This window comes from Cynocephalus volans, chromosome 3, assembly GCF_027409185.1.
Source record: "Cynocephalus volans isolate mCynVol1 chromosome 3, mCynVol1.pri, whole genome shotgun sequence".
Lineage (NCBI taxonomy): Eukaryota > Metazoa > Chordata > Mammalia > Dermoptera > Cynocephalidae > Cynocephalus > Cynocephalus volans.
Window position 1 is genome coordinate 108,730,144 of NC_084462.1, and position 62,501 is coordinate 108,792,644.

General features: G+C 47.4%; 5 protein-coding genes and 1 pseudogene across 6 annotated transcripts in view; 1 reads left to right on the plus strand and 5 right to left on the minus strand.

The window, feature by feature from the left end:
• Positions 1 to 209: 209 nt before the first annotated feature.
• AJUBA (ajuba LIM protein) lies at positions 210 to 8,877 on the minus strand. Of its 2 annotated transcripts, XM_063091635.1 has the most exons (8): positions 7,869 to 8,877; positions 4,739 to 4,840; positions 2,779 to 2,846; positions 2,591 to 2,653; positions 1,703 to 1,833; positions 1,568 to 1,619; positions 757 to 825; positions 210 to 335 (listed from the first exon to the last, which is right to left on the minus strand). In XM_063091635.1, exons 1-8 carry the CDS (start codon positions 8,875 to 8,877, stop codon positions 210 to 212), a joined length of 1,620 nt encoding a protein of 539 aa, XP_062947705.1. The 2 variants fall into 2 exon arrangements, with proteins under 2 accessions (XP_062947705.1, XP_062947706.1); XM_063091636.1 differs by lacking the exons at positions 210 to 335; positions 757 to 825; positions 1,568 to 1,619; ... (2 more) ...; positions 2,779 to 2,846; positions 4,739 to 4,840 and adding an exon at positions 5,531 to 5,634.
• A 2,295-nt stretch (positions 8,878 to 11,172) lies between these two features.
• Positions 11,173 to 34,433, minus strand: C3H14orf93 (chromosome 3 C14orf93 homolog). Its single transcript, XM_063090332.1, has 7 exons — positions 34,408 to 34,433; positions 24,422 to 25,471; positions 22,027 to 22,347; positions 17,515 to 17,576; positions 17,177 to 17,280; positions 14,228 to 14,340; positions 11,173 to 13,951 (listed from the first exon to the last, which is right to left on the minus strand). The coding sequence occupies exons 2-7, from the start codon at positions 25,019 to 25,021 to the stop codon at positions 13,538 to 13,540; spliced, it is 1,614 nt and encodes a 537-aa protein (XP_062946402.1). The 5' UTR covers positions 25,022 to 25,471; positions 34,408 to 34,433; the 3' UTR covers positions 11,173 to 13,537.
• On the minus strand, positions 16,050 to 16,884 carry LOC134373966 (RNA-binding protein 7-like; annotated as a pseudogene).
• A 9,492-nt stretch (positions 34,434 to 43,925) lies between the features above and the next one.
• On the minus strand, positions 43,926 to 47,996 carry PSMB5 (proteasome 20S subunit beta 5). The gene is made up of 3 exons (XM_063091000.1): positions 47,767 to 47,996; positions 46,748 to 47,054; positions 43,926 to 44,427 (listed from the first exon to the last, which is right to left on the minus strand). Exons 1-3 carry the CDS (start codon positions 47,962 to 47,964, stop codon positions 44,141 to 44,143), a joined length of 792 nt encoding a protein of 263 aa, XP_062947070.1. The 5' UTR covers positions 47,965 to 47,996; the 3' UTR covers positions 43,926 to 44,140.
• A 4,741-nt stretch (positions 47,997 to 52,737) lies between these two features.
• Positions 52,738 to 53,631, plus strand: PSMB11 (proteasome subunit beta 11). Its single transcript, XM_063088554.1, has one exon. It carries the CDS (start codon positions 52,738 to 52,740, stop codon positions 53,629 to 53,631), a length of 894 nt encoding a protein of 297 aa, XP_062944624.1.
• Positions 53,632 to 58,128: 4,497 nt separating this feature from the next.
• Positions 58,129 to 62,501, minus strand: part of CDH24 (cadherin 24) — a 7,477-nt gene continuing 3,104 nt past the window's right edge. The window contains exons 7-11 of the mRNA XM_063091681.1: positions 62,362 to 62,498; positions 59,831 to 59,952; positions 59,642 to 59,753; positions 59,146 to 59,394; positions 58,129 to 58,628 (exon numbers count right to left, since the gene is read on the minus strand). Of these exons, the coding sequence (XP_062947751.1) occupies positions 58,129 to 58,628; positions 59,146 to 59,394; positions 59,642 to 59,753; positions 59,831 to 59,952; positions 62,362 to 62,498 (1,120 nt within the window). The remainder of the gene's footprint in view (positions 58,629 to 59,145; positions 59,395 to 59,641; positions 59,754 to 59,830; positions 59,953 to 62,361; positions 62,499 to 62,501) is intronic.

Consider the following 62,501-nt stretch of genomic DNA (forward strand, 5'->3'; position numbering starts at 1 on the left):
AGTCACCCCCACCCTGGCAATAGAAGGTTCTTCCTCCACAACCCATTTGGAATGTTATGATCTTTGGGTCTCTGGCCCTTGGGTCCCTCCCCAGAGGACTCTTCTGCCAGGCCAGCAGAGTGCATTCAGTGCCTCGGCTGGCCTCAGAGGGGCCCACTGGCCAGAGGAGTTTGTCATCGATGGTGATGGAAGCAGCAGTTGACTGCAGCTCAGATATAGTTGGCAGGGGCCTGTCGGGCACTGAGCCGCTGCATGTGACATCCATGGCAGAGCAAGTGCCCATCCAGAGGGAAACAGCAGCAGCCTTCCTCATCACTCAGTTGCATCCGGCAGTCCTAGGGAAGAAGGCACTTAATTCACCTCAACCCAGGCAGCTAGGACACTGAGGACACCTTGGGAGTTTGCCCAGCTCAATACCACACTCCTAACACTGGAAGAAGGGATTGCGGGGCATGGAAGGGATGGAAGAGAAATCTGGTAAAATACCTCAGCTGAACACCAGGTGTCGCTGCTGCAGCATAAATAATGAGAAAAGCCTACATTTCCAGCAGTTAACCGGAGTACCTAGTCTTTACAGAAAAGATTAAACGACTAGGACCAGAGAGACAAGAGACTAGAGATAGGTCACAGCACCTTTCTGGTTTTCCATACCCTACACTTCTCCTGTAGATGCCTGGCTGTTTTAGGACTTGACTTAACTCCTCCCCTCTCCCCAATTCCAATTTTCCTCCATCAGCCCCAGACCCCAACACTCACCTCACAGTGGTAGCACTCAAAGTGATAATCCCGGTCCATGGATATTACCCTCACGATGTCCTCACAGCCCTGAAATATGCAGACTCCCATGGCGATAAGAGCAGCATGACACCAGCTCCATCCTCCCCCCATACAGGACCCTTCCCACCCCAATGGGAAGATCATGCAAAGGCTCCCAGAGCCTCTTTGCAATCACCTGTAGCCTTGAGATGGCTTCGCAAATCCTGCCAGAACTCTCCCCTCCCTTTCCTTGGCACTACCCCAGGAGGGTATGCCCCCACATGGAGCATTCCCTCTGTACAGGGGCCCTCCCTGGCCTTACCTACTTCTCCCAGCTGTGGGGGAAGCAGAGGAAAGGGAAAGGGGCAGATGGCATACATAAAGTAGGCTAAGCTGGGGACAAGGAGATTCAATAGGGTCTGGTTCCTCATGGGCTTTTGGCTTCTCTCCCTAGGCACACCCTCTGCACATACAGCTTGACTCATTTCTGACCCCTCCTGCTAGGCCTGAGGATTCTTCCCACCTCTTCCCAGCCCCTCTATCTGTGATCTGGTGACCTAGACCTCAAAGAAAGTCTCCTCCTTTGGATTGAGGTAGAAGAGAAGCAGCCTGGGCCCAGTGAGGCTGTCAGACATGTCCAGGCCCGGATGTTAGGGTCAGGGTGGTGACCCCAAGAACAGAGTCACACGGGAATCTTTACAGAGTACATTCCTCAGCACCACCAATTCCTATGGGAGGCCAGACGTGTCTCCATCCCCTCCCCAGAGGCAGCAGCACTGGCTGAGCTGTAGGAGAACCCAGATATACTGACCTCAGAGGGGAGGATGGGTTGGCCGCAAGCTGCACACTTAGGGGCATAATTTCTGAAAGAGAGAGGACAGAGATGAGCTGAAGCCAGGGAATCCCGGGGCCCAATTCCACACCATCCCCCAAGGGGTGGACTCACTTGTGGTAGTCAGTGACACAGTACACCTGGTTGGAGAAGTCCACTGTGAAGGGGATGCCATCCAGGCACTTGTTGCAAACGATGCATCGGAAGCAGCCTGGGTGATAGGACTTCCCCATTGCCTGTAGGATCTGGCTCGCGGGGTAGGAGGATAATCAGTCCCCATCTAGTTCCTACTCTCCAACTACCCATTATGTTCTCTGCTGCTCTCACTAACCTCATCCAACACCCTGCTATCCTCCTAGGACAATGCTATGTAATTTGAGGGAGCCAAGGAGTCTTAAAATGGAGGCAGAAACTCTGAAAAAGGTCTTAGAGAGTATCCAGACCAGTAGTTTTCAATCCGGGCTGCATATTAGAATCACGGAGGGAGCTTTTAAAGAAAAAAAATCAATGCCTGGGTCCCACCCCAGACCTATTATCACAAATTCTGGTGACGGGACCCAGGCATTGTATGTGGGGGAGGGCACTGTATTTTTTTAACTTTTTCCCAGGTGATCTACTACGCTGCCAGGGTTGAGAATTACTGATCTCATTCAATCCCTCCTTTTTACAGAAAAGAAAACTTAAGTTCCAACTGATCCCAATCCATAGCAGAAAAGGGATCAGGACCCAGGACCGCACACTCCTAGCTCAGGCTGGAGGGCCCAGCTGTGCCTGCAGAATTAGGGAGGGGCCAGATCACAGAAGGCTGGATAGCAGGATTAGAAACCTGGATTTGATCCCATAGGCAGAGCAAAGGCACTGTAAACAGTTGCTCTGGGGAGGAATGGGATGAAAGTGATTTATCTGGTCATAGATTTCCTCTCCTGACCTCTCTCAGTACCATTTAGCCCCTGATTCCACCCCTCAAGCTCATAGAGTCTCAGCTGAAGGCACTTTCCTTACCTTCTCCAAAATCAAGTGACCACAGACACAGCATTTCTCAGCCGCCTCCTGAAACCCTGAAAACTAGGGAGAAAAGACAAAAGGAGGATGTAACTAAGCTGAGAATGATGGGTGGAACCCCAGTGAGCCACCAAGAAGGGGATCCCAGTGTGGGAGGCAATTCCAGGTCCAGGGAACCCCTCACTCACCAAATAATCTTCCTCACAGTACACAGAGCCGTTGACGCTGTAGAAAGCCTTACAGCGCAAAGTTCGCCCTAGAAGTAGCAAAGAAGGGGCTGGGACCTATCCTGCGGTCTAGGCGCAGGGCTTTTCCCGGTATGGGGTCACTGTTCCCCAACGTAGCATGACACATTCAAACCTGGACTCCAGTGCTTTTCCCTCTAACTGCTATCTTTCCTCCCTCCCCACACAAAAACCCCATCTGATGTAATTCCAATTTGCTTTGGCCTCATTCCAGCTAACTCCCCTCTTCTGCTTACTGCTCCTCCAGCTCCTGCCTCAACAGTTTACTACCCTCCCCTAAACAACTGCCTTCCTCTCCAGAGCATGCCCTCCTCTACAGTGCCAGTGCATGGGGAACCACCTGGGAGAGCAAAGCCAACCACATGCACAAGTACATGGTAAAGAAGCTCTGTCCAAACAAGGTGCCATACAATTTGCATAGACAGAATCACTCTGTCACAGGCCTTCTTGCCCTCTAGGACCTTTCAACTTAGGAGACTCTTTGCCTGAGCATAGCTATCCTGCTATCATAGCCTTGTCTGTTTTCTCCCAGGGATAGACTATATGGCAGTCAGGACATACTGCAGTTACTACCAGGGACAAAGTGCTTTGTGAGCAAAGCTGGTTCCCCTTCCTGCTGTAACATGCTGTTTCCCCAAACTCGGAGGGACCCAGAGTCTCCAGGGTCAGAGGCAGTCCAGGATCTTCTGCAAGCAGACAAAGCAAGACCATTCCCCATGTGACCAATACCCAGTAACTGCTCTGGGGTGTCTAAATTGTCAAGGATGGAGGGCCAGCCTGTGGCTCACTTGGGAGAGTGTGGTGCTGATAACACCAAGGCCATGGGTTCGGATCTCTATATACAGATGGCCAGTTAGCTCACTTGGGAGAGTGTGGTGCTGACAACACCAAGTCAAGGGTTAAGATCTCCTTACTGGCCATCTTTTAAAAAAAAATAATAATAATAAAATAAAAAATAAAAATAATAAATGTCAGGGATGGGGGAGGAGTGAGGACAGGTGGAGAATGGGCAATTTCCCACCTTCGCCTTCTTCCCATCAAAAACTCCACTTCCAGCTCTGTCCAGTGGTTTAGAAAAGCTGACTCAGAAACTCATGAGACATGGGAGGAAAGAGAAAGAGAGACATACCCAGAAGAGGCCTTATAAACAGAAGGACAGACATATAGATGAACCTATAGAGAACCAGGCAGACACTGGGGGAGAGCGGGAGAAAAGCAGAGTACTAGAGTCAGACAGGCAGAGATAGGCGATTAAAGGTTTAGCAAAGGAATCAGAATGGGTAAGCAGTGGGGAGGGTGTAATGAGGGAGGTGAGGGAAGGGCGGGGGAGTTAAGGCCCTGGGAGCACCCCCGCAAAGCGGGCCTCCTGAGCTAACAGCAGCAGGCATTCCTGGAGCGTGATGTCATCAGCTTGGCATGGCCCGGTGGCCTGCACTCTAGCGAGGTGGCTGAACTCTGACCAGCCAAGAGAAAACCCCCCTCTCCACCCCCCACAGCTCCCCATTCCCCCAGCCCACCCTCCCTTCCCACATTCCAGTCTTTCACTGTAGCCCCAGGCAACTCGGCTGCCCAAGACCAAACCCCACCAAGGCGAGGCCAGGAGGGCTGGGCGGGAGTCCAGGCTGGGCAAGCAGGGAGGCACAAGAAAGAGGCAGGAACAGAGGAGAGGAAGGAAGCTGAACAGAAGAAGGGGGATGGACTCCAGAAAGCAGATGCACCATGGGAGGGAAAGCCAGGTGGAGCACAGAGAGGGAAAGCAAGAGAAAAGGTGGGGCAGCTATGGACTTCCAAACACTGGTTGGGGACCCGACAGCTGTTCTGCGAGCAAATGAAGAAGCACCAGCTCTCCTCCTGGGCTTATAAGTGTGTATGATGGAGTGAGGAGTAGGGCTGCTGAACTCACCACAGGAGCAGCAGACAAAGCACTGGGTGTGGTAGAGGCTGTCCAGGGCCTGGCAGGCATTGCTCTGCCCATAGATGCCTTTGTTGCACTTGATACAGGTGCCTGAGGGGAAAGAAGAGATTGTCAGCATCACGCCACACTCCCCCAGCTCAAAACCAGGGATTCTCAAGCTTTCCTGGCTGCTCTTTCCTGATGTGCCAGAGGACACAGTCTCCCTTTGATGGGTTCCCTTCTGGGAAGAGAGGATAACAAGAAATGGGATGCAGCGGGCCGAACCCGTGGCTCACTTGGGAGAGTGCGGCACTGGGAGCGCCGAGGCCACGGGTTCGGATCCTATATGGGGATGGCCGGTGTGCTCACTGGTCGAGCGCAGTGCGGGCGACACCATGCCGAGGGTTGCCATCCCCTTACCGGTCACAAAAAAAACCCAAAAACAAACAAACAGAAATGGGATGCAGCAAAATCCTGGCTGAGCAGATCTGTTCTTGTTTACTTGATTAATCAACATATTTTCTGAGTACCTATTTGTGCCCAGCATAATACTCAATACTGAGGAAAATTGGAGAAAATCAAAGATATGGTCTCTGACTTTCAGATGCTTAGTTTCTGTTGGGGAGAAAAGACTAAACAGACAAGGTATGATCCCTGTTGCAGTGTGTGGTACAAATGGTCAGAGATGCCAGTCTACAGGGGCTCAGCAACAGATGTGAAAAAATTTCCTTGAGAAAGCAGGCCAGGCCCAGAAAGCCTCTCTGGGACTTCAGTTTCCCCATCTGTAAAACTAGCTGCTGTTCAGCTATGGAATAATTTCTCTGTGCCACAGGCTTCCAAGGATGGAGGGAAGGATCTGGCTAAGCAGAGAGCCCTAAGCAGAGGGGACCGTGTAATCTTGACTCCTGTGGGGAGGTGGCTGCTGAGAATGCAGGGTGTGTTCCAGGGAGCAGGGTTGCACAGGAAGGGGAAGAGGGTGGCAGAATCCCTAATGCCTCCCTGTCGCTTTCTATCATAGGAGAGATACAGAGCTGAACTGCTCTTCCCTCATATTCTCCACTAAGATACATACACCTGGCTCTGACACCTGCCTTTCCTGGGTGTGTTCTTCCCTCCCTCCACTCCTCAATTCCAGGTCCATGAGTGAGGGCAAGGGCCTGTCTTTGGGGAGCAGATCCCAACGGGCCCGCCCCACCTCTCCCCCTCGGCACACTGCCACACTCCCTGCCTGTTGGGGCCCATCCCAGTCTTTGCCCAGGGGCTTGGGAGCCTGTGCAGCAGCTGCAGCAACTGATGGGCCCAGGCCTGTCCTGCTCCCACCCTCTGGCAGCTGGGCAAGGCTGAAGCCAAGGAAGAGGGCCCCTACTAGGGGCAGGAGTAGGAGGGTACAGTCAGGCTGGGGGGAAACAAGGGGTCTGTAAGCGTTCTGTTAGGGGAGGCAACCAGGGAGAAGAGCCCACCCCCTCAGCCCCATTCAAAATGTGGCATCAACCCAGGGAGATCTGCCACAAAATTGCCATGCCAGGGGGTTCTGTCAGAGCCATTCTTTGGGAAGCCTTGGACATTATGGGAAGACAAGAGGAAACTGCTCAGACATGTCTGCCTCACCTCATCTAACCCAGCATGCCCACACCTAGGTCCTTCCTGCCATTTTATTGCACGTTCCTGAGTTCCTTTCTTCCTTTTGGCTCTGATGGTTCAGCCAAAGAGACTTCTTTCTCAGCCATTACTCCTGGGCCTCAAAAGGAAACTGCTAAATGGGTCCTGTTACTCAGTCTCCCTTGATCAAAGTGGTTTAGCATCATCTGCTGTGGGCTTTCCTCTCTCAGGGTGGGTTTGGGGCTGCGGGTAAAGAATGGGGGTGGGGAAGTGGGGTTGAACTATGCAGGTCCCTTCCAGCCTGCAGCCCTACTACCTCTGAACCTCCTCACCAGCCATCCCTCCTTGTGTTCCTCTCCCTATTTACATTTCTAGCCACAGAGTTCTACAGCATGGGATCCAGGGCAGGAACATGGATAGAGAAAGGAGAGAAGGAGATGCTTAGAAAACTGAAGAGGCCCACAGCCCTGGGAGGTGAGCCCTCCACTACTTTCCTATCATAATCAGATTGGCCTTTCTCTACATACTGAAGAAGTACCTGTGAGTTTTGGCTAAAAGATCGTTTAAGACCTCAATATTCCCCACAGCTGAGACATAATCAATACTTCTTGAACAGAGTGTGGGAGGAAGACAGAGACCAGGTTTCCTTAACAGTAGCAGGAAGTAAGGGGCTACTTCTAGCCTGAATTCTAAGCAAGTTATGGCCAGAGCCCAAGGCCAGGTTATTTATGGCAGTTACACAGGATCGTCATCCATCAGAGGTTATGGTGTACCAGGTGGTCATGGTTTTTGCTTTGACTTCCGGTTGAGGGGGAAACCAGAGGCTGGTACCACTGGGTCTCTGCTTAAATGCCCACGCACGCACCTAGCCAGCAAGACTGGGGCGGGGCAGCAGTTGGGTCCCTGCTTTCCGTCCGAGAGCGCTCCATCCTCCCTCTCAGGCTCCACTACCCCGACAGCGGCCACCAATCCGCGTGTGCTAGGAAGCGCCCTCCCCTCCCCGCACCGCACCCGTCCGCCGAGCGGCTGCGGCCGGCCCCGCCCGCGGGCACCTGGAGCGCCGGGCAGGAGTCGGCACGCACGCGGCCCGCCCGCCCGATTCCCCCCACCCGCGCATTCCCCGAATTCCTGCGGGTGGAGCCTGGGCCCGGGCGGGGGCACGGCGCGCAGAAGCCTGCAGGGGCACCGCCGCGAACGGGGGAGCAATAAGAGGGGATGCTCTCACTGCCCCACTTGGTCCCCTCCCTACGAGGCCTCCTAACCGCGAACAACCCAGGCTGTAATGCTTGAGAAACTGTGAACCGCGAGATAATGAGCGGGTTGAAATTTAACAGGAATAAGGAGCCGTGGTCCATTTGAAACCCTGTAAGAAGGGGCAAGCGCTCTGGGGTCTGCCCCCATCCACCCCACTAGCCACTTTTCTGGCCCCGCGTCTACGCCTCGGACCCCGGGGCAACAGCAATTTGGGCCGTCGGGGCAGGGTAGAACTGAATGCGGTGACGGGTCCCTTCCCGTACCTAACCATTTCTTTCTCACTCACCGAAGTAGTCCTCTCTGGCCTCTGGCTCCCGCATTCGGGCCCGGGCGGTCTCCGGAACGAACGGACCCGGCGGCTCCTCCGGACCTGACGGCTCAATCCCCGAGGGTTCCCCGCGGGCGCCGGCTTCTCGCCCACCGGTGCCCACCGTCAGGCGCAGCAACGCTGTGAGCTCATCCTGGTATCGGGCGCCCGCGGCGCAGTCCCCGTAGCCGGTCACCGAGTGTCGTCCGGGTTGTGCCCCCCGTCTCTCCAAGGGCCCCGCGGCTCCCACTCCGGCCCCGACTAGCGCTCCCGGGCTGCCCAGGGCGGGGGGATACGAGTGGCGGCTTTCCTGGCAGCCGAACCCCGCGGGCCGGTCGGCGCACAGTCGGTCCAGGGCAGCGTGGAGCTCCGGGTAGGCGGACGGAGCACCTCCGGAGGAATAGCTTGCCGGAGCCCCGGCCAGGGGTGGGCCAAACAGGCAGGGCCCTGCGGGCAGGGGGCTCCCGTGACGCTGGTCGTAGCCCATGCTGATGCCGCTAGTACGATTGCTGCAGGGCCGGCTACCTCCGGCTCCGCCAGCCCCCGCCCCGTCCAGCAGCAGGCTGCCCCGGGGGCTGGACGGCTTGCTCGCGTCGCTGGCTGAGCTGCTGGCGAAGCTGGAACGGGGGCTTAGGGCTGGGGCCGTGGTCTCCAGGCGAAAATCGGGGGGCAATGACTGAGGTAGAGGCAAGGCCCGAGTGGGCGGCGGCGGCCCCCCAGGAAAGGAGCCTTCGTAGCGCTGCGCCTCAAAGGAGCCGCGCGGATTCCGCTCCGCGTCCAGGGGTCCTTGCTCCCGGGCTGGCTCCAACGGCTCATCCCCAGGTCCCCCAGTAGCTCCTCGGGGCCCTGATTTTCTAGGTCCCCCCAACCCACTCAGGCGACCCTTGCCCGTCCCGGGGGTCCCATCAGACCCGGACCGGCTAGATTCACCCTTTCTGCGGCCGAACTTCTCCAGCAGGCGACTGGCTTTCTCCCCTAACCGCTCCATGTCCTCGGGCTTGGGGCCTCCAGCCCCCTCCCCTCCCGGCACCCTGTCGCGTCTCGACGGCCGCTTCGCTTTCCCTGCGGTAGGACTCCTGTTCCTCAGGGGCACGGGGTAGGCGCAGGGGTTCAGCGGGACGTCCGGTTGCCCGGCGCCAGAAATCCCGCAGCATCCCCCAGCGGGAGGGGCTGCGTCCCCCCGCGCATCAGGGATTAAGCGGAGTTAGAAGGGCCTCTAGCCGTGGCTGTCCCGTCCGCAGGTCTATCTGTTCACGCGTCGTCTCGCCCGACCGCCCCGCTCTCCCCGGCCCCCGCCCCCCTCGCTCTCACACTCTGCACAGACAGAACTTCTCCCCCAAACTTTTGTCTGCCCGGCCGGATCTACTTTCCAGGAAGGGCGGAGCGCTGTGTGCACGAGAGCGACCCGGTGTCTGCGCAGGGATCTTTAGTGCTGGGGGGCGGGCGGCGCCGGTGTAACTGCCCGGGGATGGCGATCCGCCGACGGGACGCGAGAGGAGGGCGAGGGGCAGTTCGGGCAGCTGCGACCACAACACTCAAGAACTGAAACAGGAAAGAGTGTGGAGGGAGAAGGGAGGGGACTCTTTGTTTGCTGTTGGAATGCGCGGAGGGGCACGGTGGAATGTGGAGGTCCTGACGGAACGGTGCAGGGCAAGTTGTACGCAAACGCGGTGACTTTGTTCCTAGTGTAGGGACAGTAGGAGAGAGAGTGGTACAGAAGTGGTAAGACAGGGAGAGAGATACAAAGTGGAAAACGGAGAGAAAAAAGAAAGGCAGATAAATAAAGAGTTTCCTAGCCGTGTTCGTAAAGAGAGCCTTGAAAGGCGAGGAAGCCCACTGAGAGGTAGAGGACAGGTAGCGAAAGAACTGAGAACGGCGCAAAGGTGGGGGGCGGCGGTGCGGAGACCGGAGGATGCACAAAGAAAAGCACGAGTTCGTCTAGAAAGAATGAGAGACAATCACAGACTGTAGTGAAAAGACACCACTTTTTGGATCCTAAGTTCTGTGATGGTGGTGTGGGAGGGAGGGAGATTTACCGTGTTTGTAATAGTGAAAAGAGAGGAAAAGGTTTGAGACTAATCTCTAAAGAGGGAGGAGGGAGACAGTGTATTTGTAAAAACAGCGAAAAGGAGTAAGGAAAGGTTTGGGACTAATCTCTAAAGAGGGAGGAAGGAGACTGTGTGTTTGTAAAAACAGCGAAAAGGAGTAAGGAAAGGTTTGGGACTAATCTCTACCTTAATGGTATGACAGATAGAGGGATAGACGGACACCCCCTGGTGTTGGGAAATGAGATTTTTAGCAAATATTTCAGGTGACTATGGGTTTGGAAGGCTTGGTTTTAGGGTTAGCGAACACCTCTCCTGTTGAGTGGCCCACAGGAGATTGGTGATAAAGAATAAGTAGTAACTTAAGAGGAAGAAAAGAAATGCCATTTCGAGGAAATAGCAAGTGAAAATAATCAGGATGGAAAAAGAAAAGAGGCTGATATTGGCCAAACTAGAAGGATCAAGAATAAGGAAAAGAAGAAACCCTGGCTGAAGCTAAACATACCAAATTAAATTCCAGCCAACTGATTTTTCTGAGACTAGCACATCGAGGGCAAGGGGCGGAGGAAGTAAAATGAAGAAGTAAAATGACTCCTTTGTATTTAGATAGTAAATGAATATATGCAGACAAATGCATATTATTTTCATCTCAACATTTAGAACACTTGTTTATAATTTTAGTGCAGCATTAGGGAGTAGGGAAGGAAAGGAGGTTGATTTGGCACAAATTATTTGGCTGCTTTGTCCTAGCTGTGTTGTCTCCCTGACCTCATCTCTCCTGAGAATCAGCCTTTCTGTTTCCCTGGTCAAGCCTACAGCTTTTCTCTGATCCTGAGGAGAGTTTACTATTGGACTGGAAGCAGTAGTAACAGAAGGGAGCTATCAGGTTGCATCTAGAAACTGCTGTGAGTACCATCTTCAGGATTAAACATAAGGCTTTCCCTACTTTCCTGTTTCCACATGGCGAAGGAGAACTTGGATTCTTCCTTCCAATTACTTACATCCAAAATATCCTCACAAGGGCCGGCCTGTGGGCTCACTCGGGAGAGTGCGGTGCTGATAACACCGAGGCCACAGGTTCGGATCCTATATAGGGATGGCCGGTTGGCTCACTGGCTGAGCGTGGTGCTGACAACACGAAGCCAAGGGTTGAGATCCCCTTACCAGTCATCTTTAAAAAAAAAAAAAAGAAAGAAAAAAAAATATCCTCACAGGGCTGGCCAGTGAGCTCGCTTGGTTAGAGCGTGGTGCTGATAACACCAAGGTCAAGGGTTGAGATCCCGATATTGGCTAGCCCCTCCCCTCCAAAACCCCACAAAATATCCACACAGCCTCTAATATTTGGAAGCTTTGATCCTTTGTGGTGAGGATGGGAGAGTAAATCTTATGAAAAATTGAGAAGCCATTCAAGAAGGCCCATCCAGGAGCTGGTGGAGGCAACAATGGGCACAGTTGGGGGATACAGCCTGTGTTTTCAGGGAATAACAGGAAGCAGAGACATGAAGGGAAAGAAGGGTACACTGATAGGGCATACTCCAGTAGTGCACATGTCCTTGGGGTAGCCATTCCACAGTCTGAATTGGAGCTGGGAGTCCCACAGGCCCTCTTCATCCCCAAGACTTTTAATTACAATCTGTATATACAGATGACTCTCTAATCCGTATCTCTAGCCTAGACTTTCTAGGACTAAAAAACTCAACTGACTACTAGCATCTCCACTTGGTTGTCTCAGAGGCACCCAACACCCTAAACTGAGCTCATCTTCCCTGCCTCCTGAAACTGGCTCCTCCAGCATTCCATGAATAAATGGCACCATTAACCACTTAGCTGCTTAAGCCAGAAACCTGAGCATCAACCCTATGTCCTCCTTCTCCCTTGACCTCAAATCCAACCACATCCTATAATGAAGCCCTGTCAATCACCAAGTCTTATCAATTCTGCTTACTAAATATCTTTTAAATCTGTCCTCCCCCATCACCACTATATATGTCAGGCCATCATCTTTTATCTCCTAAACCAATGCAAAAGTTCCTTGGCCAAGACTTGCTCCCTGCAATCAATCTTATACCCTGAGGTCAAGTGATTGTTCTAATATATAAAACCAATCATTTCATTTCTCTGCTTAAAATCTTTCAGTGTTTCTCACTGCCCTTGAGCTAAAGTTTATATTCTTTAAGATATTTTACAAGGCTTTTCTCCCTCTTCAGCCTTTTCTATCAGCATTATCCTCTCCCCAAACTGGTTTAAAGAAGAATTTAACCTTGTCTGTACTCTCTTGCATCTCTCTGGACTTTTGTACCTGCTGTTCCCTATGTTTGGAACATTCTCCTGGCCTCCCTTTCCCTTCTCCTGGTTAACTCCTCCCTTTCAGATATCAGTTGAAACACCATTCCCTCTGAGAAGCTTTCCACACTTTGAGAGTAGGTTAGCTACCCCTGCTGTGTACTGCCATTGCACTCTGCACTCCGCCATGGTCATCCTCATCACAGTTCATTTCATTGCCTACTTAATTGCCTGGCTTCTTGACTAGACGATAAAACCTCTGATTAGCTCTGTCCTTACCAGTAGTGTATCCATAGCACCTAGCACAGTACTTGACATCTAAGAAGCGATCAATATTTGTTGTATGACTGACTGAATGAATATAAAGCAATTTTTACTTTTCAGTCTATTCAGAATGTGTGTGTGTGCGGGCACACACACATACACCTTCCTCAAAATACAGCTTGGCCAACAAGGACTAAGAAATAGCTACAAAGCTGTGTATTCTGCTTGGTGGGAGAGAAGCTGCTGGTGAGACATGAGAACTCTTTAAACCTTAATTTCCTTGTCTGTAAGAAGGTAATAATAAAATATTCCTTATATAATTCAATAAACAATAGCTTTTTTTTTTTTTTTAAGTAAACAATAGCTATTGTATCTAGATCCCAATTCCCAAATAGTGATGATGGAGCTCATGTTCTCTTGCTCAGAAGAAATCAAGCCCATGACTGAAACTGCCCACCAGGTGGCAATATTATTCTGGACTGGTCCTGTTCTGCTTCCACTGCAGAGCCATCCCAGCAGACATGAGGAAGCAAAAGGGACAATCACCTGGGCTCCTTCCCCAGAGCTTTGGGTGAAACCCAGGGGGGAAACAACTCAGAGACAAAGGCATATGTGCTCCTTTTCTCATCCCATGATCCTCTGAGGCACTGTTGATGCTTACAAATAAGCATTTTCTAGCTTGCCATTCACACTGGAGGGAGTTGCCCCTCTTCTAGATAAGTTTTTTGTTTGTTTTTTTTTTTGTCATTTTTGTGACAGGCACTCAGCCAGTGAGTGCACTGGCCATTCCTATATAGGATCCGAACCCGCGGCAGGAGCGTCGCCGCGCTCCCAGCACCGCACTCTCCCGAGTGTGCCACGGGCTCGGCCCTAGATAAGTTTTTTATCCCCCCAAAGCTTCCAGCTACCACTTGCCATGGAGACTGTGTTAAGAAGAGAGGCAAATTTGCTTTCTCAGACTGCAGAATGCATCTCATTATTCTGGGAAGCCCCGTGTTCACCCATTTCTGGGACGTGGGGAGTGGCGGAAGCCAGAGTTATTCTTGGTTACAGACTTCACTCATCCTTTTCCACCTTGATTTCAATGAATGAGCTCAAGTCAGGACAGCAAGTTTTGTGGGACTGGTCAAAAGATGGGGAGACAGGTCCATTCTCATCGCCTCCCTCATCTTCCTGGAAATTAGGATTATAAAGTTCTGGTGGAAGGAGCTGGGCTTCAGCAGAAGGCATTCTGTCTGAGGGAGGCCCGTATACACGGTTAGCTTTAGTGCCATGCTTAGAGTTAGCATCCAGGTGGTAGCAGAGCTCTGTGAGGCGTTGGGCCCGGAAACGGGGAGGGCGGGCCACCCAGACACCTGGCTCATTAAGACTGTCCTCTTCATCTGACATCAGCTCTTCTGTCACATCCTTCCACAGGTGTTGGTCTTCAGGTCCAAAATGCCTCATGATACTGGATCGGTTGGCAAAAAGCTAAGGTAGGAGCCCAGGACAGAGATTAGGAAGAGAAACAGACTATAGATTAGATTTGGGGGAAGGGTTTGGGTCGAGAGGGAGGTATGTGTGTAAACTCTGCCTAAGGAAACCCAGTCCCCAAGTCAAATAAGGATTGGCTCCCCTCCTTCTCCTCTGTCGGCCTACATTCCTGGCTCTCAACCATATTCTCAGATGCCATGTCCTCTGGCCCTTTCTATGTGGCTTATTAGGGTTTAGAGTTTACCATTTTGAAAGGAAGGCCTAGAAACCTACCCGGTATCGGCGACTTCGAAGTTTCTTCTCCTCTTTTTCTTTCAGGCCTTTAAAGGGGTTCAGAGAGTTACGGTACTCACGCCTCTTTGTAAGGAAGTAGGCCACACAGGCTCCTGGAGGGAGGGGAAGGAAGGGAGCAAGAAGTAGGTACCACAGCCCTTTTTTCTGCCCTAATGAGGCATTCCTACTGAATGAGAGGTTGGGAAACACCGTTTAGATGATGGGCTTTCTTGGCATACCCACCACCATCTATTCACTCCTCTTCGGTTTAGCTCTCTTTGCCCACCTCCATCTCCAACACTAATTCCTGAATATCTCCCAGTAGAAAATGGTAACTCCAATTGCTTCTATGTCCCCCCACCACCTTAAACCTACCCCTATTGACACTCTGCTGATAGCAGATTACAAGTACTTTTTCAGCAGAAGCTTTCGTAATACTTCAAGGTTAGCTACAAATAACAGAAGAGAGCATGGAAAGTAGAATACCCAGGACATAATATTTAGGGACAGAAGGGCAGGCCTGGCTTCTGACCTCCTCGTTATTTTTTTATTTATTTATTTTCCCTTTTTATGTTTTTAATATATTATAAAGCAACATAGTACAAATGCTGTGGTCTATATTTAAAAGGATCCAAATTTTTCAAGGAATTAATTTTTATGAACAATTCTGCAATGAAAGGGAAAATATTTTGATACATAAATTTTGTTAAAGACTTTAAAATTTTTAAATCAGAAAATGTTAAGATTAAATTCTTTCAAATGTTCAAACAAAAAAGCAACCTGTGCAATCTCCATAATAAAATGCTTTGTACAGAAGTTCTAGAAACTTTGAAAATGTTAAAAAATTTTAAAGTTTGAGTGATAGAGGCAGCACTTAAAGACTTCCATGAATCTTTCTTCCAGAAAAGTATACTTTCAGTAAAACAATTTACCACTTTATCCATGTGTTGGCATTTTTGTTCTTCCTGGAAAAGGGGATTTACATTAATACTGCATCTTTTTTTCTTACAGCTGGCAGGTATGGGGATCCGAACCCATGACTTTGGGGTTATAAGGTTGAGCTTGAACCAACTGAGCTAACTGGCCAGCCCCCAATACCGTATTTTTAATGTGTAAATATATTTAACATATACGTGTAAAATATTTAACTTCCTGAGTAACTTTAGTCATACAAAATGATTTAATGGACAAATTATAAATTTTTAGAACAAAACAGTACATGTAGATTTACATGTATATGTTCTATTAGGGTAAAACTTAAAAAGAGCATGCCACAGAACTGATACTTAAGTTCCTGAAGTTAAGCAATATGATTTATCCCCAAACTTTACCAATAAGCTTTCTCAAATAAAATGTTAGTAAAATGAATCACTGAAAAGTTGTATTTTCTAACATATTCACAAAATACTCATACCCATTTCAACTATCAACTTGGATGTTTTCTATTATATACACTGAAATCTGATTTGCTAACAGAAATTTCTCATAATACAAAAAGAAAATAATTAAAATATTTGCTTTATAGTACAACCAATCTATATAATTTGCCCCTTCCTACACTATCTAAAACGATTAAGAATTTAGGCATTTTTGCATAAAACTCTTTCTTCTTCATCAAAACCTGAGTAAAAGGTTATTAGTGTAATAAAATTGAAACCACAATTCTTTTCATTTCTGTATTAAACTGTAGCCATAGGTTTTAAATTTATTAAGAAATGCAGCAACTTGTAAAGCTGCTCTGTACAGTTTTCAACAAAATATTTCCAGAAGTTAGGCAAAAGGGCCTAAAATGACTATAAAAATGATGTCCTTTGAACACTCATTAGTGTCGAGATGAGTGTTTTCCATCTCTACTACTGTCTCTTCTGTTGTCATAGTCATGGCTCCAGCCATCATGATTCCTATCTTCATAAAAAAAAATCATCTCTGGGACCGGTCCGTGGCTCACTCGGGAGAGTGTGGTGCTGATAACACCAAGGCCAGGGGTTCGGATCCCATATAGGGATGACCGGTTAGCTCACTGGGTGAGCTTGGTGCTGACAACAACAAGTCAAGGGTTAAGATCCCCTTACCGGTCATCTTTTAAATTTAAAAAAAAAAAATAAAATCATCTCTGCTTCCTCTGTAATGATGGTCAGACCCATGGTCAGTATAACGCTGTTCACGGCTATAATCTGCAGGGTAGGGATGAGAATTGTCTGACTTTGTGCTGTGATGGTGTATCTTGACGCCACTGGGAGCTTGAAGATTGGTTAAAAGTATGACTATGTGACTGAACTAATGGTGAAAATCCCAATGGATCCAGATGTGGAGAACCAACTTTTCCACCATATGACATTTGTCTCAAAACACTGTTCATCAAGGCTTGTCTCTGAAAATTTTCTGGAGAAGAGAAGGATCTCTGAATTATCTGTGCTGATGGAGTCATGTTATCCACAGTCCTTTCATACCTGCTGCTAGGAGATGTGGAGGTAGGGCTTGAATTTCCAACATGATGCTGGGGATATGACAAACCGACATCCTGCGAGGCATGACTACTTCCTGATCTAATTTGAATTTTGATGGGCTTTCCAAAAAGTTTGATTCCATTAAGTAGATTCATTGCATAAGGAACAGATACTTCATGTTTGAAATTCACAAAAGCAAACTGCTTTGGTTTACCACTGACCTCCTTGTTATAACACTTCAGATTCAGACCCTGCATAAACATAATGCATGATGGTGCTCTGGCCCTTTCCTTCTCCCATTTTTATTTCAGACTTAGTATGGGAATAAAAAGGCAATTTGGGGTAATCTTATGAATATATATATTATAGGTGAGAATAGCAAAAAAAGGGCTTTAAATCCACTATTAACAAAACCGCCTAATTGATCTTCATTATGCCTCTTCTCTGACCAAAAATGGGCAGGGGGAAAGGATGGGATGGCAGTTAAATCAGTTTTTCTCACCTTTCAGCTCCTTATCAGTGTAGTTGTGGGGACTGGTCACCAGCTCCTGCTTGAGCTTTTCCAGAAGGAACTTCACTACTGATATATTCCAAGAGGACTTGATGCTACCACAAGGAGAGGGGAGTAAATAAGGCAGTTAGCTTTTTAAGAGCCAAACAAACAAATACCCAGGACTAATCAACTTTGTGGTAGATTCCTCCATGGCCCAAGACAAGATACAAGGGACAATGGCGAGATCGAAGGCTTACCCTGATTGTTACATTGGAGCATCCCCCTCTACTTCCCTCTCCTTAGCAAACAAAGTACCTTGTGATTCTTTTTCTTCAAGAAGACCATACCTTTCAGACCCATTGAATCTCTTGTCATTGGTGATGTGGTTATGCACATTGTGGACCAATTTCTAGGGGGAAAAAACAGAATCAAGCCAGGAGCGGATATTATGAAAACTCTCCCCTGGTCCCTAGGGTAAAAGGCATTGTCCCTATGGGGTTCTTTCCCTGAATTCTTCCAATAGCCTTAGTGCCTTTTTTGTAGATGCCCTTTCTTAGCCAGACAGCCTATCCAAGTTAGTATTGCTTTTTTTTTTTTTTTCGGCAGCCTGTTGGTATGGGCATCTGAACCCTTGACCTTGGTGTTATAATACCATGTTCTAACGAACTGAACTAACTGGCCAGCCAAGTTAGCATTTTTTTTTTTTGTAAAGATGGCCAGTAAGGGGATCTTAACCCTTGACTTGGTGTTATTAGCACCATGCTCTCCCAAGTGAGCTAACCAGCCATCCCTATATAGGGATCCGAACCCATGGCCTTGATGCCATGAGCACCACACACTCAAGTGAGCCACAGGCTGGCTCCCCAAGGGAGCATTTTTTTTTTTTTTTTTTTTTTTGTCATTTTTTCGTGACCGACACTCAGCCAGTGAGTGCACTGGTCATTCTTATATAGGATCCGAACCCGCGGCGGGAGCGTCGCTGCGCTCCCAGCGCAGCACTCTACCGAGTGCGCCACGGGCTCAGCCCCCAAGGGAGCATTTCTAATTTGAACTTTTTTCCCCCTTTCATTTAATTTATATTAAGATTCTAGGATCATTCCTGATTTTACTACTGTTTCTGAGTAATGTGATCACTGGAACAGGGAGTCTCAAACATTTCTACTAATATACCCCTAGTAGCAAGGAGAGAGTAAATATATGTACTACACCAAGGCTACTACAAGTGGACATTTATTAAAGCCCCCTACTCTTGCAAATTTACAGTTTTTCCTCAAAATATATCTGTATTTCTTTTAATATAAAATTGTTTTCTGAAATCTTCTAGTAAAATTGATGACCCACAAAAAGCCCCAGGTTTGTCCATGGCGTGCTTGCATGCATGTGCATGCACTCTCTCACACACTCTCTCTCTATATATGTATATATATATCTTTGCACATTGCCACAAATCCCAGGAGTACACACACCATGATCTGAAAAACACAAATCTAAAATAACAGAAATGTGAATCAGAAAGGACCTTGGAGGGCTGGCTGGTTGGTTAGCTCAGTTGGTTACAGTGCAGTGTTATAACACAAGTGTTAAGGGTTCGGATCCCCGTACCGGCCAGATGCCAAAAAAAAAAAAAAAAAAGATGGAAAGAACCTTACAGACTATTTCACACAATATCCCTTTCATATCATTAAACGGGCTGTCTTTTAGCTTTGCTTGTACATGTCTAAAGATGAGTTCTCTTTTTGGAGTCAGCTTATTCTGTTGTTGAACATTTCTAATTGTTAAAAAATTTTGCCTTAGAAACTTCAAAATCTGACCCCAGTTTTGCCTATAAGAACTTCTGAAATATTTGAAGACAGCTTTCATGTACTCCTCAAGTCTTCTCTTATCTGGTCTAAACATCCCCAAGTCTTTCATCCATTCCCCATGACATAGTTTCCAGACAGATTCCTCATCAAACTATGAGACTCTGGTTTGTCAGTGGCCCTCTTTCAAAGTGCCACACAGAAGTGACTCTAACTCATCAGCTGAGATCTGGCCAAAGGGAGCATTACTTCCCTGAGTAGAACTCTACTCTTGTAGTAATGAAACCCAAGATGGTGTTACTTTTCTTAGCAACCCCACCCCCACTCACAGTATCACAGGGTTCATTCATAGTGAGCTTGTAGTCAACTCAAGTCCATTTTTTCACATGGATTACTGTTTCCACCATTCTGCAACTGGTTTTTTAAACTTTTATGCAGGATTTTACATTTCCTTCTATTAAATTCAGTTTTGTTGTTTCTGATTATATTTTCATCCTAAGCTCCCTCAGTCAATGGAAGTTACCCAGTATCAAATTAACCAATTCATATCCTAGGGCCAGCCCGTGGCTCATGTGAAAGAGTGTGGTGCTGATATAACCAAGGCCACGGGCTCGGATTCCTATATAGGGATGGCTGGTTAGCTCACTTGGGAGAGCATGGTGCTGACAACACCAAGTCAAAGGTTAAGATCCCCTTACCAGTCATCTTTAAAACAACAACAACAACAAAAAAAAAAAAAACAGATTCATATCCTGACCTAAGGGCTTCAGCTCCATATTCAGAAATCCCCAATATATCCTTCTACCTCTATGGCTGACTGACAATACCAACTTAGGAAAGTATTATCAACTCTTTACAGCTAGGATCTCCAGTCGATAAAAAAGACTTATTGTACTAGCTTCATATTCGACATAGTTATTTTACCTCTTAGAAGTCCAAACTTAAGGAATCACAAAGGAATAGGTGAATGCTTCAGAAAGAATTTGGGAGAGTTTTAAAAAACAAGGGAAAAAGAGATTTGCATAGCTTCCAACTCAAGTGGTGTGAAAGAGATCCGCTGATAAAAATCCAACTGGGCTTGAAGTGGAAAAGGAAAAATACTCTAGACAGTAAGCAGTTTTAAGCCTGTAAAGGCTGCTGGCTCACCTACCTCCTGAGTGAGCTAAAAATAAATACATTTCCTCAAGGGGTGTCTGGAATCTGCAGCCTTCCAAGGAATTTTAAAAGTTCTGGTTTGGTCCTTTTGGTTCACAGGATCCCTAGCAGCAATCTACAGGAGCCCCAGCCAATTGGAGAGATGCCTCTTTGATTCCTTCCTAGGGCTAAAGATTGGAACAGTGAAGATCTGCAACTATTCCTCCACCTCTAAACCCACAGTCTGGCACAAGAACATTTTAAACCTTCCTCTGTGGTGGACAGCAAAAATCCCCGACTGGTCCTTTAGATCCTCTTCAAGCACTATAATAGAAGAAGGAAGAAGGAGTATAAGGAAGAAGCCAGGCCTCAACACTATATCTCTCTCTGGAGGCAGGAGGCAGGAATGGAATGGAAGTGATGGAGAATCCTGATTTTATGCAAGTTATACTTATCACACATTTATTTATGATTTAAACACTATAAAGTTTTGGGAAATCCCTTGAAATGCATTTCTAGGTACATGCTTCCATTTCTGTTACTAGCAGCAAGAGTGGCCCTCTTGGACCATAAATCCATGACAGAAAAACCGAACTCATCCCCTATTCTTGATAAGTGAGGAGATGTCCCCAAACATAACCAAAATTCAAAATGAAGATTAGAAACAAGTTGATACTGATTGTGAATGGTATCTTGCCAGAAAAAAAAGAATCCATCAATGTAAAAACAAATCGAATGAAAGGGAGAGTAAGACGGTATCTGAGAAAAAGAAAAGAAGTAATACAGATAAAGGAGGTATAATGGTAATCTACTGTTTTCAATCTTTTTTTTTTCCCATCCTCCAGACACGTTTTCAGTCTTTACTACGACTATAACAAGAAGAAATGGGCTATATATTTAGGTTGGATGTGGGGTGTGACTTCTACTCCCAACCAGGACTCTCCAGTTACTTCACATCAGCCATTATCCAGAAAATGGAAACTCATTACAGTCAATAGGAATATTAAATGACAGGAACATCCCTGGTTATCAGAAAAAAGCTTTTCGGCACAAAGTTGATCCAAAAGACTGTGGTCACCCTAGAAGGTTTCTCAGCCTCTGCACTATTTATATTTTGAGCTGGAAAATTCTGTTATGGGGGGGGCTGTTGTGGGGCATTGTAGGATGTTTAGCAGAATAACTGGCCTCTGCCCCTAGATGTCAGTAGCATTCTTCTCCCCCACCACCCCACCCCCTACCCCCAGTGGTAATGACCAGAAATGTCTCCAGATGTTTATAAATGTCCTCTGGGGGCAAAATCACCCCAAGTTGAGAATGATTGCCCTGAAAGATCTCTAGGTTTGGCAGCTGCCAGGCTGGGGGCCCCCAGTTCAACAGGATGTTCCTAGAATATCCCAGCTGTACCAAGATTTCAGGCAGACTTGGTTCAGGCCAGTCCCTTCCCTGACAAAAGCTCTTGGAATGACTAGAATCTCCAAAACTTTATAATGAATTGAGTGGCCGTCTGTATCTTTGAGGTTTGGGACCACCTCAGAACAGCTTGGCTTTTCCATCCAGGAAGCCCCTTGCCACTTACCCTGCACAATGACTAAATTTGTAAGCAGTTTCCAGTGCTGCCCTTTGGTGATCAGTCTGCTCAATCCCTTAATGATCTTCCCATCAGGATTATTAGAATACTGGGAGATGTGATATAATTCCCTTCTCTTTTAAAGGAAGGTATCATTTTATCTGGAAAAGCTTAAAAGCTAGACTGACACCAAGGGGACTGCCTACCCCTAGGGCTACAGAATAATGTTTCCTTATCCCTCCTACTCCAGTCGGATTTGGGATACCATTGATTCAATATGGGAAGCTTAAAATCAACCCACCCTTCACTCTTCACTTCTCTCTCCAAACTGAAGAAAAACAGAAATTGATCTCACTCACAGACAGTACCAGATCCCGCTTGCGCCTGGAGTTCTTCTGCCCACTTCCTCTGGTCCTGCATGGGGACGCAGTAAACCCTAGAGAGTGTCTCAGCTCCCCAGTGCTCCCAGGGCCTGACTCTTCCAAGGTACTGTCCAGTGCAGCAGCAGCACTGAGCATGTCCTCCGGGCGGGGTGGCGGCGGCTTGGTTCCATTTTCTTGCCCTGTTTCTAAGGTTGCCCGCTGGATAGCCAGTTGTGTGGCCGGTGAGAGCTGCTTGGCATAAGCAGGGACCAGCACTCGCTGTACTGCACCCTCAGAAGCCACATAATCATCCACCAGCTAAGAACATAAAAAAGAACAGCCTATTAGCCAGCCAGGTTTGGGGGAACCTGGTCAACCATTATTCTTTGACCAAAAGTAGTGAACAGAGAATGGAGAGAAGGGGGAATCTAGCACAGTCTTTAATGGTCAATGGCTTATTTCTCTATGACTCCTATGGGAGTGTTGGGCAAATGTTTCTTGTGTGTACAGGGCCTCTCATGCTGGGTCGTTACTGTAGGGCTGCTTACAAGGATAAGACATGTTTCTGATGCTCTGTTTGTGAGTAGTCATTTATGGTTTGCTTTTGGGTAGAAGAAATGTAGGTAGGTAAGTGTTTTGTCCAAAAGGGGTTGAGGGAGGAAGCAATGACTAGAAAGGGAAACCAAGCAAGAGAAGGAGCAAGTAAATAAAATGGTAACAACAATAAAGAGAAATAAAAGAAAAATGAGAGCAAAGGAGGGAGATACGAAGTCAGAAATCCCTAGAGGCTGGCACTGAGTGCTCCCCTTGCCCACCCTCCATTCCCTTCACAGGGCCAGTCTGTGCCCCCACCTTGATCCTGCCCCAGCCACATCTGGCTGTCCTGGCCCTGACATCTACCTGACTGCCTGTGCCCTCACTCAAGGACATAGGGCGCAGGAAAAGGAAGGAGAGAGCAAGGGAGAGAGAGGGAGGAAGAAAGGAGGGGGGAATTCTGCAGCCAAGAAAACAAGACAGTGAAAGTGGGGAAAAAAACCACATGCACACAGAAAGAAGCGGGGGAGGAGGCTGAGATTTATAGACCTGTGAGATGCTTTCTGCGCTGTGAAATCTAATTCCATCCTGGCAGTTTGGAAGCCTTCCCTGCCTGAAAGAACCCACAGCTCAGGGCAGTGCCTGGCCTGACACCCTCCTGCCTCCCACCTTCCAGCTCCTCCTCCTTCAGGCCTGAACCACTGAGAGTCCTGACCAGGCACAGGCTGGGGTGAGCAGCAGTGCCCACTACCCACACGGCTGTGCCTTCGGAGAGCAATTACCAGTTGCCATGTTACAGTGGAGAGGGAGAGGGGAGCTTCTATATTCACTCCTCAGATCTGGCAGATGGTCTGGGGGTTTCATCCCTCCCGTCTACCCTGTGTGTTCTGCTTCTTTAGTCTTTACTGGGTGTCTAAGTCTCCTCATGGCGGGAGGAGGAAGAGAGAGAGGGCAGGCAGAGAATAAGGTGGAGGAGAGTCGAGAGACCTCCCACTGTGTCTTAAGTGGCAACACATCTGTTATTTTCCCATCTCTATGATCGCTGTAGTGGCTCCATCTCCACTTCTTACTTCCATGTGTGACACTCTGCAGTTCCTACTCTACCCAGTCAGGATCTTCCTCCTCATATGGCCCTTGAGCAGTAAAGAAACTGAAATAGCACAATGTACTTCTGTGTCTTTTCCTGCTCAAAAATATGCTCACTTGCTTCCGTCCTTTCTTCCTTCTTTCTCCCTATGTGTTGTTCTTTTACTATTAACTTTCAATTGTTAACTTTTCTGCATTTTATTTCCTTTTCTCTACCTCCCTCTCACCTTACCTCTCTCATGTGTGTAAATTCTCTTTCCATTTAGCTTCGCCTTTCTTCTATGCTCCTTTTTGCACTTTTTCTCCTTCCTCGCCCCTTCATTTCCACTGCCTCCTCCCCCATACCTGTCTTCTATCATCTTTATCTTTGTCCTTCCCTCTCTCTCCACTTCTGTCTCTCCCCTCCACATTCCCATCTCCCTCTGTACTGAACTCTTGGCAAGCAGAGGGCCCATGATAAAATATGAATGAGCCATCTGTGCACGGCAGGCATTCTTGCCAGGAGAGGCAGAGCCTGTGGGGCAGCCGTGAGTGCCATACGGAGCTATGGAGGAGCAAAGGACATTCCCGTCACCACACACACCAAAAACTGACCTCTACACCAAAGAGGCTGAAGAGGAAAACAGGAGTGCTGAATATCCCTGAAGGCAAAGGGAACTTGTATTTATCACAAATACAAACAAAAGAAAGATTTAAAGATGGAAAGAAACGAGAGAAGAGAAAGAGGGGAAAAGAGCACTAAAGGGCAACAACACTCTCCTGCTGCACTCACGGGATTGAGCAGCGGGGCCCCCTCGCTGGCAGCCAGGGCGCATGCTGGGAGCCGCTGGTCTCTCTGTGTGGCTGGGAAGCCCAACGGCCCAGGCCCCACTGCTGAAGCTGCGCCCAGCTGCCACAGCTCCTCGATCACCACCTGTACACCGCTGCCCACACCATCACACTCCTCCTCCACAGCAGACAGGGTTTTACAGGCTTCTCCGGGGCTCTCCTTGAGAGGCCCAGGCTCCTCAGGTGGGAAACTACGTGCCCGGCTTTCCCCATCTTCATCAGGGGTGGACACTTTCCCCTGCCTTAGCTCACCCACTTCCTCCTGGAGACGTTTTAACAACTCATTGTTGGCCTTGGCGAGACCCAGGGCAGCCTCAGCCAGACCCACTGCCTTGTCCACCCGCTGGTAGATGATATGCAGGAGCTGCTCTGAGCTCTGAACAGCCAGGCCATGTCCAGTCACTGTGATGGGGGTGCTGGGAGGAGGATTCCCACCCTGAGAGCCTGTGCTGGCCCCACTAGTCTCGCTCTTACAGGCACAGCAGCAGCATCTGGCCTCGCTGCCACTGGGAGGGGAGAAGAGAATGGTGGCACTGAAGGACATGGTTGATGGGGGCAGTAACAACTGGCTTACACCACCAGACCGCTCCAAAAGCTGTCTTCGTCGACCGGACTTCACAAGTTTGGAAGGAAGCACTGGCTTCTTTGGATTCACTTTCCTTTCTCATCAAGAGTGGTCAGAGGGGCCCGGGCACCAGGCCATGTTCTGTGAGGGAGGAGTAGGCAAGTCGTGAAAGAGCACACAGTCCATGGCTGCCTCTCCTCAGCCTGCAGAGGGGAGAGAGATGCTTCTTCTATTTGCAGATCCTAGGCTCCCCTTGCATAACACACTGAGTGTCACATTCACCCCTTACTGAAAGGGTGATGCCTACAAAGGTCTTCCTGATGAACACAGTTTCAAAGTGTAGAAGGCATTCCTCTGCACTCAAGCATGGAACCCTCCACCACTGCAACCTAAGGAACAGAGAGGGGACTCAAAAGTACCCACTGGTATCTGGAAAGATTAGAAGATTAAGGAAGAAAATGTAGATGTGTCTCTTCCTCTTCCTCCTCCTTACTATCTTTACTTATTAAAGATATTTAATAAGTAAACAATATCTTATTTTTCTCCTTTGATATCATCCCTTAAGGAGTTAGAACACAGTGCTAGGAAACACATATTACGCCAGGCCCAGAAAAGAAACACATAGAGAAGTTTTATGTCTTTTTCAAGGTCAGAGGAATACAGTAGAATACAGTTATTGCTACTTTCAATTTAGTGTTGTGTATTTTTTAACTGATACCACTTTTTTTTTTTTAATGACCGGTAAGGAGATCTTAACCCTTGACTTGGTGTTGTCAGCACCATGCTCACCCAGTGAGCTAACTGGCCATCCCTATATGGGATCCGAACCCGTGGCCTTGGTGTTATCAGCACCACACTCTCCCGAGTAAGCCACGGGCCGGCCCCTGATACCACTTTTTTGACATTAACCATCATGATTCTTCCTCTATAATTTTCATTCAGAGTAAGACTCCTAAAATAAGGAATACATGGATCACTGCAGCCCTCGACATGTCACCAACCTCTCACTATTGCATCATAAATGTTTTGGGGATGGGGGTAGGGAAATGAAATGAAAAGCCGGATCAGGGAACTGAGCTGGGGTAACCCAGGGCTGCACAGCCCCTCTGCTGTCATAGTTGTATACCTGGGCCTCTAGCCCCAGCAAAGGAAACTAGCTGTCCTGAATCCTCCAGTCAGCAGCCCAGAAAAATTAACTGTGGGGCCCCTTGTCTCCACTTCTCATGCTCTGTAAGGGAGAAGCCAAAGTTCAACAAGAATGTTTAAGTAGCTATGCTGCCACTTTGCCTATATGACCAGCCCCCATAAAAGGAGAAACTAGAATATCAGTGATAAACCAAACTGCCTATCTTGAATTACTGTAGTTAAGCAACCAAACTACTCCAGAAGGAAAAAAAAATAAAGGAGGGGGGGTTTGATTTGTACCACTAAGAACACTCCAAGGAATTTAATAAATATTGTCATTTTCTAAATGATACTTGATTATAGAAAAAAGAATCCTTCTGCCTAAAGCTCCATAAGTGACAAAACCTTAAGTATGTTTACAATTTCCTTGAGAGATACATTTCCATCTTACTCTGTAAATTATATCATAACATCACAATTAAAAGAGGAGGAGGAGGTTAGGAGAATTTTCTATACATTGAAGGGTTTTCTCTCTTTTTTTTTTTGAATCAGCAATCTCATTTCAGAACAGGTAATATCAATGCCTCGGAGATACTAAGACATAAATCTGACAATGCATTTTAATTACATTTGGTTATTAAAGAATAGTCTTTAATTTGCTCTTTCTACCCTATGTATAGAAAAAATGGCTTTTCTGTGCCAGATATTCACTTCTTGCAAGAACTTAACTCAAATCCATTTACCACCTCCCTGTCATTAAAGTCACTGGAAGGCACAGCTAAACCTGAAACTAAAGGTTAAACCAAATTAAAACTAAAGGTTAAAGGAAAGCGCTAAGCGATTCCATGTCAACTTATAGATGAGTCATTCACGTATTCTTTTCCTTCCTAAATAAGGGTCTACACTGCTTCTATAGGTTTTTTTGTTTTTTTTTAAAAACCAACATCATGCAAGGAGTTTAGCCTTATACATGGAAGCTGTGAGAAAAAGAGAATTATGTTTTGCTAATAGTAGATGGCAGTATACAAATGCTTCACAAATAGGTTCAGTATTTGTAAAGTCAGGAATTAAGATGCATCAGGTTGGGACACTGGGCTGTCCAACCCCCTTCAGGTGTCAAACTGACAATTGCTGTACTCAGATCTCTTGCCTTACACACTTAATCTTTCTTGCAAGAGACTTTTTTTTTGGCAGCTGACTGGTATGGGGATCTGAACCTGTAACCTTGGTGTTATAAGGATGTATCCTAACCAACTGAGCTATCCAGCCAGCCCGTTGCAAGAGACTGTTACCCCTACCAGTGTTAAACCTGCCTCAAGGCCTTCCCTTCTCCTTTAGCCAGTGAGCGTCGTTTTTTGTTTTGTTTTGGTTTTTTTTTACCAGTAACGGGATTGCAACCCTCGGCACGGTATGGTCTGCACCACTCTCAGCCAGTGAGCACACACTGGCCATCCCTATATAGGATCCGAACCCGCGGCCTCAACTCTACCAGCGCCGCACTCTCCCGAGTGAGCCACGGGGCCAGCCCCTTCCCTTCTCCTTTAAATGGTCTTTCTTCGTTCACCTTTCCAAAACAGCTCTGTACTGCAGGAGAAAAAAAAAATGAGGTTCTTATCTGGCAGCACCACTTATAGGCTGTGTGAACCTGAGCAAATTATTTCAGTTTTCTGAGTTCCAGTTTTCTCATCTCTGCCTACTTTGAGTGTTCTTGTGAAGATTATACATAATATATATTAGGTACCTACAGAGTGCTGGCACATGGTTGGGACTCCACAAATAGCAGCTGGATGATATTATGATTATTCCTGTAAATTTTTGTTTTTCCACCCTGGACACCATTCTGATTCCCTAATTCTGAATAAAATGCAGTGGCTTGAAATGGAATTTGGGAAAATTTGTCCCTAAATTTAATATCAAATTTCTAAGAAACAATAAGTTCTAGTCTGTAAGCATGCATTGGTAAGTATAAAACCTTCTGTGATGCAAATTAGAAAGGTAATTGAGAAAACAGTATTTGCAATTTACTTACTATCATGACTAGGCCTTATATTAAGGATAATACTTAACTCTGGGCTGGCTGGTTAGTTTGGTTGGTTAGAGTATGGTGCTGATAACACCAAGGGCCAGGGTTCAATCTTTAAACCAGCTAGCTGGCAAAAAAAAAAAAAAAAAGAAAGATACTTAACTCTGCTAGTTTTTAATTCTAAGTGTATTTTCCTATTTTGAGTTCACTTTGTTCCTCCATTTCCTTTCTGCTTTTCTACTTTGAGTATTAGCATACTATGCCCATTTAAAATGTTGCATTCAGGGCAACAAATAGGTGTTTTCTTGAATTAAGCTGTCTATTAAAAACCTAGTACAGTGCAATGCAGCACAATGTACATTCGAATAACTCTTTTTTGGTTTCCATGGACACTTGCTGACTTAATTTCCGTGCCTCCTGCTATAGTCTCCCACCTAAACTCTAAGACATGGAAAGAAATTGGGGTCAGCAGGTAATAAAGGAGTATTTTACATTACATTTATTAATCAGACAACTTAAATGCTGGATCAGTGAATAAAAACGAAACACTAATTTCCTTACCGGCATATATCACCATTAGAGAAGGTAAGTGGGGGCTAGTCTGTTAGTTGGTTAGAGTGTGGTGTTATAACACCAAGGTCAAGGGTTCAGATCCCCATACCAGCCAGCCATCCCACCCCCCGCCAAAAACCAAAAAAGACTAGAAAAGGTAAGTGGGAAAAAAAGAGCTGTTTCTAAAAATTCTCTATATGTAAGGCCATGTAAAAGATGATTCACCAAAATGGACTGCTACCAAGTATTCAAATGAAGAACAAAGTCCCTACATGCCAGGAGCTTACAGCATATTTGAAAATGGGAATGCCTGAAAAACATGAAATGTTCTAAACATGGAATAAAAACAAAGCAAAATACACACAAGTGTCTAAAAATATGATATAGATGAAAAAATTCCTGTGGAGTTTACTTTAAAATAATGGAAAGATCAACAGAATGAAATCATACAAGAGTTCTTATAGAAGAAAAACCTCCAAATGAGCCTTGAGCAATGTACAAAATGAACTGGTAGGGTGGTAAGAAATTATTGAAAGAAAAAACAAATATTACAGGACTTAACAGGTACATCTGAGAGGTCAGAGGAAAAGGGCTTATATAGTGAAGAGAGTTAATAGAGGACTTTGAAACCAAGTTGAGGAAACTCTTAAAGCAGGGGTCAGCTAGAGAACCTTAAGCTAGTGACAGAAAAATGCAAGAGTAATTATGTTACGTCTGGAGTATTAGAAAAGAACTTATAGATTGTAACAGATAATGTGGTAGTGTCTGTAATATAGTTCTCTTATCAATTTGAATTATTCATACTGAGAAAAATCTCTCTAAAGTAAAAAGAGTGTCTTCATAGCATACAACTTATTTCCCAGGGAATAAACTTTATTATATCTTTTTTGTTGGTGGTGGTGGCTGGCACAGGGATCTGAACCCTTAACCTTGGTGTGTGTTATAACACTGCGTGCTCTAACCATCCAGGCTAACCAGCCAGCCCTACTATGATATCTTTATTTTTACTTCTCATATATAACTATTTAATTCAATAATCCATGAAGCAATCTATGGAATGTTTGGCAGAGCAATAGTTAACACTAGTAAATTATCCAGGCAGTGTCATTATTGTTACTTATTTTCCCCAATCTATTATTAAATATTAATACTGTCAACTTTTGAAATTTCAGATTGCTAGATAATTTTTTTAAAACCAAGTTTATATTTTTGTTCAAGAAAGAAAAAATAGGAATAAACAAGATGGACCACCATAGAATAATATTCATGCCTTTTACAAAATGCTATCAACTTTTAGAATTGGGTGTTAAGAAAAAAATCTTCATTCAATCTTATGATGAGTTGCCAACACAATGTGACAGTAGATGTCAAATTCAGGTTTGCATAAAATATATGTGTTTGCAGTTCATTTCAGTATTGGTCTAATTTTAATACATGTGAAATGAGCCTAGAAAATATACTTTTCTGTAATTTTGATATTTTTCATAAGTATTTTGATTAAAAAAGGAAGAAAACTCATCTCCTTCAGATAGACAGCTCATGGTGAGACTGTCCATAATCTTAACTATCCCTTTCCTCCCAAGTCACATGTATTTTTGTTAGGACTAAATATATCATACTCTTGGCAGTTCCCTTGCTTGCTTTCTCCCCATTCTGAGTTTAAATTTCCTGCATGACTGCTTTCACCTCCAAACTATAAAAAATAAAAGTTTTCTCACTACTTAATAGTGTATGATATGGTATCACTCAGATGATGTATGTTTTTATAACAGGTCCTTGACTCATTCGGGGTCATGCTAGCAATGGACTTCCTTAAATATGATTAGTGAAAGCATGGCAATTCATATCATAATCTTCATTTTAAAAAAGAAATAAAGGATAATGGCCACTTAAAACTTCCTGCTATTCTGGTCAGCCCTGCTCTTCCATTTCAAGGTGTAAAATGGCTCACCTGTTAGAGGGTCCTCTCAAAACCTATTTCTATCAGAAACAAGCTGCTGGGGCCGGCCTGTGGCTCACTCGGCAGAGTGTGGTTCTGATAACACCAAGGCCACGGGTCCCTATCCCATATAGGGTTGGCTGGTTAGCTCACTGGGTGAGCGTGGTGCTGACAACACCAAGTCAAGGGTTAAGATCCCCTTACCAGTCATCTTTAAAAAACAACAAAAAAGAAAGAAACAAGCTGCTTATCACAGCAGACCAGGTATGCAAATACCATAATATACATTTTCCTACATTTGAAAAATTTCCTACATTCCTCTGTAATGAGCTGCAAAAAAAACCCTAAGACTTCATTTTTAGGGGTAAAAAAAAAAAAAAAAAGAACTGTGTACTCAGAGGGCAGAATGTGGTCTTAAAAAGATTCCATGTAATCCGAAAATTCCAAGTACACTTGTACAGTAGGACAAGAGTTTTTAACCCAATATAGTATTCCTTTTTATTTGCATTTGCTAAAGTGCAAGTTGGTAAGATTAAAATTCCGGTTTCAGGCTTTCATATAAATGTGCTTGGAGGACTCTTGCTGCCTTTCTGGAGAAAAAGAAAAATGAAAAACTAGCTCATAGAACTGTCAGGTGCCCAGCGAGCCCTCGGTAAACGTTAGTTGATTAAATTTTAGTCAAAGATGACAAGGTGGGCACCAGGGACAGCAGAACCATTTCGGATGAGACACGGTGAAATCAGCTACTGAAAGGGAGAACGCAGTGTCGCAGGCAGCACAGAGATCGGGCACTGCTCTCGAGGCCGCAGGGGACAGGGCGACCCGCCACTGTGCCCAACCATAGTGTGCCCTGGGGGGCCCAGGGAAAGAGGGTAATTCCCGGGAGGGCGGCGGAGAGCTGAGTGGCCCAAGGCGCGGTCGTGAATCTCGCCGGATCACCGTGGGTAGACTACAAGACCACGAAAGCTCTGAGGACTTGGGCTGAGGGTGGCGCTCTCCGCGGGACTGGCGCTAGGGTCCCGCTTTATCAGCCCCACGAGCGTTCCATCGCGTGTGCCCCGCGCTAAGGCGCCCGCTGACTCAGCGAGGCCGAGGCGGGCGCCCCGACTGCCCGAATTGGCAGCGCCCGCTCGTGTACCCGGCAATCGCGCGCACGCGGGGAGGCACAGTCCCGCGGGCCCTCCGTCTCCCGGTGATTGGCGGTTGAGCGACGGGGGAGTAAGGCCAGGGACGCCTATTGGCTGCAATTCACAGTCAGTCAACGAGCCAGGGAGGGGGGGCCTCTTCAGGGAGGGAAACGACTGCGAGGCTTTTTCAAGGCCGTCAGGCGCCATCTTTAGCTCGTTTTTTGGTTTACTCGCTATTGTTCTCAGCTGCTCACAAAGCTGTGTGTACACGACTATAAGTACATTGGCCACAAATAGGTTTCATACGTTTGGTGATGGCCGGCTTTTAGTTCCTGCTGGCCTTGGTTACAGATCTTTCCGATATCACTTGTAAAGTGGCAGTTCCTCTTAGTGCAAAGGAGTTTTCACTTCTAGGGGCCCCGCGGATTCCCAAGCAAACTCAACTGAGTTTTAGTTTTGCTTTGCTTTGCTAAGAAGACCGTGTGAGGAATTCTCCTTCCTTATAAAGAGAGAAACTTAAAACGAGGACATTGGATATGAACCTAGGTTCTCAGATGGAGAAATCAAATAGTCTAGGAAGTCAGGACACGGGCTGTGTACTGCTCTGGGAGATCTCTCCCATAATGAGAAGCTAAAAAGTGAGGTAAAGGTGTACGTGATGACCTGCAGTGATGCGGAAAGGAGCTAGAAAGGGCAAACTCCATTAAAAATTCCTATCACTGCTGTGATCACAAAGGTCACTAGAATCTGACTAGATTTCAAAGAAATGCAGATCTAAACTTGTGGAATGATCCACATTCGAGCCAGTATTTATTACGCACTGATTGACTTGCACTGATAAGGGAATAAAAATACCTAGTACAGGTAAGAAACCGAGAGAGTCCCTTTCAGGGCCACTTTCGTTATTGTACAAATAATTTTACTGCAGTTGTTATTTACGTGTCTTAAGTACTACTGCTTGAAATAGAGGAGGACACTAGCTGAGGAATGGGAATGTATTATCATCACACAGAGGTTTTGTTGAAATGAAATCTGAACTCCAGAGTAGATACTTTTTTGTCTTCAGGTTGCTACTACACTTGTGACATTCCAGTTTCTCCCTCATGACCCCATATATTTCCTATGCTTTCACTCCAATCTGCGAATACAGATTTGGATACAGGTGAGGAGACAAGATTGGTTTTGTTTTTTAACAATGAAGTGAGAATATGGCTCTGATAACAGGAGGCTCTGATCCGATCCTGTTATTCTCTGTGACACCAAGAGAGGCTTTTCATTCTAAAAATGCAACATATTCAAAATGCATTTCTTATCCCTCCTACTATTTGCTTTTGCCTCCTCTTGGCCCCCCATCACCATTACCATGAACGATGTTCGAGAATTGGACTTGAGTGGATCTTCTCCTGATACTTTGCCAGCTGTGGAGCTTTTCAAACAACTCCCAACAAATAAACGACCATTTTGTCAAAAAGCCAAGAAAGAAGTTTCCTTCAGAATACACCAACCAAACCACACATAAAGGCCAAAATATACACAGCTGTACATTTAAGAACGTGAGACAATAAAAGGGAAAAAGCATTTAGGCAAAACAGCCACTAAAGAAGGCTTTGAACCACAGATTCAATAAATTGTCTATCCTCATTTGCCACATGGACTGTATACTCCCTGGCAATTATTTAATTATTCACTATCTGATCCTTTACAAGGAGCAGAAAAATATACTAAATGCACATAGAATGAAAGTGCCTAAGTATGGTAGGAAAAGGGTTTCTCCTAAGTTCTACTTTGCACACGAAAGCCTATTTTTATCACATTTGGGAACACAACAGAAAACACACACACATCCTAGGTGCTGCTTTGCACACATAAAACAAAAGGTAATCACTTTTGGAAATAAAATCTGATATGGTACATATACGCATACTGTACATTACACAAAGAATAAATCCCAAGATAAATTACAAAATTATTTGCTTCAATCAACACACACACGCACACACAGAGAAATCTCCTCGAGAAAATGTGTGTGCAAAACACATTGTAAGGACTCCTCCCCTCCCCAGGGAAATGAGTGTCTCAATTATAATATCCCAATATTTTTAACCTATTGGCCTTGGACAATTGCCACAGCCGAGCCACTTGGTTTTGGTTCTAGGGTCGGGTGTGTAAAACGCACGCAAACGGCTTTGTGAGGGAGCCTCAAATCTCTGCTTCGTTCGACGTTGCCTGTGGCAGAAATTTACATTATCCCCTCAGCCCACTTAAAAAAGAAATCTATACTTCCCAAGCGGCTATATTTTTTAAATCCCTCCACCACAAAAATTTACCAGTTCTTAAAATGTGATAACAAAAAGAAAAAAATCCCTATAAATTTGGCTGGAAACAGTTGTACACGGCCATCCTGCGTCTCAACTTCTTGGTATATTTAAAACATTGACCAGGAAAAAGAAAGAGGAAGAGAGACAGAAAAAGAAATGGGGGAAAGAGCAAATTCCCCTTAGCAACAGTTTCCTCACCCCAGCACTGCCACAAATCTCTATTTTTAAAAATTTTGAAAACACACACAAGACTAAGGAGGAAAAAAATGGAAAAAGGATACCCGAAGGTCGTATGGCTCTTTGTATTCGTGTGTGTGCAAAAAGGAGGACTCGCGGAGCTGGAGCCGGCAGGCCCCGCCCCTCCCCGGACGCCCGCCCGGATTGGCCGCCGGCGGCCGCGGGGCGCCCCGCCCGCGAGCACACGTGCCGCGCCTGCAGCGCCAGCCCTGGGGGGGCCCCTAAGGGCCGCCCGACCCCCGACCCCTCCCTCCCGACCCTGGCGTCTCCTCTCGCGCCTGCTCTCTTCCCACCTCTCCCCTTTCTTTCACTTTCTCACCCTTCTCTCACCCTTTCCCATCTTTTTTTCCCTCATTGAAAAGAGGCCCAGTCACCAAGCGGCCCAGTCACCAAGCGTAACAATCCAGTAAGACTTCCTTCTGCCACTTTGCTAAACTTGGTTAACTAGTCAGTAACATTTTAGAATGAAATTAAACATCAGGGACTTGGGGCCGAGCCCGTGGCGCACTTGGTAGAGTGCTGCGCTGGGAGCGCGGCGACTCTCCCAACGTGGGTTCGGATCCCACATAGGAATGGCCAGTGCGCTCACTGGCTGAGTGCTGGTCACGAAAAAGACAACAAACAAAAGAAAAAAAAAAATTGTTAAAAAAAAAAAAAAAAAAACATCAGGGACTTGGAGCATGGGCTCCAGCTCCAGGCTTCCAGGTGGAATGTCTCTAGGTCACATCTATTGCTTAACTCCCCCACCCGAATATTCACTTAATTATGTGACATCTTTCAGGTGAAAGATAAAGTAGTCTTACACTTTGGGGATTGTTTTTGCACAGCCTGTGCTTTCAATTTTTCTCTACTTGGTTAAGGCCACATTCTCAAGAAACTAAAATGGCTCCCCTTTACTTCCTACACAAAGGCCAGGTGCTGGTTGTCCAGTTAGCTCACTTGTGACAGCATGGTGCTGGCAACCTCAAGGTCATGAGCTCGGATCCCCACCAAAAGAAAGAAAGAAAGAAAAGACCCGTTGATTACACCTGAATTTTAAGCTACTAATAATCTGGTCCCACTCTACCCATTTGTTCTTAGTTCCTGCCACCCTTACCTTTTCACCCCTGTATTACTCCATTGACGAAGTGGTCTCGTCTACCCTGCATAATGCCCGTCTCTTCTTCTCTGACTAGGCAATTTTTATCCATTCTTCTTCAGCTATTTCAGTCAACACAGACCATTTCCTTCTCTCTGCTCCTATCAGCTCCTTGTGCTTACTCAGCACTTATCTCTACCTTGTTTCACATATTTTAGTCATTTCACTCCAGTCAACTGTTTTGAGATCAAACATCGTTCTTTTTTTTTTTTTCTTTTTTCTTAGCTAAGTCACAGATTTTGAAACTAAAATATCACAAGAATTAGTAAGGGCTGGTCGGTTAGCTCAGTTGGTTGAAGGACTGTGTTACAACAGCAAAGTCAAGGGCTTAGATCCCTGGATGGGCCAAACCGGCCCCCGCCACCCCGAAAATTAGCACGTAACACTTTGCGTGCACTTACTCTGCAGGAACTGTCCTGAATACTTAACCTGTATTAATTTAGGTATTATTATTATTATCCCCATTTTAGAGATGTGATTAAGGCACAGAGTGGTGTAATGATTTGACTAAGGTTATACAGCTAGTAGAGACAGACCTGAGACAGATCAAGACTTTCTTGGTAGGGTCTCGTTCTTGACAGAAAGGCTGGTTACCTCCAGCATTGTTTTCACCCTAACTAGAGTGCTGCTAGGCAATAGCTTTCTTTGCCTTTTACCTGAAAATGAGGTGCTAGTGTTTATGTTCTTAAGGGTTGTAGACTTTGTGTTTCTTTTTATATGTTTTCCATTTAAACATTTTTAATAACACAAGCCAGCCATGAGAGCACTAGGAAAATATTAACTTTTGATAGGAATATACTAAGACATCTCATATTCTCAAATGTACAGGTGATACATATTCAAAAGTGTTAGAATGAAGGGGAAATAGAAATGTTAACAATTATCATAACCAACAGTTATTGAGTATTTACTAGGTGCCAGGCACCCTGTATTTCATTTAATCTCTTCACCGGCACTCAGCCAGTGAGTGCACCAGTCATTCCTATATAGGATCCGAACCCGCGGCGGGAGCACTCAGCCAGTGAGTGCACCAGTCATTCCTATATAGGATCCGAACCCGCGGCGGGAACGTCGCCGTGCTCCCAGCGCCGCACTCTATCGAGTGCGCCACGGGCTCGGCCCTGAGATAAGTACTATTATACTTCTTTTTTTTCCTGATGAGAAATCTGACTCTCAGAGACCAGTAATTTACCTCAAGGTCATTGAGCTCAATGGTGGCCAGTGGTGGAGTCAGAATTTGAATCCAAGTGTGTTGACTGTGCTCTGGACTATTCTTAGTCTCTGCCTAAATTGAAATCCACTCTGCCTTGCTATTACCCTCTTTTACTCTCTTGCTCTCAGTCCGTGAAAGAAAAGCTGTCTTCACTCTGATGATTGATGCTCATAACTCCCATACAATGTCTCCTGGGATATATTTTTAATTATGAGTTCATTACTACAAAGGTCACAGTTAAGTAGGAAAAGCCATATCTTGTTAAGTTTCTTTTTTCCCCTACGGTCATAGTGGAATCTTTGAGTAGAAAGTTTGAGTAAAGCACTTTTGTGCTATTAGATAATAAGAATAGGGAGAAATTCTGCACCTTTTCCACCTAAAAAATTACAATTTTAAACTCTAAAACATTTGAGATTTCAAATGTTAGATTTTACAGAGGACGTGTCGATTCAGGAAAATCTCCTTATTTGGCTTTGAATCAAGCAGACCTTTTATTTTAAGCTGTTTCTGTTCAGCGAGATCCCAAAGGGGCCTCCCTGTACAGTGAAATGTAACTTCCCCTAGAGTGAGGCTGGGAAGCTGTTTCTGACAGTCATTCATTAACACACTTGAGAGCATTTTATAACAGGAGTGGAAAGAAATCTTAGAGCCAGCTGAGAATATGTCCTCAGAGACACTAGAGAGGGAAATATGAGAGAACTGAGATTCAGAGAGATGAGAGAGGTTACAGAAAGGTTGAAAATAATGCAAAGGAAAAGACAGAAAAGGAAGACAGGCAGCTGAGACTAGTACTCAAAGAAGAGTGAAAAGGAGGTTTGCATTAGAGCAGGAGCAAGGGCAGATTAGATTTTGAAGAAATAAAGTTCCGAATTTGACCAATTATTAAATGCAAAAGAAACTGTATAAACAGCTAGGAAGTCTGTCTTTAAGATCAGTAAAGGGCCGGCCTGTGGCTCACTCGGGAGAGTGTGGTGCTGATAACACCAAGGCCACGGGTTCAGATCCCACATAGGGATGGCCGGTTGCTCATTGGGTGAACGTGGTGCTGACAACACCAAGTCAAGGGTTAAGATCCCCTTACCGGTCATCTTTTTAAAAAAAAAAAAAAGATCAGTAAAAAACAGTGAATGTCTAGGTCTGGCTCGTGGCTCACTCGGGAGAGTGTGGTGCTGATAACAAACACCAAGGCCGTGGGTTCAGATCCCATATAGGGATGGCCAGTTCGCTCACTTTGGAGTGTGGTGCTGACACCAAGTCAAGGGTTAAGATCCCCTTACTGGTCATCTTTAAAAAAAAAAAAAAAAAAAGAATTTCTAAAGATAAATTAAAATGCAATAACATAAAAAAATTAAAGATAGATAAATGCAAAGAAGAAAAGGAGAAGGAAGAAGATGAGGGGAGAAGAAAGATGGATAAATAGATGTCAGCTATTATTATGTAGAAGAAATGACAGAATTTGAAAAATCACCATTTGTGAAACACCAATGCAGTATATCTTTACTGAGTAGCAAGCAGCATGCTAGACACTGTGGAGAACAAATAACAAGTCCAGGAAGGTAGATACATCATGAAACAATCAGAGATTCTACATAGATGCACTTTGAGCACAAGCCTAAGGCTATTTAAATGAGATGTAGAACATTGCTGGCTCCTAGCCAAAGACTACAGTTGGTTCTATTGACTCAAGGTTGATCTACCTTTATGCATATTTTTCTTCTTTGGGAAGTACTGGAATGGATAACTATGCTGAATCTGTTCTGCTGGTTTAAAGTGCTCCATTGCTTTCTTTTCTAAAGACTAAGCTGTGAGCGCAGACTCAAGACTCAAGGGATACATGACGATTACACCCCTCCCACATAAACCTGGTGCTCAGAAGATTCCCTCTAGTCAGACAACAGTGCACATTACTGCTCAAGATAAGCTGATGTGAAAAGAGGGCCTATTTATTGTGTGACACTCTGTATGCTTGGGGAAGCTTAAAATGCACAGATGTCCCTGGGAAAGTGGCTAAGTTGAGAAAAGAGTCGCAGTAGTTGCAAAAACATCCCATCGACCTCAGTCCCTTGTGGTCTATACACATTCCTACTTGGATCTACTTATTTCTCCTCTTACCTGAAGCATGTGCTATTCCTCAGTCTTCCTGGAAGTTTGTGGCTCCCCCCTCCCCCAGTTGAACAGACTTGGCCCTGACCTGTGTGCATGTACAGAAAAAAGGGAAAACTTATGTGTGTAGCCAGGGGGTATGGAGGTGAGGGGAGAGAAAGCCTCTAAATGACCCTAAAAAGGGCCGAGCCCGTGGCGCACTTGGTAGAGTGCTGCGCTCGCAGCGCGGCGACGCTCCCGCCGCGGGTTCGGATCCTATATAGGACTGACCTGTGCACTCACTGGCTGAGTGCCGGTCACGAAAAAACGACAAAAAAAAATAAAATAAAATAAAAAATAAATGACCCTAAAAATAAAATGTTCAAAGGTACCAAATCTGTGATGCTGCCTCATTTACCCTGTTACATGAGAGAGGTTTCTCCTTTTCTGTCTTTGGCCTGGTTGGATTGAGAAGGGGGTTTTGAGAGAGCGCAGACCTTCTTTCCAACCTTGCATAAGTGGCGTAGACATGGAGAGATCCTTGTGGAATGTAAGTGACTGTGACAGTACAGGGGCAACACACAGAGAGGCACGTGTTCGTTATGTATGGCTGGAGAAATTATCTGTCTCCAGGGGGACATGTTTCACTGTGCATTAGCCTCCAGCCGCTTCCTTCCTCCCTATTTCTCTGCCCACTCTCTATCACTGTCCTTCTCAGTCTCCTTTCCCATTCTCTTTCTCCCCCTCACAGCCCAGCTCTGCCCATCATGTCTCCATCCATCTTTCTCTGCCAAGTCCACATCTCCCGCTGCACTTTGCTCAGTCTCACGCTTGCTGTCTGGGAGCCACTTTTCTGTTTGTGTCTCTCATTTGTCTCTTGTTCTTTCTAGCTCACTCTCTCCCATTCCATCTGCGTTTTCCTTTCCTCTGTAATACCAGCTTTTTGGGTACCCTAAAGCTAGTGATAACCTTTTCTTGTTACATTAAAGCCCATAAGCAGCACTTGGCTTATTGATTGATTGGTTTTTATTTAAATTCTGTGGAGGAAGGAAAACGGGCATTTTATAAAGTGAGAGAAGAGCAGAAACATGAAATCAGGCAAAGGGAGAAGCAGCCTGAGAAGATGGGGGGCAGCGGAAGTGGTGAGTAGGGGGAGGCATCAGAAGAGGTTGAACCCATGGTATCTTATTTCCTTTCAAATAAACTAGGTCAGATATGCATGGCCAATGACAGCTTAATCTGGTCTATAGAGGGTTAAGTACCAAGTTAGGCTTGGCACCTAACTCAGAGGCAAAAGCTTCCGGAAGAAATGAGTTGGGTTAAATATACCAAAGAAGCTGACGTGCATAGAATTTCTTCTGCCTGACCCACTAACAACTGCGAAAGGGACATTTTAGAAATGGTTTTTATTGAAATGCTTCAGTGGGGCATAGCCCCTGGAAGCCAGAACTTGGCTCTGAGGCCAGACCTGGGGAGCACTGGAGGGATGTGGACAGTCAGCTGACTGGGGGAGAAAGGGGGGGGGGGGCTGGGTCAGGCAGGAGGTGGCAGCAGCTGCTGATCAGGACAGTTCTGCTTGCTGTGTTTGCTCTCTCCTTTGGCCTGCTATAATTAAAGCTTTCCCAATATGATTCTGGCTTCCTGAAGGGAAACTAGACATTATTAAAAAAAAAAAAAAAAGTAAGAAACAAACACAAAACAGCAGAGATGCTTGGTTGCAATATATGTATATTTTAAATCATAAAGCGCTCAATCATGTCTTGAGATCACTGTTGCTGATCAGTTTCAAAACACCTACCCCTGTTATAGCCCGGGCAGGAAGGGCTCTTTTAATAAAACAAACAAAAATATGAGAAAATAAAAAACCTATGAGAACTCCCCAAATTAGATATAGTTGTGTAGATTCTCCACCGACACAATCATCCTGGTTACTCCTAACACAAGGGAGATGCTCCCCTCAGAATTTCCCTCCATGTTTTTTTTCCTACCTTACTCCCTTTTCGTCCTACCTCTTGCTTCCTTCTCCTAACAGACCACATAGAATCCGTGGACCAGAATAAATCAGTTGTTTTATTTCCCCTCAAAGGATGTGACCTTCCACTCCCCAAATGGCTTTGACAGTTTTCTCATTTGCTAGCTGAGGAGGATACCAAGAGACACTGACCTTCTGGTTTTGCCTAAAGAGGGAACACTCAGTAACTATTATGCTTCAGTCTCTGATTTGCTTTAACTGTGCCCTTCCTCTCTCCTCCCCCATGTCCTTATGTACCTTTTCACCTTCCTTCATGAACATTCTCTTCACCCAGCAATGCACTGCTACTCCCTACAGCCCCTCCTTGCCTGGTGTGGAGATGCTGTAAGGCTCATCTGCCTTCAATCCCACAGCACTCCTTGCTAGCAAGAGGTGTGGGCCTCTTGGAGTGTTTGCTATCTCAGATTAGTCCCATCACCTACCCTGAGGGGCCAGATTTTGGTGTTACTTAGCGTTCTGTGGAGGGAGGAGAAATTGTCAGACATCACTTAAAGAGCCCCATCCCTCGGATGCCTGGGAAGTGCCGAAAGAAATTAATCCTCCAGCTATTTAAGGCAATTTCTTTTCCATCATCCTTTGTCAAGAGGACTGTACTGGGAAATGAATCTTATGGGAGTCCCTGAATTGGTACACTCCACTCGACCGCATCTTTCCAACACTATGTGGCATCCATCTTACCACACAAGCAGACTGTACAACACTGCTGCAAAGCCAGCTCCCCGCCATTACCCAGCAGCCAGAAATCACAAATGCACAGTGGATACCACTGGCCTATTCACTTACAATGTGCCCTTACCCCTGCTCTATTTTCTTTCCAGAAAACCTACCACAAATTGATCTCCTCCAAAAATGAGTTTTTTGGTTTTTGGTGGCTGGCCAGAAAGGGGATCCAAACCCTTGACCTTGGTGTCATAACACCACACTCTAACTGAGCTAATCACCCATTGTATTTTTTTTTTTTTTTTTTTTTTTGTCGTTTTTTCGTGACCGGCACTCAGCCAGTGAGTGCACCGGTCAGTCCTATATAGGATCCGAACCCGCGGCGGGAGCGTCGCCGCGCTGCCAGCGCAGCACTCTACCAAGTGCGCCACGGGCTCGGCCCTAATCACCCATTGTAAATGAGTATTTTAAAGACCCAGAAAAGCAGAGAAACTGAACACAGGACTGTAGGTGATGCATTTTTTTTTGCCTGAACATAAGGACTCCACCAGTGTGGAATAGTTGTTTACCTTTAGCAGTTGGACCACTGCCAAAGCAAGGTGTGAGACAGACACAGGGCAAGGGGTTGCAGTGTTTCAAGATCATCTCTTCTCACCAGACTGAATTTTCTGTTCATGTACTGAGGTGGGGAAGTCTTGTGCTCTGTGGAGTCATGTAAGGGAATTCTAATCTTCAAATCTCTTTCTACCCTCAAAGTTATTTCCCAGGGCAGCAGTTTTCAAATTGTACTCCTTGGGGTTTTGAGAAGTGCCAGGGAGTATGTGTGTGTATGGGGGAACAAACGAGTGTTGTGGGGAGTGGCTGGAGGCAGAAGCTCAATAGTTGAGCCTTTAGATCCCTCAACTCGCTTTCAACCTCTGATTTGATTTCTTTCAGGTGCTGGAATTTCTCCTAAGAGTTCATTTATTAAAAAAGTTTCTACAGTAGAGTGTGGTGCTCATAACACCAAGGTCAAGGGTTCAGATTCCCGTAGTAGCCAGTTGCGCCCCCCGCCCCCCAAAAAGTTTCTAATTTTTTTAAAAGATCTGCAAATCAGTATCCTAAATGAGAGGAAGATGACTGTAACTGTGCCTCTCACACAACTAACTATTTACCAACGGTCTACATAGAAGATGCAGCATGGCTCCTGCCTGTTTCAGCTGTATAGTAGGTCTGGGTCCACACTAGCAGCTCTCTAACTCCAGGGGCTCCTGAGATGCTTTTCAGCAAAATGAATCTCCTTAGGCAAGAGAGTCATTTGTTTTCCAAACTCCCTTCTCCAATCTCACTAATTCCCAATTTCCCTGCATTTGACAAATGCAATTAACAAGGCTCCATCAGCTCCTGGCGGACAGCCCTCATCGATCAATACAAAGACTGCACAAGGCTGAGGGGGAAGGGAAGACAGCTGCAGTACAGGGGAGAAAGAGGCCTTACTGCCTTTATTTCTATGAATGACCCCCTCCCAACCTCTAAGTCTCAAAACATGACTGGGTTGTCATGCTCACCAACTACTTTCTTCCTTCTGGCCAACTAAACACAAGGCTGTATTGCTTGTGGCCTCCTCTCACCAGATTTTTTTTTTTTTTTTTTTTCTGGTGGCTGCCTTTTAGGGGGATCCGAACTCTTGACCTTGATGTTGTCAACAAGACGCTCTACCAACTGAGTTAATCAGCCAGCCCCCTCACATTTTTTTAAGGTTTCTCCTGTCAACCTACTCCATATCCCCTATGTCTTCTCTTTAACAGAAGACCTCGCCATCTGCTGCCACCATAGCCTGGGAACCATCTCAGTGCTGGGTGTGATAAATCAGCAGTCTCTCTGCTCTCAGGAGGGGCTCTTCCCCACCTACACGTTACAGTGACAATTTTGTAATGCTTCCTGCCCAGGAGGCTACAGCCTACCATCACCCCCATCTGCCCCACACACATATACACTGGAGGACCGAAAGGACAAGGATCAGCAAGCCTGTGGTCACTATTGCTTTCACATTCACTTATTTGTTCTCTCTTTCCCAGGGGCCAAGCCTTCCCTCCCCAATTGGTGTAAGAGTCAAGATTTACTCTCCTCAACCTTCTGCTGTGCAAGTAACATCAGCCCCCCTGCCCCCACCACAGGGTGAGAGCTTTTTCCTCTGCAGCCCTGCCTTGTACACTCTGTGCATCTTTCCACCTCATCAACTTTTCATCTCTTTGCAAACTGAATCGGGGAGCCTCTCCCTCCTTCTCCTTTGTTATTAGCTTCATGAGTGGGGACGTTAATGTATTCACTACACAATGTCTTCATACCACTGTTTCCTGTAATTACAGTCACTTCTCTCCCACTGTCCTGGCTTATTTGACTGTAAAGTGCTTGGAGGAGGGACAGTTTGGACAAAAAAATGCAACACAGGCTGAGGTCGAGTAGTGAGTAGTGTAATGTTAACATCCAAGAAAGTAAAACAAATAGTCACCTCTACAGCAGCTCATTAACAAGTCGATAGAGGTCAATGTTCCAGGGCTTAAAAAAAGTATCAGTATAATGGGGAACCCCTCCGCTATAGGATGGAGTGCTGTACCCATATTACCAATGACAGTCACCCCAAGAAATGCAAGCAGCCACATCTTCCCTCCTTCAGTGGGTAGATTCACTATACTTGTCATGAAGATCAGCTACATTGTCACTGGAGACTTGTATCCAGCCATCCTCCCGCACATGGTAGAGGTTAACCGCACCTCCTGAGTAGGCATCTCTGTAGGTGGCTTGATAGATGGCTCGACGTGCCAAATCATAAGCCTGCTCCACTTCCAGGTCATAGGAGTAGCCCCGATCCATGACCCCATAAGCATACACAGAGCCAGAACCTACAGAAAATGTGGCCCCCGAGATCCGGTTCCCTTCACTGTCCACATAGTAGAGGCCTGGAAAGGGAGATAAGGTTAGCAGGAAAAAAAAATGACCACACCTTCTTAGATCTAATTCATCTTCCAGTAGTTCTCCATCCCTCTTAAAATCCAGAGGGAAACCAACATAAAAAAAAAATAGGAATTCTAAAAAATTACTTAAAAAAAAAAAAGAAGCTGGGCTGGCCCCGTGGCTCACTCGGGAGAGTGCGGCACTGGGAGCGCCAAGGTCGCAGGTTCGGATCCTATATAGGGATGGCCGGTGCACTCACTCGTTGAGTGTGGTGCAGATGACACCATGCCAAGGGTTGCAATCCCCTTACTGGTCAAAAAAAAAAAAAAAAAAAAAAGCTGAAGGAGTTACATTTAATATTAAGACTCTGGGATTTTACAATATAACATCCCATCTCACCTCATATTATAATAAGTTCCCTGCCTGATCTCAGCACATCCAAAAAGCAAGTATAATCCAAATGGTTTAGATTTCAAGCACAGAACTTCAGGCACTTCTCTCCCACTGTCCTGGCTTATTTGACTGTAAAGTGCTTGGAGGAGGGACAGTGTGGACAAAAAATATAACATTATGCTTAAAACATAATTCCAGGCTGGCCAGTTAGCTCAGCTGGTTAGAGCATGGTGTAGTAAAACCAAGGTCAAGGGTTCTGATCCCTGTACTGGCTGGCTAGCCACCAAAAACAAGTAACTAAATAAATAAAACAAAATCCCAGCCCTCAAAGAATTTAAACTATCTGGGGGATAAGACATGTATCACACAGTAGAAGAATAAAGCCTAGAGTTCCTAATCAAATTATAAAGACCTGCACTGTTCAACACAGTGGCCATTAGCCATTAGTTGAACATTTGAAATGAAACTTTACTAAAGGGACAATTCAAAACTTAGGGCCGGCCCGTGGCTCACTCGGGAGAGTGTGGTGCTGATAACACCAAGGCCACGTGTTCGAATCCCTATATAGGGATGGCCGGTTAGCTCACTGGCTGAGCATGGTGCTGACAACACCAAGCCAAGGGTTAAGAGCCCCTCACTGGTCATCTTTAAAAAAAAAAAAAAAAAAAAAAAACTGGTTGGAGGGGAAATGACATCAAATACAAGGTTAAACTTCCTGGTAACTTTCTTAAATACTGGAAAGGAAAACAGGTTAAGGAATTTCTTTTCTGAGATGACAGAACAGGACCTAGAGGGACTGTTAAGGACCTAGAGTGATTACATACAGCAAGGAAAGAAAGATGAGCCCCCAAAGCTCCTTCTAGGTTAAAGATTCTCTAAAGGCAAAAGGGAAGAGAAATGACTAACTTTTCAGTAGCTACTATGTATTAAAGCCTCACTGTCCCATACAGTAGCCACTAGCCACATGTGGCTAATGAGCTGCCATATGTTGAATATTTTATCGGCATTTTGGGGGCTGGCTGGTTGGCTCGGTAAATTAGAGCACAACCTTGTAACACCCAGGTCAAGGGTTTGGATCCCCATACCAGCCAGCTGCCAAAAAAAAAAAAAAAAAATCTTGGCTGGCAGGTTAGCTCAGCTGGTTAGGGCCCAGTGTTATAACACCAAGGTTGAGGGTTCAGATCCCCCCGTACTGGCCAGACACCCTTCCAAAAAAAAATTAGGTTGTTTTGTTTTGTTTTGTTTAAAAAGATGACCGGTAAGGGGATCTTAACCCTTGACTTGGTGTTCTCAACACCACGCTCACCCAGTGAGCTTACCAGCCATCCCTATATGGGATCCAAACCTGGGGCCTTGGTGTTATCAGCACCACACTCTCCTGAGTGAGCCACGGGCCGGCCCCAAAATTAGGTATTTTGGATTAAATAGCTAAAATTAATTTCACCTGTTTCTTTTTGCTTTTTAAATATATCCATGAGAAAATTTTAATATGGCTCACATTATATTTCTATTAGATAGTGCTGGCTAGAGTTTTTATGTCTATTACCCAATTTAATTCTCAAATACAACTTTTTATAGGTCTTATCAATTTACAGGAGAGAGGACAGAGGGAAATATATTATGTGCCAGACAGTAGTTGCTTCATGCTTATTACCTCACTTAACTAATGTAACAGATGAAGAAAAAGGCAGAGAAAATAAGCAACCTGCCTAAGGTTACACAGGTAGTCAATGACACAGCTGTTCTAACCCCATACCCTTTCCTACACTACAGTGCTTTCCTTGAAAAAGAAAAGGAAACTAAGAACCTGATGTGCTAAGAACCTGATGAGCACATCTTCAGCACTGACACAAAGCCCCTAGTTCATCTGTCCATCCAATCCCTCCTCTACGTGGTGTTAGACCAAGGATCACGTGGTTGCAGCGAACTCACCAGGGCCTCTCTTATCCCAGCCACAGATCATGGTGCCCATGGACAGCCCCATGCCTTTGTACTGATAGACCATGTTGGCAAGCAGCTTGGAGGCAGCAGCTACCGAGATGCGTTCCTTATTTCGAAGCTCATAGATTCGACACTGCCGAGCCAACAGCCGCTCCCAGAAGCTGCAATCGGCTGCGCCCCCAGCCATGGTGCCCAGCAGGTAGGGGTTGATCTCTATCACCTTCTTCACCGTCTGGGAGGCAATGTAAGCACCTGCTGTTGCCCGTGAGTCCGCTGCAACAATAACTCCATGGCGGAACTGTTAAGATCAGAAGACACAAAACAGGCCACATCAGACACAAAAATGACTTTTTTATCTTTCTTTTTGCACCAGCGCAAACTCAGCATATCTCTTTCTCTGTCCTTTTATACTTCACAATATACTTCCCCTTATATTAATGTCAGTTGGGCCTCACATCAATCCCTTGACATGGATATAACCAGTATTAAATTCTTTTACAGATGAGGAAACAGGTTAAATGAGATTGGATGACTTGCCCAAGATCTAGAGTCAGTTATTGCAGAGCTGGCTCCTAGCAAAGTGCTCCCTCAACTTCATCAAGCCTCCCCATCATGCCACAGTTTTGGCTACAGTCACCTACAGGGGCCACTAAATCTTTGGTGAATCTTTACAACAGCCTTTCCTCTGCCAAGGTTCATTGTTGCTGCGGCTTCCCCCTTCCCTGCTAGAAACTCCTGGACAAGAACAACCTGGGGTCACCTAGAAATCAACCTAAGCTGCCTCGGGTTCCTTCCTCCACTTACCCCCATTCCCACCACCCCCCTCTCCGACCAGAGCGAGGACCGAGGCCTCCCGGGGCAATGAGACAGCGAAACCGCTGTTGTCAGGAGAGGACAGAACCTCCGCCTCGGCTTGGTGGCCGCGGCCACCGCGGGCTCCGGTCCGGCTGGAAGGCCGGGAAGAGTGCGGGCGCTCGGGACTCAGCCCGGCAAGGCGTCCGGATCCGCACCTTGAAGGCCAGGGTGGTGGTTCCATGAAGCATTTCGATTCCTGGCTCCTCTGGGACACCCCAGCTGGGCGCGGCCAGGCTCAGCCCATCAATAGGACTCCCTGGACCCAGATCCAGCAGATCTGTACGACCCCCGAGTCCGAAAAACCCGCGCTGGTTCACCGGCAGCGGACACTCCAACACGCTGGCCAGCGCCATTTCTTGTGAGGGCAAAAGGAACTAAGTCCGAGAACGCCTCGCAAAGATCGGCCGGGCAACGCCTCGCCGTCACAGCTTCACTTCCTATTAAGTCTATTCCAGGGAGGAGCCATTTTGACTCCTGGCAACCACGCCTCCAAAAACAAGAGCCCGACGAAAAGGAGCAAGGGACCATTTTCACCAAGGAGGGAAAAATGGCTTTACTACCCTTAAATTCTAAAAGGATGGGGCTGCCATCTTGACTACTATCGTGCAAGCTATACTGGATCAGATTAACCTAAAATTCATAGGAAGTGATCGGAAACATCCATGTTGGGTGAGGGAGGCGAAGTCGGCCATCTTTGAGAAGGGCGTGACTGGTTGAAAAATCGGTTCTGAACTATTAGCTGTGAAGTCTTACCGGCCCAACCCAGTGTCCGAGCACACGTTACATTTATATTGCTTCAGCACCTTACTAAGGTTGCCATTTTGTTTAAGGGCACCCTCTAATATTGGATAAAATAGTGGTCTACTCTGAGGCTATTTCCCTATGATATTAGTTATACCACAGTAGTTTGTGGTAAAAAGTGCAACAGAATAAAAGCGCTGTGCCTCTTGTTTACTAGCGTTAGTCACCACACCATAACAGTTCTTTAACAGTAACTGATTTTCAAGATTCCATTCCTCTTCACTCCCACCCTCTGGAGGATATTCAATTCTAATAAGTCATAAATTGCCTAAAAGGCAGGTAGAAGAATAAAGAAGGAAAAGCAAAGGGTCTGGTTAATCCACAAACTATATTCTCCATCCAGCACCTGAATAATTGAGTCAATAGTAATTTACCATCACTGAGACTGGAGGAGAGTTGAAGCTCCATAAAGACGTACCAAGACATTCTCTAAATTCAGCCTGCTAAGACGATGGTCTCGATTCAGGAATGTGCTATATTTCATTGCCTCTTCCTCCCTGCACCCACCTTCATTTTTCAACTCTTTTGGGAACTATAACAAGCCAGGAAGTAGGCATATGCATGAAATGCTGCCTCCTGCTTTATGTTTCTATGAAGTCAGTGTCTGGCCTTCCTTGTTGGATTCTAGCAGCAACATCTATCAACATCCAAATTCCACTTTCCTCTGATGCCCCACTCAGCCCCTCCTCTCCCCCAGCAGACTCTGCATGTACTGTATTTTTAATACAGAAATTTGGCAACCCTTTCCAAGCCCAACCATCAGAATGTAATATAAAGCAGGAGATCTTTATCTGTGTCTCACACTTGAATGGTGTGGAAAATACAGAGTGCCTCTGTTTATTGATCACGTATTATTTTTGCGTTCACCCCTGCAATGCGACTAGTTCTCTTTCAGACTTCTTACAGTGGGTCTTTCACTCTACCACTAATAATAGCATCTGTACCTCTCTTAAGGCACTTTCACATTTTACCTGGTTAGAAGTGTACATTTAGGGCCGAGCCCGTGGCGCACTCGGGAGAGTGCGGCGCTGGGAGTGTGGCGACGCTCCCGCCGCGGGTTCGGATCCTATATAGGAATGGCCGGTGCACTCACTGGCTGAGTGCCGGTCACGAAAAAGACAAAAAAAAAAAAAAAAGAAGTGTACATTTATCTCCTACTGGATAATGAACTTTTAAAGACAGGTATTTCTCTACTATTCATCTCTGTGGCCACAGTGTGCTTAATACATGTTTGCTGAATGAACACAGGAAAGAGTGACAACAATGTTCTTCCAGTCACAAAGGCTTAAAGCCCTGGCTCATCTTTCACAACTTCCCTTCCTTTCCTCCACATCTGGTGAGTTGCCAGGTCCTGTTGATTCTTCCTCCTCAGTTTCTCACATTCTTTCTCATCACAAATGATACCACCTTGGCTTCTTATTTCCTCACTCCTGAATTACTGAAATATTCTCTTAACTAATTTTCTGGACCTAAACTGTCACTTTTTTTTTTTTTGACAACTGTCCTGTACTGGGAACTGAACCCTTGACCTTAGTGTTACAGGGCTGTGCTCTAACCATCTGAGCTAACCAGCCAACCCTAAACTGTCACTCTTTATTCTGTACAGCATCAGATTGATTATCCTAAAATACCATCTTTGTCACTCACCTACTTTAAATGTTCTGTAAAGTTCAAGCTCTTCTTCATGGCACTCAAGGCCTTCTGTAATCTGTTCGTGACCTTCCTTACATTAGTTCTCTGTTCCAAGGCCCCTGCTCATGGGGACCTCATAAAGGAGAAGTACTAATGATAAGTGCTGTAATTCAGAGGTAGAGGAGGAGGTCAGTATAAATGGGGGTGAGGGCCGGCCCGTGGCTCACTTGGGATAGTGTGGTGCTGACAGCACCAAGTCAAGGGTTAAGATCCCCTTACTGGTCATCTTTAAAAATAATAATAATAATAATAAAATAAATAAAATTTTAAAATGGGGGTGAGGTTGGGGGTCCAGGATGGTCTGGAGGCATGGATTCATTTCCCTAAATACTTCTTGGGTTCCATTGCACTTCAAACCCACAGCCTTTCCTCTCTCAGCCCATACCTGGGAAGGATTTTCAAAATAGGTGGTACTTAAGCCTCTAAGATAGGAGGGACAAGATTTAAATAGGTGAAGGGGAGGAGGGAGATGTGTTAAGAATAGAGAGTGGAGGGGCTGGCCCGTGGCTCACTCGGGAGAGTGTGGTGCTGATAACACCAAGGCCACGGGTTCGGATCCCATATAGGGATGGCCGGTTAGCTCACTGGCTGAGCGTGGTGCTGACAACACCAAGTCAAGGGTTAAGACCCCCTTACCGGTCATCTTTAAAAAAAAAAAAAAGAATAGAGAGTGGAAAGAGGTTGTGATGGATGGATTTTGATTGGACCATAGTGGGCCTTAAATGCCAGCCTGGGGTGGAAGAGGTGGTTTGGATCTGATCTTGTTTAGGGTTTCTTTTTTTTTTTTTTTTAAAGATGACCGGTAAGGGGATCTTAACCCTTGGCCTGGTGTTGTCAGCACCACGCTCAGCCAATGAGCAAACCGGCCATCCCTATATAGGATCCGAACCCATGGCCCTGGTGTTATCAGCTTCGCACTCTCCCCAGTGAGCCACGGGCCGGCCTGCCCTTAGGGTTTCTTAGCAGAGGAGACACAGGATTTGAGTGATACTTTAGGAAAACATGTCCATATGGAGGATAAGATTAGAGTGGGAGGCTGGAGGTGGCCAATTAGGAGGCCATTTAACTGTCCAGACCTGATTTGATAATGGCCTGACCTACAGAGGTGGCTATCCATCTATATATAAAGATTTAAGACTTAGTCTTTAAAAAGAAGATAAATTCTTATCTCTTCAGTAAGATTTCCAAGTGGTCCTACACAACAGAAGGGAGAAGAACTGGTTGGACCTCAGCATGCTCCCCTAATTTCTCCAGTCTTTCCATGACATGTTTATACTTGCCCTTAGTACTGAGACCCCAGGAAATTACGATGCCATGTCACCCGCATCATGATGTCTGGAGGGGTCAGTCTCTTTCTTTTGTGTGTGGGTCTGTTTCTTTGAATAAATCTATTCCCACAGCACCATCTTTTTTTTTTTTTTTTTTTTTTTTTGGTGATTGGCTGGTACAGCCATGATCAAACCCACCTACAGCACCATCTTGAGCTGTAATGTTTAGTAAAATATAGTCCATATTGTGCTGGAAGTAGTTGCAGCTTGTCACTCTGCCCCAATCTAGTTCATCTTTCTGAAGGGCCAGCCGTAGGTTCACCAACTCTACCCCTAGACCACCTCTGGTTGATCTAAAACTTAGACTCAACATTACGGGTCAAGGTCAGGTGTTTCTCCTGCCTTGGAACTACAAACCAGCTCTCTTGCCATTAAAAACTACTGGGCAGAAGGGGGACCAGGAGAGAGAGGGCTAGTAGATCCTTTCAGCTACATCCTCAGGACTTTAACACAAGTCAGAGAATCCATATTGCTAGAGAACTCTCAGAAATGTCATCTTTGTATGCAGATGTATTCATCCCCAAAGCAGAGGAAAAAGATAGTTCCAGATTCTAGTTTCCCTGGAAGGTATTTAAGCCTTTTTCTCCTTTTCCCATACAAAATTCTCTTGCTCATTTCTCTTTTATCCTTGCCTCAGTCCATTTTTCTTTCCACATCTTGCCTGTGAGTTGAAAGTGTGAGTTGAGCCTCAGAGCTCCTTGGTCTCATACCTCTGAAGGGAGTCCCCAGCATCAAGGTTTCCTACCTCAGTGGGTCCCCAGCTCTTCGTTCTGACTATATCAGAGCACTTCATTGTCTCTGCCTCCTCCTAGGCTGGGAGCTCTCTCAGGCCACGGACAGGGCCTTAATTGTCTTTGCATGCCCAATGCCCCACACAGGAAAAACAAGAGGAACCCAGCTCTATTCTTTCCACTTGCTCCCACTTTTCTTTGTGGTTACCCCAGTCCTCCACCCCACTGTGGGTAGTTGAAGGATGACAGACAGGAGACTCCTCAAGTGACTCTCAGATGCGTCATGGGCAGCAGAAGGTAAAGGTCTGACTGATGGGGCAGCGTCTGCCCAGCACTGGAGACGCCACTGGCCTCATCCTTTCTCTCCTCAGCAGTCCTCTGAGGAGGAGGGGGCTGTTCCATCAGCCAATTCCAAAGCCTGATTTGGGGCTGGGGAGAAATGAAGCATCAGCTCACACGCCTTTCTCACCGGTTCTGGCAGTAGCTTAGCTTCTCTGTGGCGTCCCTCTTCCCCCACCTGACCCAGCTCACAAATCCCTGCCTTGCTCCTTCCAGCCTTCACTCAGCCCTAGAGATGGCTCTGCAGGATGTGTGCAAGTGGCAGGCTCCAGACACCCAAGAACCAGAACCTCACCTGCCTCAGGCTGGCAGCTGGGCTGTGCCCCGGGGCTGTGACCCTCAGACCTTCCTGCAGATCAATGGCCCCAGGCTGGCCCATGGCACCACCACCTTGGCCTTCCGCTTCCGTCATGGAGTCATTGCTGCGGCTGACACACGTTCCTCCTGTGGCAGCTACGTGGCCTGTCCAGCCTCGCGCAAGGTCATCCCTGTGCACCAGCACCTCCTGGGGACCACCTCTGGCACCTCTGCTGACTGTGTCACATGGTACCGGGTGCTACAGCGGGAGCTACGGCTTCGGGCACTGAGAGAGGGTCAGCTGCCCAGTGTGGCCAGTGCTGCCAAGCTCTTGTCAGCCATGATGTCCCGCTACCGGGGGCTGGATCTGTGTGTGGCCACTGCCCTGTGTGGCTGGGACCGCTCTGGCCCTGCTCTCTTCTATGTCTACAGCGATGGCACCCGCCTGCAGGGAGACATCTTCTCGGTGGGCTCTGGATCTCCCTATGCCTATGGTGTGCTAGACCGTGGCTACCGCTACGACATGACCACCCAGGAAGCCTATGCCTTGGCTCGCTGTGCCGTGGCCCATGCCACCCACCGTGATGCCTACTCAGGGGGTTCTGTGGACCTTTTCCACGTGAGGGAGAGTGGATGGGAGTATGTGTCACGCAATGATGCCTGTGTGCTGTACACAGAGCTACAGAAGCTCCCAGAACCAGAGCTGGAGGAGGAGGCAAGCCAGGCCCATCCTGAGGCTGCCACTCCCCACAGAGCTGGGGAAGGTGGAGAACTCTCTGCAGAGGCCAGGGGAGGTGAGACCAGGAGACTCCAGGATGTCAACAGAGACTGAAACACTGTGAGAAGCGGCAGGACATGGGGGAACGTAGGCCCAGGGAATGAGTGCGGGGATGTGGCAGCAGGGGAGGGACTCCACTGGGAGCAGCCTCACAACTGGCTCCACCCCTTCTGGGTTGCCTGCTTCATTTGTTCCAAATCGCCATCCTTTGTGCCTCCTGAGCTACTGACAGCTCTGTCCAACATGTTTCTATTGACGCCCAGTCCAGCCTCCTCCTTTTTGGTACCAAGTCCACCTTTTAGCAAACACTTGCTGTATGCCTACTGCACGCCAGAGGCCGTGGTAGGTGTAGACCCTCTTTTCTTGCATCCTCTTTTCTGCTTTTTCCAGCCTGTCCTCAGTCTCTCTTCTTCCCTCCTGTTTTGGTCCTCTATCTAGCTTAGCTTCAGGGTCTCTGTCTTTTTCTCCTGGTCATTTTCTCACCTTGGTGGGGTGGGGCAGCCAGGAGGGGAGCAGCCCTCTCAGAATGAGGTGGGAATGGTGGCCCAGATAGGCATGATGCCTTGGGTGGTGATGGGCTTGTCTCCTCCACTCTCCTTCTCTGCCCTGACCATAATGACTGTAACAATTACTCCTGTACCGAATGCAGTTCTCATGATAACCTTTTGAGGTAAAAATGATCCTCCCTTTACAGAAGAGGAATCAGGTTCAAAGGGTTATGTCAGCTGGTCCAGGTCGCAGTAAGTGCCAGAGATGAGGCTTAGATCTGGGCCTTCCCCTTCAGAGCCTGTGCCAGAGCACTGCTCCCTCCCTGCCATCTGTCCTGCCTCTCCTCTCTTCTTCTTCTGGGGAGTGATATGGAGGAGAGAATAGTTGGGCCAAGGCCCTGCCTGGTGGTCAGGAGTGAATGAACCCTGAGGAGTCCAAGAGCCTGGAGAGGGGTGTGTTCAAGGAAGCTTCCTGGGCTGGAGCCACCCCCTTGCTCTCTAGCCTTCTGGGCCTGTCACAGTCACTACCAGACTTCCCTCCTCCTTTCTTCTGTTTGCCTTCTTTCCAGCCTCTCCTTCCTGGTGCTCCCTCTGGAGAATGAACGACAGAGGGAGGTGGCTGTGCTGATGGGAACTGTCCTGCTAGCACATCCTCTCTAGCCTCTCCTATCCCCCTCAGGATGACTTGGAAATCCAGGCTAATAGCCCCAGGAGGGCCACCGCCCCCTTCACCCCAGACCAAATGGGAAAGAAAGCAGGTAGACCTAGGAGATGGGGCATGAAGGAAGATCACTGAAGTTTCTTTTCTCTCCTCCCATTGCTAAAGCTTCCAGTCCCACTTTTCCTCCCTCCTGGACACCCTTCCTGACAGCCTGTAGCCTGGGCCTTGAGCCCTAACCCTGCACCTCAGGCTAAGAATTCTTCCAGGAAGGAGCTGGCCAGACAGGAGGAGACCTCCAGACTCTAGCCCTGAGGGGATGACTGGGGAGGAGGGAGGAAAGGTCAGGGAGTCCCAAAGAGGAAAGCAGAGGGGACAGAGTGGGGAGGAACTGTGCTGAGAAAGGGGACCACAGAAAGGTGCCTGGCACAGAAGGACTAGCCTGCAAGCCAGGTGGCCTCTACAGCAACACTTCTTCACACCCTGCCCACTTCCCAGCCTCAGAAGAGAGGTGTGGGACTCTGGGAACTGTAACTAGAGGCCAGGAACCCCTGGGATAGCCTGGTCCTGGAGGATCACATGAAGGGCGGCTTTTGCACAGGGTTCAAGTGTTTGAATGACACAGGCACAGCAGGGAGCATATTCATGTCCACAGATGTGTGTGGGTCTTGTGTTCCGGTATAGGGAAGATACAGGATGGGTGTGTGCATATGAGTGTGGGTGATGCGTGTGCAGTTCCTGTGTGCAGAGACAGGAACCAGACTGGAAAAGAAAGAGCAACATGTGAATAAGGAGATCAGCCTCTTAATGGGAAGAATGCCAGGCCTTGTCACTTCTCTTGGGAAAAAGGCTCCAGAGTAAAGAGGAGGTGGGGGCTCACCCCACCAGTTCACTACTTCCTCATCCTCCCAACCCTATCCTGAGGCCATGAGGGAGTGAGAAAAGAGAGGGAGAGGTGGCCTGAGCCTGGGATTGCCACCAAATGCTCAGCCAAATGCTGCTATGAACTCCATGCAGCTCACTCCCCTGAGATTCTCTGTGCCCCTCCCCTTCCCAGACTGGAGGAGGAGGCTTGAACCCAGACAGAGAGGGCAGAACCAGAGGGGGAGGCCCCTCTGCTTGCGAATCCTTCCATTTCCTCTCCCTTCTTTCCCCTCTCTTTTCCTTCCGTGGTCCTGCCTGTCTTCACTCCTTTTGACAGGTTGTGTCCTTCCAGATGATGAGGTATTTGAGGCCAGAGATAAGCCCATGTATCTTGCTGACAAGCCTGTTTCCTTGTGCTCTGTTTTCTTCCTCTAAGTTTTCAATGAATTGGGGGAGGAGCTCAGGAGGGTGTCAGGGAGGATTGAGCAGGCAAAGGCCAACCTCCCAGTGCACCCCTCATTACCTAGCAGTGGCCCATGAGTCATTTCCTCCATTTCTCCAGTAATTCCTGAAGGTTTGATGCAGATAACAGGGTTAGACCAAAGGAGATCTTGCCCTTCCTGCCCCAAAGTGGAAGACCTTGTCCTCTCTGATTCCCTGCTTGGGATGCTGCCGCACAACCTGCTGAGGCTTTGGGGTGATGCTCTCACACAGGCCCTTGGGCTGTCAGGGGTCCAGGGTTCCAGCCTTCAGCAGAGTAAATATCTCCAACACTGGAGCGAGGGTCCTTGTTCTCCCACCACCTGGTTGCCCTATACAGGTAGGTGTGGCAGGTGTGTGAGAAACCCTGTACCCATTGAAGCAGCTTTCCCAATTGTCAGCACCCCACACTTAGAAGGGAGGGGCGTAAGGACCTGTCTCATCCCATCTACTCGTGTGTGTCTCTAGAAGCCCTGCCTAGAGTTACAAGGCTAGTTCCTAGGTGGATCCCTTCTCTGCCTGGGGGAGTGGACATCAGGAGATGCTGGCAGTTCCCTCTCAGCTCCCACCCCTGCTGATTTCATTTCTGCCCCTCAACAACCTCGCCTCCCTGGTCCTTCTCCTTTGTGCTCCACAAAGAGTGACCGTGGACTGGGGTAGAATGAAAGGTGGGAGCAGCAGGCCCAGGCCCAGTGTGACTGTGCATCTCACCCTGGCCCACCCTTTCCCCGGCTGGCACTTCAGGCCCCAGGAAAGGCTGGCTGGCCCCCCTCTGCTGCCTACCACCCACATCTTTTTCCCCTAGACTGCAATCCCCTCTCCTTAGTCTTTTCTCTCTCCTCCTCTCTTCTCAGTAGCTCTCACCCACTATTCCTCCTGTCCACCCTCCCCTCTGGCCAATCTCATATCTTAATTTCTTTGGACAGTTTGAGACCATCAGGGAATCCAGAGAGTTGGGGGTGGGAGTGGGGGCCCAGAGTCATCATCTCCTTACTAACCAAATGGAATGAACCTAAACCCTCTATCTAGAGGGACTCGGATTTCCCCCCAGGGAGAAAGGAGAGTAAGCTGGGAGGGGACAGGCTTAGGCCTCTCTTCCTGTCCTTCAGCACAATGAAGCTCTGTATGGAAACGTGAATGCAGAAACAGCACGGCTGCAGCTTTACAAAATAAAGTGTTTGTTTATTATGAAATTAGAGATGGAGGCCCCTCCCGTCCTCCCTTTCCCCTTCCCCAGCTACCTCCCCCTTTCTCCTCCCCATCTCCCTGGGGCCTGGGAAGCACACAAGACAATGCCCAGAGTTGGGACGCCCAGGGCAAGCTGACAGCTGGGCAGAGCTCCAGGGAGGTGACCACGTGGGGGGCTGGAGCTCCTGCCCTGGGAGGTGGGCTGGCTCCCTTCCTCTGCTGGAGGCCAGTGGAGCCAGGATGAGGCCAAGAGTGATGGATGGAACCATGCGAGCAGGTCTGTAAGGACAGGAGAGCCCATTAAAGGTGGTGAGTGGGGGAGGGGCTCCGGTCCATCCCCTTCCTGGGCACAGTATAGGGGCACTGACCTGGGACAGAGCGTCCCCTGCAGGAGGGTGGGCAGCAGTGGCTGGAAGTTTCTCTTGCTTTGGGGATGGACAACAGAAAAAACAAAAAGCCAGTCACAGGGACCCAGAGAGAAGGAGGGGAGATGTGGGCAGGAGATAGACACAGAGCATGTGTGTGGGCAAGGGAGAGAGAGAGACAGACAGAGTGTGAGAAAGATTTAGAATCGCAGAGACAAAAACAGCCACGGAGAAAGAGGAATCACAGTGAGAGAACAGAGGTTCAGGGTCAGAGCCACATAACCCAGACCCAGACAGAGGAAGAGCGTCACAGACAGAGACCGAGATCCCTGGAGAGAGACATACAGACCCACTGGGGCGAGAGGGAGGTAAGAGCAAGGGTGCCTTGGGGAGGGAAGGAGGAGGGGCGCAGGGAGGGGAGGAGGCCTGGGCCCCTGGGCTGCTGCCGCCTGCCTGGACCCCGTGGGGCTCACTCAGAGGGCCTGTGCGGGCTGCCCCGCCACGGCGTTCAGGGAGCCGGGGGTTCCTTGGCCCCGTACAGCTCAGCCAGGGTGCGGAAGAGCGGACCCCAGTCGTCCAGCGGCTCCGCGGGGCCGGGGGCGCCGCCGGCCTCGCTGCCGGAGCCCAGGGAGCTGAGAGAGCCGCAGGAGGAGCCCCGGCCCTCGTAGCCGTACACCTGCACGGAGTCGTACGGGGGCACGCTGGGGTCCTCGTCCGCCTCGCGGAGCCGCAGTGCCAGCAGCTGGGCCACGTCAGCGGGTCCCGGGGGCCTGGGCTGGCGCGGGGCCCGGGCCCGGGGCAGCACGTCGCGGCGCGCGGGTGGGCCGGGAGCCGGCGGGGCCGCCCCATCTGGGTTCTGCAGGGCAGTGATGTCGAAGGCCTCCGTGTCCTCCTCGCCGCCGCCCTCGTCGTCATAGGTGATGATATTCTCGCGGACGTCCTCCTCCTCCAGTACCATCAGTGCTTCCTGCTTCTGCCGCCGCAGGGCCACGAAGAGCACCACCAGGGCTGCTCGAGAGACCCGCACACAGGCCGCTGAGCCGGCAGGGCAGCGGGGCAGGTGACAGAGGCAGGGTGGCCTGGGTTTGCAAGCCCTAGGTTTGACGTCTGGAAAACCTTGCTTTGAATCCTGACTTCACTCCTTACTCACTGTGTGACCATGGGAAGTTGCTCAATTTCTGTAAATCTTTGACCCTTCTTTTACTTGTGTGAAAAATAGGGAAAACATATTTACCTCCTAGGTTTGTTGAAAGGATAAAATGAAATGCCACAAGTACCTGGCACAGAGTAGGGGCTCAATAAATAATTTTTATGGCTTGTTACTGTCATTACGGATCGGCGGGTCAGGGATATGAGGCTAGAGCTTTCCTCTTCGATGTATGTACCTTATGGGGTGGTGGGAAAATCCAGGCATGAGAGGTCCTTCAAGCCCCAGGGTGGATTTCCCTACAACTACTTCCAGGTTCCTCTCCACACCCCTGAAGGCTAGGATCCCACATCTGTGTTCCTTTGTGACCTGACTCACCAAGAAGGGTGCCCACACAGGTGACGATGGCGAGCACGGCACCAGTGCTGAGCCCAGTCGGTGAGAGCTGAGCCTCGGGCCGGCAGGAGGCCACAGAGCCATCAGGCCGGCAGCGGCACACGCTGACAGTCACTGTGGCAGTGCTGCTCAGTGCTGGCTGCCCCCAATCCCACAGTTCTATGGGAACCAGGTAGGGGGCCTGGCGGGGCAGAGCAGGACGGGAAGGCAGCAGCAGGCTGGCAGAGCCATCTGTGGGAGAGGGAAGGTGTTGGGACACCTTTTGTGACACCTTCCTGGTAGGGTCGGACCAGCCCACAGAGCCAGCTTCCCCTGGGGAAGGTTTGCAAAGAGCAAACAAGTGAGTCTAAATCCACACCTACTTTCCCTTTGTTAGAAGGCACAGACAGGTGGGGAAGGGGTCAGGCAGGCTGGGCTGGGGTGGTGGAGGAGAGGAGGAGGAAGGTAGGCATAGGCACAGCTATAGGAGGCCACCCACCTTGGTTGTCCTGCACAGTAAAGTTGGCATCAGGGCCCAGAGGACCTTGAAGTGAGACACGGCTACTGTTGCCAACTTCGTCTCTGTCCAGGGCTCGGATGACCTGAATCAGCTGGGAGAAGAGAGGCCTTGTATGGAGGGGGCTGCTGGAGGCCTTGAAGTCCCAACTCCTCTGCCTCAGCTGCTCACCTGGCCAGGGGCTGCAGAATCACACACAAAGGTGTCGTAGGGCTCAGCCAACTGGGGAGCATTGTCATTCTCATCTAGGGTCTGGATGGCCACTTGCACGCGGGAGGCCTGTGCGGAGCTGTCTGAAGCCAGAACACCAACACATACATACCACACATGCACACACAACATACATGGTGCATGGGCATGGATGCCACATGCAGCACATCACCTGCACATGCAATATATGAAATATGCATGAAATATACAAGTATCAAGTAATATTGTGAAAAGAATGGAAGAACACTAAATGCATACGATATTCATGTAGTACCCAATATGTGTAATACAGAATACACGTTCAATAGGAATGCAGTACCCATGGTACACATACACAATAACCTATGTTCAGGGCATATATGAAAGGTAGATAGAGGGAGCATACAGATTGCATGCAGACAACAGTCATGAAATATACAAACACATTCATAACATATATTTGATGTGCACTCAGCATTTAAAGCAAATGCAACATACATGAAGGAGATGCTTGATATGCACAGGGAATGCAGTGTCACCCCGCCCCCCAACCCCAAATATAGAGAATACATTTTCATGCACAGAGGTCATGCACAGCCCCAGTGGAATGAACACACACACACCCCATCAGATGTCTGGGAGGCTGTAGTGCAGCAATGAGTATCACTTAGAGTTGACCTTGGGGAGGGAGGAGCTACATGATCTACAGGGTACAGAGTCCAGGCCAGCCTGGGCACCACAGCCAGACACAGGCCCTTCTTCAACTATCCGTTCATCAGGGGGTTCCCTACCATTACCCTACAGTGCTTCTCACTGCCAGTGCCATGTAAGAGAGAATGCAAAGTGTGTATCCCTGTCACAAGTCCCAGGCTGAGTCTCTCAATTCCTTTAGTCTTCCCCTCATGCAGAGGGTGAGCTGGCTGGCCCTGGTGAAAGGGGCTGAAGTTGTAGCCTGGGCAGGGGAGGCTGAGTGGACTGACTGGCTAAAGGGTTTGGGGTACCCCAGAGACAGGATGGGGAAGGGGTCCACTCCTTCCAAGGCTGCTAGTTGATATTGGAGTAGGGGTAGGAGCAGGATTTGGCAGGGGGGTGAGAAGACAGAGAGGGGAAACACACACACAAAGAACCACACAAACATACACAGCCACAAACATACTATATGCACACACGTACACACAGGGCCATCCACACAGACATCCATACAACTACAGACACACACGCACCATCAGGTAGCGCACAGTTGCATATACAGAAACGTAATCCTAGACATGTACAATAAGATGCATACGAGAAGCAGTGTGGTGGAGAAGATAACAGCTCCACCATTTAATCTGTGTGACCTTGGGAAGTTACTTAACTTCTCTTTGCCCGGGTTTCCTCATTTTAAAATGGGGAAATAGGGCTAGCTGGTTAGCTCAGTTGGTTAGAGTGGGGTGCTAACACCAAGGTCAACTTTTTGGGTCCCCATACCAGCTAGCCACCAATAAATAAATAAATAAATACATAAATAAAATAAAGTGGGGAAATAATCATACCTCTCTCATAAAGTTGTGGCGATGATTAAGTTAATTAATCCATTTTTGGTACTTAAAATACTGCCTGATATACAATAAGTAGTAAATTATTATTATCTGTCCATGAACACTGCATACACCAAACAATATATACGAACAGCTACATGTACATACTACTATACACACCCAATCACACACATGCACAAATAATGTAAATTAATTCTATACAAACACTTGCTTGTAAACACATATATATCCAGTTATAGACATATACTCACAGATATATATATGTGTGCATGTGTATATATATATATATATATATTTTTACACACATGGAACTACACACATACCTGAGTACATACCCACATGCACACATTCATATAGCTCTTTACTGACATGTACAGATGTCTACATATACAATGACAACTTTCATATACAGTATGAAGACAGCAGGGTGTAGGAGCCCCTGGGGTGTAAGCAGGGGCAATAAGGCGCTATTCACAGAAGGGAAGGAGATCACCCTGTCTACACAGGCCAGGGCTGCCCAGAGGCTGCTGGTGACTGATGGGTAGGAGGAGCCTACCTTGGGGGTTCCCCAAAGGGCTTTTCTGGGCGGGGTTGCTGGTGCACTCCCCCCCAGAGGAAGTGCCCAGCCCTTTTCTGGCCCCCAGCTCCATCCTGAAGCAGAGAGTAGGCAGGACAGGGTCTGCCAGCCCACAGGTTGGAGCTATTTGAGATCTGATTTATTCCTGGGTTGGGGCAAGTCAGGTAAGGGCGTGCATTTAGGGTCAGGAGAATGCTCGGGCAGACCCACTGTGCCTGGCCCAGCCCAGCCCAGCCTAGGAGGCCAGGAGGGCTGCCTGGTGGTGAGGACCGAGGCCAGGGAGCCATGGCTGTACACTGGTGAGGGTGTGATGGTGGTAGCGCCCTTCCACCCAAGTCAGCGACAGCCCCTCTGCCTAGAGGCTGCTGCCTCTTCGTGGGCCCAGGACTCCTCACCAAGCTCTGTGGCCAGCACTGTGAGGTTGTGCCAGACACGAGCCTCACGGTCCAGGGGCACTGATGTGCGGATGGTGCCATCTTCGGGCTCGATAGAGAAGCAATGCTCTGGGTCCGAGTGGGGGAGGATGGAATATCTG

What these genes read in the sequence shown, in the direction of transcription:
- AJUBA (XM_063091635.1), bottom strand. Translation starts at nt 8,877, where the DNA reads ATGGAGCGGTTAGGGGAGAAAGCCAGTCGCCTGCTGGAGAAGTTCGGC. An exon ending in GTCACTTGATTTTGGAGAAG is followed by an intron (nt 1,834 to 2,590) that starts GTAAGGAAAGTG and finishes CCCGCGAGCCAG; the next exon opens with ATCCTACAGGCAATGGGGAA. An exon ending in TGTGTCACTGACTACCACAA is followed by an intron (nt 1,620 to 1,702) that starts GTGAGTCCACCC and finishes TCTCTCTTTCAG; the next exon opens with AAATTATGCCCCTAAGTGTG.
- C3H14orf93 (XM_063090332.1), bottom strand. Translation starts at nt 25,021, where the DNA reads ATGTCCTTCAGTGCCACCATTCTCTTCTCCCCTCCCAGTGGCAGCGAG. An exon ending in GGGCCCCGCTGCTCAATCCC is followed by an intron (nt 22,348 to 24,421) that starts GTGAGTGCAGCA and finishes TTATGTTCTTAG; the next exon opens with CTGGTGGATGATTATGTGGC. An exon ending in CACTGATAAGGAGCTGAAAG is followed by an intron (nt 14,341 to 17,176) that starts GTGAGAAAAACT and finishes CCCTCCCTCCAG; the next exon opens with GAGCCTGTGTGGCCTACTTC.
- PSMB5 (XM_063091000.1), bottom strand. Translation starts at nt 47,964, where the DNA reads ATGGCGCTGGCCAGCGTGTTGGAGTGTCCGCTGCCGGTGAACCAGCGC. An exon ending in CCACCACCCTGGCCTTCAAG is followed by an intron (nt 47,055 to 47,766) that starts GTGCGGATCCGG and finishes TGATCTTAACAG; the next exon opens with TTCCGCCATGGAGTTATTGT. An exon ending in CTGGGATAAGAGAGGCCCTG is followed by an intron (nt 44,428 to 46,747) that starts GTGAGTTCGCTG and finishes CTCCCTTTCCAG; the next exon opens with GCCTCTACTATGTGGACAGT.
- PSMB11 (XM_063088554.1), top strand. Translation starts at nt 52,738, where the DNA reads ATGGCTCTGCAGGATGTGTGCAAGTGGCAGGCTCCAGACACCCAAGAA.